Genomic DNA, 72,089 nt, shown 5'->3' with positions numbered 1-72,089 from the left:
ATAAACTGTGGTGTAATTACAAATAATACCTAATTTAATCTCTTAAATCAAATAAAAATCTTAGCCTAACTAACTATTTTAATACTTACGGCTACGTACCGTGGTTCTCTCTCCCCAAAACACGTGAATGGCTTTCAATTCAACAAACTTTTGCTCCCCTAATTCTATTTATAGAAAGTTTGCTCGTATCCTTTAATGAAAAATCATCGATCATGCTTTAATTTCCTGAACCAAAATCCAAGACAAAGGACTAAGAGAGGTTCCATTACTAATATATTAGTATGGATCCCATAAAAGCGGATTGTTTAATTACAAATTAAACCTACTTTAGTGTCCTAAATCAAATAACAAAAAAAAAAAAAAAAAGAAAGAAAGAAAGAAAAAAACTCAGCCTAACTGCTTTCAAGATTTAACGTTTGATAGTGGGTATCAAACAAAATACATAGTTATGGCTTCCCGTTGCTGAACACAGGGCCAGATATCTAGTAATCCATTAAAGATGATGAACATGAGATCGATCTCACTAGACCATACTAGCGATAGCCAGACAATTGCTTGCTTGCTTAATCAGCTTATCATCAACCTCGGCCATGGGTGCTGTCACTTGAGGGATCTCCGCAAACGCATCGTCGCAAGTTCCAAAATCTGTCGACGCCGCGCTCAGCATGGAGTTTATTGTGCCTATGTCACGATCTGGGATTGCGTTCATTGCGGTTTGAAGGTTGTCCACTGCGTCGGCATAGCTTTCTCTACACACGTCCATGTAGGTAGAAAGCTGAGAGGAGGATTTGGGGTCGTGGATGATCTCTATGGACCGGTTCAGTGCAGCTTCTGCATCATGGTTGCAAGCTTTTATTAGCATTTCGAGGACTGAAACTGGATCCGTCTTCTCTGTTAAGTAGGGAGTGATGGAGGAGAGACAGAGCTCAGGGTAGTCAGCGGCGCTGCACATCTTTCTGATAGCTGGATCTATTATCTTGGGTATAGTAGAGGCATCAAACGAGGCCGAAGAAGGTGAGCCAGAAGGAGTCGGTGCGATCGTCAGAGTAGTCTCTGAAGGTGAAGGCGTTGGGGTGGGTTGTTGAGCTGGAGGAGATGCTGTGGGCTGTGAAGGTGGAGATGGAGGTGATGGGGTTGGGTGTGAAGGTGAAGGAGATGTTGTGGGCTTTGAAGGAGGAGATGGAGGTGATGGGGTTGGTTGTGAACGTGAAGGTGAAGGAGATTTTGCAGGCTGTGAATGGGGGGGAGATGATGGAGATGATGGGGTGGGTTGTGAAGGTGAAGGAGATGTTGCAGGCTGTGAAGGTGGTGGAGGTGGAGGGGTTAAATTAGAATCATGACAGAAGTGCTCCAAATTATTGCGAGGCACACAGGCGGCCTCTGCAGAGTAGAAGAGTAGAAGAGAAGAAAGGAATATGGTGAGTACTAGATAGTTATGAGAGTACCCCATAATAAATTAAGAGGAGATCAGAGAGAAAGGCAGGGAGAAAGAGGAGAAAAAAGGAGAGGAAAGAACCAGAGAGATTAAAAGAAAATGAAAGGAGAAGGTATGGGTTTAATTTTAATTGCATGGGAAGGGTCTGGTTGGCTATCCATGCAAATAGGATTTTCCGATTAAACCCAATCGATATCAACCACTTGCTTTAATTTTCCCTTGTTGTAGGGAGTTCCGTTGTTAGTTATTGTCTTTTTTTTTTTTTTTACATACACTTCTACCTCTTCCAACCTTTTTCCTGAGATTTGAATCCAAAATCCACCATTAATGACTTGTATTTTATTAGTGTTTTAATTTGGACATTATGTTGGACCTGGTAAAACTACTATTTGGAATGATGGGATTCCAATCCAGTTATCGATGCAACTGGGCTGGGTTAACCCGAATCATCCCAAAGGTAAGGGTTAGGGTTGAAATGTGTGAAACCGATTTAACTTTAGGTTGGGTTAGTGTTGAGGCCTTCACCATCTGGCCGAACCTAAACCCATATTTAACTTCATATTTGCATCTATAAATATTATATAAAATGTATATATAGATGTAAGTATATTTATGTATATATGTGCATTCACGAATGCATGTATATGTATTTTTTTCATTGCAAGTATTTATATATTTATATATGTATGTATTTATCTATCTATATTATGTGTATGCATGTATATTGAATGTCAAAAATTTTAAATTTAAAGTGATTTTTTTCTAAAACATGATAATTATGCTTTAAACATAATAGTGTTAATATTGAATTACCATGATCCCTTAGTGTAGGAAATAAGTACATTTGGCGAAATAAGGAAATAAAGAAGTTCGACCAATTTGATCCTATCCCAACTTCTGATTGATCTCAACCTGACCTAACCCGACCCGACTTGCACCCCTAAATCCAGTCCTTTGCTTGCTCATACTTTGCGGGTTTCATTTAAAAAGATTAGTTATGATTTAACAAATTCGTCTTCACCCCTTCTTAGTCCCAAGCTTCCAAATATTTTGCGGGTTTCATTTAAAAAGGTTATGATTTAACAAATCCGACTTCACCCCTTCTTAGTCCCAAGCTTCCAAGGAGATGTAGGGGACCTTCCATGGGGCAAATTTGATGTGTTTATGATCACACCACCACCTATTCATGCTGCAAATTATTCTTAATCAGATTAATTTAATCCGAGTGAACTGTTATGAGGTATCAACTACTTGACTCGGCCCTTGACAACCTTGTTTGTCTAATTTGGACTCAAATTGGATATGATCCGACTTATTTGCAGCCACACAGCAACCGGCGGTAGATGTACCATGAAATATTCATTATTTAATTCATTTTAATCACCCCCTACCCGACTGAACTTTTATGGTTGAACTCGACTACAACATATTTTTGATTGTTTGCTCTCCAATTAAAGCCATTGAACAGAGTGTTTTTGAGTTGTAGCAGGATGATATCAAGGTTGTCTTACCACGTAGTAAGTGTTCAGGTGGTACCTGAGCTAGCCGGAGTCACCACGTGTCAAGCATCGTGGTCGACTTCCTCGGACACGTCAAAATGTGGCCGCATTGCAAGAAGGAATACTAAGGAGTTAAAGTTCTATGCAGAGAAGGAAACATGTACACCCTGTTGAGGAAAGGGGAACCTCCTAAGTACCTCGATGGGTAACCTCATCTCGACAACCCCATGGACCTAATCTGACTACAACATGGATGCTTGACTATATAAAGGCATCTCCCCCTCAAGGTAAAGGACTTTTGACTCCCAACTGACCTCAACACCCATTGCATTCAAGGTAAAGGCATTTCCTTACTCGCCTCGACCGATCTCTCGTCTTTTACTAACTTGAGCGCAGAGTTCCTACATGGGGAATAACTCCTCGGGCCTTTGACTCTTCTTGTGCTTGCAGGTCACCTCAGTGCATGTCTTCATCCTTCCACCTCGGCCTCATCCAATTGGCAAGACTATCTGACTGTGTCCTCGGTTCGGGCCACATCGGATCAGACAACATCATATTGGCATCATTTATGGGAAACACACAAAAACAACCATGCCTAAGAACACTTTTGACCACTCTGGAGCTCACTCCCCATTTCAAGGATCCTGCTCACTACGTAGATCCCTGCTATGAGAGATCTAGCCATAGGTAAAGGTCGACCCTGCCCAAATCCACTCCCTATAGCAAAAGGTTGATTGTATAACCATGATGATGGAAGCACTGGGACAACCGGGACAAGCCCATCCAGCTACTCTCCCCACTGTGTAGGTGCTCACGATGGTTGATCCTCGGATTAAGGACCCCAAAAAGCACCCTATAGAGTGGCAAAAGACCAAACCAGAACATGAGTGGTCCCAACCATCTTGGAAGTCCAACTCTTAACCTCAGACCTGAGCCAATGACGCTCATAGTCGGTTCCATCACATCGTCACTCAACTCCCCACCAAAGAGTGGCTCGGCCAATGCTCACACCAGCAATCTTTGATCTCATTGGCCGAGCCCAGCTTCCGAGCTGGAGCATAACCAGGCAAACCGTAGCAAGGCTCCTCTGGTGAACCGACTAGAAAAAGTGTACCCAACCAAAGAGCTAGTGTTCGTGCAAGAGGTCGTGGACGAGCTCCCTCCTCCTAGGTGGCGATCCCCACTGTTTGAAAAGTACGATAGAACCTCAAACCTAAGTGATCACCTTGAGAGGTTTAAAGTGATGATGATGCTCCAGGGTGTGTCATGGACCAAGGTGTGAACATCTCGGAGGAACCTCAGATCCATGGGTTCAAAGCCTTTGTCGCAACCCTCCAAGGTGTGGCTCGGACCTGGTATGCCACCCTACCACTACGGTCTATCGCCACCTAGGACCAACTCAAGACGTAGTTCTTGGCACAACTCACCACCATCCGAAGACATTGGAAGACCTTGACCAGCCTCATGCAAGTGTGGCAAAAGGAAGGACAAAACTGAGGGAATACTTGACAAGGTTTAATACCAAGGCCTTCCAAGTCCAATACCTAGACCAGTCAATTGTTGTAGTTGCCATCATGAATGGACTGTGCTCGTCCAGGTTCAACGTCTCCTTAGAAAAGAATCCTCTAGAAAATCTGACCGTGTTCATAACACATGCACAAAACTACATGAACGCCGAGGAAGGTCAAGCTCTGTGGAGGCGAGAAGAAGAATCTCGACATGATAAAAAATGCTGATACTAAAATGACAGAAAGGCAGACCACAACAAGAGACCGAACCGTCGTAGAGACTGCAGACCAAGGACTCCACCACTGACGTGTCGCAACTTCACCCCACTCAACACATCACGTATCGAGCTATTGATTCAAATCCATGACCATAGCTTCATCAATAAGAGGAGAGTTGCTGAGACCTTTGTCACCACTAGAAAGACCTCGTCCAACACGGATACCTCTGTGAATTTGTCGACATCAAGGAAAAGAAGCCTAGGGAAGAGCACGACTGAGCTGAAGTGCTCGTAGCCCCTTCGGCTGGAGTCATTGCTGTATGCACCGTGGCCAACCTATCGAAGACCTTGTCCAGGTACCCCTCTTCGATGATGACTCAGAGAAAACTGTCTAGATAGGGTCTCTCCTAGAGGGTGGTCTCCATGACAACATTGTCTAGTTTCTAAGGGCTAACACTAATGTGTTTGCCTAGTTTGCAGCTGACGTGCTGGGGACTGACCCCAAGGTCATAACCCATCGACTCAACACTGACCCATGCTATCAATTCATTAGGCAGAAGAAGAGGAGCTTCACCTCTGAACGGTTGTAGGTGATTAATGAAGAAGTATAGAGGCTGCTAGACACCGGCTTCATCCGAGAAGTGACCTACTCAAAGTGGTTGGCAAATGTGGTGATGGTAAAAAAGGCCAATAGGAAGTAGAGGATCTCAATCGACTTCACCAACCTCAATCGAGCCTGCCCAAAGAACAACTTCCCCCTGTTGAGGATAGACCAGCTCATCGACGTGATGACAAGGCACGAGCTCTTGAGCTTCTTAGATGCCTTCTCTGGATACAACCAAATCCAGATGCATCTAGACGACCAGGTGATGCCCTTCGGGGATAAGAAAGTCAGCACTACTTATCAAAGGTTGGTGAATCATATCTTTAGAGAACAACTCGCTAGAACATGGAGGCATATGTCAATGATATGCTAGTAAAGTGCAAAAAGGTAGAGTAGCACTTGGGCCGATCTAGACGAAGTCTTCAACCTCCTTCAATAGTACAGCATGAAGTTAAGCCCAACAAAATGCACTTTTGGGGTTGGCTCCGATAAGCTTTTAGGTTTCATGGTCACACAAAGAGGAATTGAAGTGAATTCGAAGAAAATCTAGGCCATCTTGAACATGTAGTCACCACAAACACACAAATAAGTGCAATGTCTCACAGGATGAATAGCTGCACTGAGTATATTCATGTCAAAGTCCATGGACCGATGTCTGTCCTTCTTCAAAGCCCTCAAAAGGTGAAGGTTTTCCAATGGATCAAGGAGTGTGAGTGGTCTTTTCAAGAGCTAAAATAGTACTTGAGCTCGCCTCCCTTGCTCACAAAGTTAAACCCCAACGACCAACTCCTGCTCTACCCTCTACCCCCTAGTGAAAGAAGATCAGACCCAAAAGTTGATCTACTACACCAACAAGGTCCTCAGGCCCTACTTTTAAGCATACAACATCTGGGTTCTAATAGACCAACCACTGAAACAAATATTGCAGAGGCTGGAAATATCTGGCTGGACAATCAAATGGAGCATGGAGCTAAGTGAGTTCAACATCGATTGTCCTCCTCAGCCTGCTATCAAAGCCCAAGCCCTGTCCGAATGCACTTTCTTAGTCCAGGACCTAGCCAAAGGCTCCCTAGCTTGGACACTACATCAATGGAGCGTCCAATTGACAAGGGAGTGGTGCCGGTTTCATACTCCTTGGATCGGATGACATCGTTCATGAGCATGCACTATGGTCAAGTTCAAGGCATCAAATAACGAAGTGGAATACAAAGCCCTAATAGCCAGGTCAACTCTACCGCAAATCGCACACTCTTCCTTACTTGAGGTGTCTCCCTCCGGCTGAAGCCGATTACATACTTAGAGAGATAATGTAAGCATCTACGGAGACCATCCTAGTGAGTGGACCCTAAAATACAAAGCACTCTAGAAGGGTACTTTTGGCCCACCATGAAGCAAGATGTGACCCAGCTTGTCCGGAAGTGTGACCACTATTAGAAGCACTCCAATCTGCATCACCAACCAACGGCCCTACATACGTCAATCCTTAGTCCATGGTGCTTCGCTCAGTGAGGAATGGGTAGCCTCGGAAACTTCCCTACCATGGCTAGCCAGAAGAAGTTCCTCCTCGTCGCCGTAGACTACTTTATCAAGTGAGTCGAAGCTGAGCCCCTAGTACGCATCACCGCCCAAAACACTCAAGGCTTCCTATGGAGGAACATAATTTGTCACTTTAGTATCCATCAGGTGCTCATCATTGACAATGGCTCTCAATTCATTGATAGAAAGTTCAAAAACTTCTACACCAAGCTCATAATAGACCATTGTACAACAATAGTGCACCGACCTTAGGGCAATGGATAGACCGAAGTGACTAGCCAAACCCCATTGCATGACCTAAAGATGAGGATTGCTAAGGCCAAGGGCAAGTGGGCAAAAGAGCTACCAAGCATCATCTGGGCTTATAGAACAATGTCGAGGGCAACTACCAAAGAAACCTCATTCAGTTTAGCGTTCATAGTCGAGGCAGTGATCCCTACAAAAATTGGACCTCCCACACTCTAGACCAAGCTCTACAATGAAGAAATGAACAATGAGGACCTATGGGCCGAGCTAGATCTGGTGGAAGAGGCCCAAACAGAGCACATGTTAGGCAAGTGGCATAGTAGTAAAAGATGGCCAAGTACTACTACACCAAGGTCCACCGCTAAGAGTTCAAGATAGGAGACCTCATCCTTCGCAAGGTCATTGTGCCCAAGGAGTTAGAGCAATGGGAATTTAAAGATGTACTACCAATGATGGACGTCGATCTCTAACGGTGACTGGATAGCTCTTGTACCACAACTTGAGATAAATAAAGTTCATTCTTCTCAACCAATTGAGTAAGCACTACACACACCAGCTTGGCCGAATTCTAACAGTCAAAGACCTAGAACCGCTACACACACGCACAAGCCTAGTTGAACTTTAATGGTCAAGGACCTAGATTCACTACACACACACACAAGCCCAGCCATTGGACCAAGAATCACTGCACATACACACAAACTCGACTAAACTCTAATGGTCCAAATCCTAGGATCGCACCACATACTGGCTCGATCAATTTCTAATGGTCGAGGTCCAATGATTGCACATCATACACCAGCCTGGCTGAGCCTTAATGTTTGGGAACCTAGGACCACACCAAACGCTAAGGACCGATTGAACCCTAATGGCTGAGGCCTGAAGACCACTATGCACAGGTGGACCCAGTCCTATCTGGGCACGGCAGGAACGATGCCCTTACCATACATGGATGGAGGGCGGCTACTGAACTCCACACTCGAAGCTAACCCCGCCAAAGACTCTCGAGAACCTACCATCTTGAGGTTGGGAAGAGCCAATCAAAGGCCATGGCTGGCCTAATTGAAGAGTGTAAACTCCGCAAGACCAAGCACCACTGAACTCCCCATTGCTACGACTGAGAGTTCGAAAGCACTTTGACTATAACGACCCAAAGTGGTCTAAGTTGGTTTTTGCGAGACCAAGTGCCATTGAAATCCCCACTGCGAAGAGTGAGAGTTCGGAAGCACTTCGGCTAGAACAACCCGAAGTGGTTTAGCAAGGACTTTCACTAAATAATTGCAAGTTAGAAACCACAACTAGGGTAAAGAATTAAAGAAAAGGTACAAAGTTTTAAAAAAATAAAAAGCATTGCATTCATTCTGACCACAAGTTCTTCTATAAAAATAAGCTCGACATCCTGAGTTGTACATCAAGGCAGAAAAAAAAAATACAAGGAACAAAAAGAACTAGGGAAGGAGACCATGGTCATCTTTACTCATCAACTACATCGTCGATGCAAGCCCTACTCCTTGAACATGGTCACGATGTCGAGCTAGGTAGACTAGTCTTTAGTGGTCTCCTTGACGACAAAGGGACCAAACTTCTCCACCACGACCACCACCTTGGGTCACAAGCGCAGGACCCTCCTCTTACATCGAGCAAAATCAATCTGCCAGCAGTCGGTGGCGTAGTCGTTGAGCTCGATCTTGAACACTTTGGACGCCTTATACTCGGTGACCGCCTCCTCCTTGGCTTGGGCCATCATTACCTCAGCCTCTCAGGCTGCCTTTTGAGCCCTATCTTGATCCTCCTTCAAACTGTGCAACCAACTCTTCAGCTTCTGTAAGCCATTAGCCCCATCTGCCATGGCCCTCTTTAGCTGAAGAGTCGGTTGCACAGTCTGAAGGAGTTCTCCGCCTTCAGATAGGAGTTCTCCACCTCCCAAGCCTCAACGATCTGTTGAAGACTACGCATCCGGTCGACCAGTGTTGTCATAATGCAGATGACCTGTAATATATCCAAGTCAATAAGCGCAGCAAATAAATAAGAAAGAGAAGAGAGACAAAGGCAAATAAAATTACCGCTATAGTCTCACGGATAGCCACACTCTCCAAGACCCTGCTCGTTTGGTCGTACGCCTCCCAACAGACCTCGAGTAGTAGGATACCTCAAGCCAGCAGCTCGAGGACACCCTTAGTATCCAAAGTGTCCCCGAAGGGGATACTCCTGTTTGACTAGTGAATGTCAGCCTCTTCATCCACCAACGCTAGAGGGGCCAAGCTCTTGAAACTTCTCCGAGGAGTCAATTGCTGCCAGCACCCAATTTTTGCTCAATCCCTTCACCCTACCTCTATGTACCCTCCTCTTAGACCCCAAAAACTTGAAAACATAACCAGATCAATTTGAGACTTTCCAAAACACCAAAATACCCTCCTTTGACACAATCCATAGGACAAATAAGAATCCTGATATCAACATCAATGTTCGATCAGACACCATCCCCAGACATGGAAAACTATAACTTAGTTACACATCAATTTTCATGATTGAACTTTAAAGATCCACCGTTCATCATGCCAACTCCCTTTCTAACGGCCCTGATCTATGCGATATTCAAACTCCAATTCCTCAAAATCAAATCCAACACACCCATTATCTAAATATCACTAGGAAGCAATCAACTAGTGAATCTCACCACAAATCTACAATGATCAAACGTAAAAACACCAAAATCCCATTTTGATGGCCCTAAATGATTACTAAGATCGACCATATCTTTCTCAGGTTAAAACTATCCGCTTAATGCCTCACCTTAATCCATGCCTACCCACTAAATTGTAGCTCAAGATTCCCCCGTTTGATCTACCATTAAGCCTAGAGTTGTTAATTTCACGACCTTACCACCATGTTCAAAAACCCAAAAACCCCATAACGTCAAATTTCATGACCAAACTCCTCCAATTGACCATTGAAAAGGTAAGATTCCATTTTGAATCCTCTCGTTGATTAAAAAAACATAAGCTATCAACATGATCTGAATTAGAGTTGTTAATCCACACCATCAAAGATTCATAGCGTCCATCAGATTCAGGGTGATAAAAAATGCCTACCTACCAAATTATATCTCAGAATTCCCTCGTTTAACCTTTTTACAATCCAAGATCATATTTTAGCAAATCTCGTTGATCCAAACTTGTCAGCCAAAGATCTCAATCATTCTGACCATATTTGACCAATCAAACATCACCACTATATTCAGAAACCCAAAAAAACCTAGCACGCCAAATTTCATGACCAGATTCATCCGTTTGACCATTAAACTAGAAAGACACCATTTCGACATGCCAGATTAAATTGCCACATCATCTATCCCAACCTAAAGCCTCAAAAGGGTGATGGCTGATATCAGACCCATTCTTGACCCACTAGAATACTTGGACCAATGAAATAAAGCTTAATAGGCACAAAAGCCCCCAAAAACCTCAAGATATCCCTACTTAAAAACAAGATTCTGGTTTTAAAGTTCATCAAATTTATGTTTTCTGCTATTGACAACCCCAAATACGATACTGCCATGACAGGCACACCCCAATCTCCCATTGGACGCACAAAACCCTTGAAAACCACTCCTAAATCGAAGAAAATATTTCACTAAATAGGAAAGCTTGACTGTACATTTGTTTTTTTTTAAGAATCTTTGCCTATTAGTGTAAAAAATCGTTGTTGAGTCCTAGGCACTATAACTGGACGAGTTTCAGACCCCTTCTACTCATTTTCTCTCTATAAATAGAGGCCCAGCTCGAGCTTGAGAGGGGGGCAATTTCCTATCTTCTGTAATACACCCATTTTACTTGAAATCTTGAATCCTTGAAGCCAAGTTCAAGCCTTAAATTTGTTTCCCGTATTTTTCAGACTTAACAACAGAAACACTCAACCCAACTCCATAACTCACTCAAGCTTCATTTGAAGTCTTTCTAGTTGTTGGAAAGTTTGTTTCAAGGTCACACACGAGAAGTAAGTCTCTCATCCCACCGCATCTCTACTTTTAGTTTAGTTTCAAATTGTTTAAAGTCTTAAAACCATGGGAAACTTGCATTTCCAGCGTCCTCCAGATTGAGAAAAAGAGGTAGAGAGGCGAAGGTCTTAGGGAAACCAATACCTAAGACCTAATAACATCACCTCAAATCAATTTTGGGCAAAGTTGGAAACATTTTCGCTAGATTTCAAGAGCTTTGAGCAATCCCATTAATTCGCGTTTCATAGAATTTGAGCCTCAACAACTCCCATATTGGGCTGTTACAACAACTTAGAGAGAGGGGTGCCTAACACCTTCCTTCTCCCAACTCTTGGAATCCAAAATCTCTCGGTTGTGTGCCTTTTCCATGGAGAACAGAGTTACTATCAAAGACTTAAATCAATTTTTCAAATCTAAAAATGATGGCCCATTTCCTCTAAAAAAATGGTGATGACTCCATCTTTTTGAGCCAGTCATGAGCTTCCTGGAGCTCACATAGCCTCCTCCGAATCTATTTCCACCACATCACCCTAATCAAACCTCGGCCTCTTCGACTATCGAGCAATCGTTTCATCGGAGCACCATTGTTGCTAAACCACTCCTGAAGACTATGCGGCAGCTTGCATACGCTACACTCTCTCCTCTTCGTTGCCAGCCATAAGTAAATCTGCAGAGAAGAAGACGACAGTCACACAAGGACGAGAAAAAATAATAAAATAATTACACCAAGTAAGGATAGACCAGTCAGGGGCTCCATCAATCTAACACAGACTAACATTGTGGACAAGGTGTACTCCTGTACATGCACCCTCACTAACCACCAGATGGCTGCCAACTGCTTTCTAGATAGCTTGGCCTTAGTCGAGGCCTCCACCCTGGTCCTCGGGAATGTCAGTTTGGCAGGGAACGGCCAGCCCCGCTAGCGGCGCACGAAGAAGAACCCCTCCTTCCAGTGTTTTACCGAGGAGGGGGCGCCAACAACACCTTGGTGTTTGGCCAAGCCGAGAAGTAGTAGTTGCCTTGCTGGTGCTTCTTCAAGCGTAGGAAGTATGTGAACATTGACAGGGTAATGTCTATATTGTGGACAATACAATAACAGAGGAGAGGAATTGATGAGGTACCTAAAGGAGTTCGACATAAATTGAACTGGTTAGATGCGGTGCCACCTTAGCACGGTCATGATCCCTGCATCAAGAGGAAACCCCAGCCCAACTATCAAGTTGTTCTCGTAGACACAAAGCTCACCGAGGCGAGCCAAGGTTTCTCGTTCACCTATTCTGGGACATTTCAACTCATACTTCTTAGGAATACAATACAACTCTCTAAAGCATACTAAGTCCCAAGGTGTTAGGCTATAGAGAGTGGAGGCGAAGTGGTCACCAAACTACAGAGGGGTAGTAGGCTCCTCCTCTGACACGATTTCTACATCAGCTTTGTCGGTCTCCCCAACGTTGGCCCCCCGAGGAGCCTCGTTCCCCTTATCTCCTAGCCCCTTGACCTTGGTCGTATTGGCATCGGTCTTAAGGACCGTGAGCATGGTGACCTCTGGCTAAGGCCCCAACTTGGGCTCTCTAGTCGAAGAGCTACTAGAACAACAAGAAAAAGAGGATAGGAAGAAGGGGAAGACATCTTACTGAAGTGAGTACTGTGGAACACCTAAAGCACCAACCGAAGGCTGAACACATGCTGAACTCCCAAGCTCGCTCTTACTCGAAAATGACAAAGTGAAATGGCTTGCCACTCTTCATTACATAGAGGCAGCCAATGGTCAAGATTGAATTAGATCAATGACACAGATGCAGCGCCGCACTCTACACACGTGTGACCTGGGGAAGATGAAACAATGCAACCCATAAGGGTGACGGTAGAGGTTTTGAATTGACCGGTCGACTTGTTGGCTCGATTCGACCAAACTTCAACTAGCTCAAGAAGTTGAAGTTCATCAGCCAAAGACTTAGGAGCTCTTCCACTTTACTATGGCTAAGCACTACACTCCTCAACTTCAAAACTATGGGAGGAGTGTCCTGGTGGTGCCTAAGCTAGTCAGGGTCACCACGTGTCAGGCTTCGTGACCAACTTCCTCAAACCATGTCAACACCACCCAACGTGGCGGCGTCGCGAGAAGGCACACCAAAGAGATAGAGTTCTATGCGAACAAGGAAACACACCCCTCCGAGGAAAAGGAAACCTCCCAAGTACCTCGACAGGTGACCTTATCCCAATAACCCCGCGAACCTAATCCAACTACAACACAGATGCTCAGCTATATAAAGGCATCTCCCCCTCAAGGTAAAGAACTTTTGACTCCCAATTAACCTTAGCACCCATTGCATTCACCTCGGTCTGGACTAGGTAGCTCTCCCTCAATTCTTCCCAATCGATCTCCCATCTTTTACTGACTGAAGCATCGGAGTGCCTACCTGGGGAATAACTCCTCAGGCCTTCGACTCTTCTTGTGCTTTTAGATCACCTTGGTGCACATCTTCATCCTTCCTTCGGGGCCTCATCTAATTGGCTGGGTTGTCTAACTATGTCTTTCATTTGAGCCACCTCGGGTCGAACATCATCATTAAATACAAAGGGATAAGGAATTATTTTCTGAGAAAATGAGATATTGCATATAGTAATATGATGTGGACTGATTGATCCAAAATATTTTAGCACAACAAAGAAAATGAGATATTTTGCATTTCAAAACCATTCATAGATGGTTTCAAAACATGCCACACCCCTAAAAGTAGGGGTGTCAATTGGACAGGATTTGGCCCAATCCAATCCAGTCCAATGTGAGTTAATTACAAATGGACTAGGTCCAATCCATTCCAATAAATAATTTGGACCATTTTGGATCAGTCCAATTCAATGTTTGGACTATCCAATCTGTTCAATTTTGTTTTAATATAGATTGGTTTCAACCCAAACCTGGTCCATTGACACTTATATTCTTATCCTATATCAATGGACCAGATATTGGTTTAGTCCAACCCAATCTAATAACTGTTTGGGACCGGATTGATCCAATCCAATATGTCTTGTTGGTCCATCCAAATCGATTTTGGACTGGATGGGGTGCAATCCAAAACCAGTCCATTGACACCATTACTAAAAGAACACCTAATGATTGAGAACCTAGCATTCCACAACATATAACACCTTGTTAGGTTGTGTTTGGCTTAGTAGAAGAGATAATGGAAAGTTGGGTTGTGTTTGGAAACAATGCAAACGGAGTGTAAATCCTGGTTCATGGTAAATTTGCACTTTGGCTCACTTTTGCTTGTGTTTGGCAACATTGCATTTATGCATCGACAAATGACAGAAAACACATTTTCCAATGCATATTTACATTGATAATAAGATGTGAAAGTACATCAATAAAAAAGAAATAAATTTGCATTCAAGTGGACTTTTGATAAAAGAAGGCATATGCTTTATTGGAATTCGTGTTTGCATCCCTTACAGCTAAAAGTCAGTTTGGTAAAAAGGTAAAATTGTCAATGCAAAAGTAATCCAACTTGGACCATTTTACACTCTACATATTTGCATTCACACTTATTTGCGTAGTTTCCAAATGCAGCCTTGAGGGAAAGTTCTTAAAATAACTGTGTTGTTTTACACTCTATATATTTGTATTTACACTCCTTCCAAACTGAGCCTTAAGAAATTTTCCTAACTTTTTCTTTCTCTCTAATTTTTCTACCAAATGAAGCATAACTTTAGGCTTAGTTTGGAAAGAATACAAATATAGATTATAGAGTGAAAAACTCTATATTTTGTATGTATTTACACAATATATATTTGCATTTGAACTCTTTCCAAACCGAAACTTAGAGAATAAGGCTGCGATTGGAAACGATGCAAATAAGTGTGAATGCAAATATGTAGAGTGTAAAACGGTTCAGATAAATTGTAAAATTGGGTTAGCTTTGCACTGAGAAATTTATCTTCTTACCAAACAGAGTTTTAGCTGGAATGGATGCTAACATGAATTCCAATAAAGCATATGCCTTTTTCTTTTATCAAAAGCCCACCTGAATGCAAATTTACTTCTTTTTTATTGATGTACTTTTATATCTTATTATCAATGTAAATATGCATTGGTCTATCATTTGTCAATGCATAAATGTAATGTTGCCAAACACATGCAAAAATGAACCAGAATGCAAATTTACCCTGAACCGGGATTTACACTCCATTTGCATCATTTCCAAACGCAGCCTAAAGGTTTCAGGAAGGCAAGTTTTTAAATCAGATTCAATGGTGCAGAGGGATAGCAAGGATGGAACAATAATAGAAAGATTGGACTGTCAAGTTTCAAAGGCGTCATAAGTAATCGTTTGAAGTTTTAGAGTTACTACACTGTACTTTTCATTATAAATCAAAGTTTTACCACAATCTATTTACTTTTTTTCTGTGAATTGTATAATTTTTTATATAAACATAAAGGGAAAATCTATGATATAGAAAATATATGGTATAGAAAGATAGTGTCACAGTGACTAGCTGAAGGAGAGGAAGTGGGGTGGGGTTAGTGGAGAAGACAATATTTTAATGTATAAAGGAGTGGGGCTTAAAAGGGTTGTGTAAGCTTGTGCTCCAAGGGTGTTCTTAACACTAAGCTCACCTTCATGGAATGGCTATATAAATCAATGAAGGGCTCAATCAACTGGATGGGACCTGCCAAAGCATCCCACTCTAACATGAGTCTCGATTTGCTTCTCACAGACTATTCCTCACCATGGTTTTTAAAACTGACCCGGAGACCGAATCGGTCAGGGGTCTGGTTGGGTCAAACGGTCCGATAGTTCGAATCGAACGGTCGGCCTGTTCTGACAAAACATTAAAAAAAATAGTCAAAACTGTTCGAATGGTTCGAATGATTAATTGCCCAGGTCAGCGGTTTACTGACCAAAATCAATGATTTTTGAAGAAAATTTGATTTTGGGGAAAATCAAAACCAGTCACCTAACTGATTCCCGATTTTTCTGGTCCAGTTTTGAAAAACATGCTCCTCACATTAACCTCATTGCATATATTAACCCCAAGAACATCTCCCATATATACTTGTATGTTATTATTCATGACATATCCCAATTCCTCTAACATGCACCCTCACCATAAAGTCTATTGCGCTTGAAGCATGTGCCCACCTATACGATATCATTGTGCTGAAATTTAATTAGTTATAATAGGGTCACGAGGACCAAATACTAATACACTATCAAATAGGCTTTCTTCACACCATTTAAACTAAAAGCTTAAGCTGTTGGGTGAGGAATTAATAGAATTTTAGTTTTTGATATATCCATTAATCCAAATTCATGGGGTCTTTTTATTGGTTAATGTTTGAAATTGTCTTAAAAAATCATCAAAATTTTGTATTTTATTTTTCTTTTCCAGATTTTACGTAGTTAATTATTCCAAAAATTAAAGGAAAATTTTAAATCCTGGACAATATTTTCTTATCCAGTGTTTTCAAGTGAAACAAATAGACCCTTGGAGACAGATTCGAAGACTAATAGATTCACACAGACTTTGTTACGTTGGCTTCTCTATGATTTTGGCCGTTTTTTTTTTCCCATTATGCATGGAGACAGATTCGATTATTCGAACATTAACAAGTGGGGAAAAAAAAGACAGAGAAAAGAAGAACTCTCCAACTTTATACATTCAGAAAGTGCACAAAATATTCAGGAATGTAGAACAAAATATTATTCAGTCATCAAAAGTCATTGGGTGCAAGAAAGAGCACCTCCCACTGAGAAAAAAAAAAAGAAGAAGAAAGAAAATTAAAACACATCAATGATCAATCCCAAAATCCAACTTCTAACAGAAAGAAAATCAAGTTCTTCCAACAACAACACAGACTCTGCAGAGAAAGAAAGCAGAGATCGATCGGAGAGACTAGCCGTGGTGTTCAACATGCTTCACAACAGTAACCGGACAAGAACCATTGTTCACCACGTGGTTGCTAACACTGCCCAAAAGAACCCTGATCGAGGAAGCAAAAATGAATGAGAGCAATTAAAATCAAGACCCAGAAACCAAAATCAACAAATCCGAACTCAAAACATCACGAGCTACGTTGAAAGATTTCCATCAGCTCATAATCATCAAGCAAGCTAACAATAAGAAATTAACGAGAAAGATAAAGCAACAAAGCAAGCGGGCTGTAGATTCTAGTCCTACCTCTTGAGCTTGCCAAGACCTCTGTTTCCGATGACAAGGTGAGTGAGGGGGACGGTATCAATTGCTTCGCATAGCCTCTCGCGAGGGTCTCCCCAGTAGATCTTCATAACAACCGTAACCTGCAAATGCCAAAGCTCTGAACTGAGAGCCCTAAAGGGATGTAAAAAATTAAAAATAAAATATGGGGTATGTGTAAGGGCGGTCACGAATCGAGTTTTTTCACGAGTTATTCGAGTTCAATTCATGAAAAGCTTGGTACAGTTTGGTTTAAATTGAGTTTTATATATATATATATATATTTTATTTTTATAAAATGTAGAGTTGATTCGGGCCGAATTTGAGATCAAGTCCCTAACTCGAATAGAATTTAAACCTAATAATTTATCTCCAATAACCAAATATTCAGTTCGACTTGGATCGAATTCTATTAAGTTAATTACCTTTTTCTGCTTGGCTGCAGACTGGACTGCATTCAAAGTGTCCTGATCGGGCATCACCCCATATTTCTTCATGATGACAGCGTCCGAGAACTCGTGAAGAGGGATCAAGGCTGTGAATTTTAATTTTTTAATGAAAATATAAAGAAGGAAGAGAGGAAGGATGGAAATATGGTGTATATGGATATGGAAGAAGACATACGGGAACCGGTGGCCTCCCAGAGCTGCATCTCGCCCTGCTCGTAGTCTCCTTCAGGCCGGATGTGTATAAGGATGACGTGATCTCCTTCGCAGACACTGTTCTCTAACGCCCATCTCAGTGCTTTCTTGCTGCACTCCGAGAAATCAACAGCTACGCCAATTCTTCCGTTTCCTCCCATCTCTGATCTCTATGTATTTCTTTGTATCTCTGTTACTTTTTAATTCTCACGCTTCTCTTTTGATCTGGTCGAACACTGGAGAGAAAGCAACAAGAGCGAAATAAAAAAGCCCAGAAACGAGACTACAAAAAAAGCAATTCCGATCGAAACGCGAGATTGTAATTGTAGTAACAGAAAAAGAGTAATAACGGATGGTCGTACTTTGAAGTTTGATCTGGTCGAACACCACCCGTCAACCACGCTCTTTGCTACAGATCTGGAGTCAATGGCCACACCAAATTTGTCTGAAATCTTCCACCAAATAAAAAACATGAACCACGTCGGTACCAATATATCATTTCTCTTCATGAAAAGTTATTATTTCAGAAAAGAAAATAGAAATTTTGGTTAATTTGGATTTTAGGGTTTAGCCTGTTTCTGGACCTTTGGAGATGGTTTAAAACTTCAAATCAATAAAATGTCGGGTTCGAAAAGAACCCACAAAATATCGACGTTTCCTGACTAGTAAAATGAATTAAAATTCAATTGGGACGCACTAGAAAAGGCCCATTTTAAATTGTGAAATGGGAAAAAAATGAATTTTCATAGGCTCAATTTGAAATGCAAATATGTACAGTATGAATACATGCAAAATAATATAAAATATAAGGTTTTGCACTTTACAAATTTGTATTTCTATTCTTTTAAATTGAGTTTAAGGGTCTGCTCGTTTCCTCTTTTAACTCTTATCTCTTAAGAGGAATCTTTTAACTTTAAGAGAAAAATGATTGTTTGTTTCATCTTATCTCTTATCTTTGATCTCTTAAAGTGCAATCATACAAATTTTTGTTTTCATACCCCCAAAAAGACAAATAAAAACTCGAATATATAGGGTGAAAATAGATGTTTGATAATTTTCAAAATTCAGAATCAGATTTCAAAACAACATTCTCTGCATTGTGAGTTCAGAGGAAATAAAAGTTCATCAATACCAATATACCTAATAATGTAAGTATTGCACTTTCAGATGTCAGACTTCAGAACAAACGAAGAGACCCTAAGTCTTGATTTGGAAAGAATACAAATACAAATATATACAATGCAAATTCATGCAAAACAATACAAAAGATAAGGTTTTGCATTCTATATGTTTCTATATGTACTCCTTCCAAACTGAGCTTTGGCTTGGTTTGGAAAGAATATAAATACAAATATGCACAGTACAAATACATAGAAAACAATACAAAATACAAGGTTTTGCACCCTACATATATGTATTTGTATTCCTTCTAAACTTAGCTCTTTTTTCCATTTTTTTATTTGTTTATTAAACTTGATTTGGAAAGAATACAAATACAAATATGTACAGTGCAAATTCATACAAAATAATACAAAAGATAAGGTTTTGCACTTTATATGTTTGTATTTGTACTCCTTCCAAACCAAGTTTTGGCTTAGTTTGAAACGAGTACAAATGCAAATATTTACAGTGCAAATACATAGAAAACAATGGTTGTGTTTGGTTGCAATGCAAACGCAAATATGTACACTGTATACTTACCCTCTTTTCGGTTCATGAATGCAAATACGGTTCAGATTTTAAACCATTTTTGCACTCATCTTGTTTGTTTGAAATTGGTGCTAAGTGTGGGCCCCATCATTAAATGCTCTAGTGCCTTAACTTTGGTTAAAAAGTTGATTATCAAAAAATACAAAATTGTATAAAAAAAAATATGTACAATAATGCTCTCTTTGCAGGGTACAAAATTATCAGAAAATACATTTTTTATCTAATAATCATTACTTTTTTACATGTCAAACAAACACTCATAAACACGAACTATAGTACATAAATACCCCCATTCGGCATTTGTATTGCAAACAAATGGAGCCAATCCACCTTAGCCCTTGTGTATTTCCACACTGGTTATTTAATTTTAGTCATCTCAATGTTTATTTTGAGAATTGAGATGTTAGGTCTAAGCTAATGTGCATGGAACTGCAAATCCAAACTAATTGAATGACTCATGGTGGTCACAAAGTATGTTTACATGGATTTAGCCGAAGAGAGGGTGGAAAATTCACTTCTTCACTTCAACTATTACCACAAGGTACCCACTCTACATTGCAAATTAGTTTTGCTTGACATCCATCTCTCTATTTGCCTTTTCTTTTTCTTGAATTTGGTAGGTCTGTCAATAAGTCAGGTCTACCCAGCAGAACCAAACTGAACCGATTATATCAGTTCTGGTATTTTCAGGGGCCGAGCCAGAAAATTTTTATGAGGGGGAACAAAACCTAAAGTTGATTAGGGAGGGATGGGGGAATAAATATAGATGGGCCCATATGGGAGGCCGACCATTAGATTGGGGAGTGGGGAGGGGGAATTTACATGGAAAACTATTTCAAGTGGGGATATTTACATCTATTAATAATTGGGCTGGCACTGGTCCTTGCTGAACCGATTATATATGTTTAATAATGTATAAAGGTCTTTTGGTTTTCTAATTTTTGTATATTTTGCCCAAAAGGGTAAATTACATAGACGGTATATAAGATAATTTTGGTTAAAAATACTAGTTTTATCAACATATAAACAGTTTATTATTTCACTATTGTTTTTGTTAAGGTTGTATCACCAAAAACAAAGTTTTTAAGTTGTTATCGGCATAGATAATTATAGATGTCAAGCATAATATGATCATGGAATCATTTCTATCCATGAATATTTGCCCAACTTTTCTGAGGTGTAATGATCATGAAACCATATCCTATTAGAGGAATAAATAGAGTTGATAGGGAGAGCGAGAAAAGATACAGGAGGTGAGGAGGTAGGAGTAAACTTTTCTCTTAGGGTTCATTTGTTTTTTGGATTTTGAGAGGGGGGAAGATATACTCATGTTCTTTTTTCAGAATTATGTGGTATCCAAGAAAAAATTATTTTCCCTAGGTATCATTTACCCAAATAAGTGATATTTATCTCCAGTGGGTAATTAATTTTTTCATTTGGGGGAAAGTTTTCAACACTTGGATAAGACAAAATTGTCCCTTTTAGTAATAACTTTTTATGGCTAAAATGACAATTGTCTTAATTACCTAAAAAATAAAAGAACATGGGTAAATGCAATTACCCAGATAAGAAATATTTACTTGATAAATGCATTTACTAAGTAACTTCTGAAAAACGAACAGGGCCTTAGAGGTATTATTGAGCTGGGAGTGTAATTGGGAGACATGCCTAAGATTGAAAATTTTGCTTCTAACATCTAATTTTATTTAGTTAAACTCAATTTGGAAAGAGTACAAATTACAAACATATAGAACCTTATCTTTTGTATTATTTTGTATGAATTTGCTGTACATATTTATATTTGTATTCTTTCTAAATCGAGCCTAATAAACAAATAAAAAGTGAAAAGAAAAAAAGAAAAAAAGAAAAAAAGCAGAAGTTAAGCCAGACAAGAGTTTTATTGTTGATGGCATAGCCCAAATTGAAAGCATCTGCTAGAACTGCTTTGAGAGGAGAAAGATGAGCAAAAATAAATAAAAATAAAAGCTACATGGAATATATACAATCAACTCTGCAGATGACCAAACACTACATGGGAAAAACTGAAAGTGGTTTCTCCACACGGGTGAAAAAAAAAAGGGGGAAAACAACAACCATCATCTCAAATCCTCAGCCACTTTTCAAGTATGATTAAATGAATAAAAGCTTTAGATCAGACGATGGCAGCTGGAGAACTTGACAAAAAAATCTCATCTTCCTTCATGCAAGTCTTCTGAGAACACTGCCGTTCGAGAGATGTTGTCATTGTCAAATGCACTTAAACCAGAAAAAGGGCCAGAAGAGAACATTGAAGAAGTTCCATCCGACTCATAAGTAGTGGATGACTGCCTGAGGTTGGTACGGCTGTTCGACGTGGCTAACATGGAATCTTGATACTCTGTGATGCGCTGCACCATTTTTAGAGACTGCACCACTTCACCCATTGTTGGACGCTGGTTTGCCTCAGGGGCAACACAGGCTGCTGCAATTGTGCAAACACGTACAAAGTCATCCTCTGGATACTTGCCACCTAGTCTTGGATCAGCAAGCTCTTCCAATCGATCCTTATCTCTAAGAATGGGTCTTGCCTGAATGCAATAAAAGCATAGTTCTTCAAATTATACCGAGAACAGTGAGTTACTTCTCTAACAAAAGCAGAGGAGGGAGGGATGTCTATCAACTAAATCTATTAACTGTTGGATTCTGGAAGTGGAAGCATCAACCTCAGGGAGTTTGTCAAATCTGAGACAACCATGGCACAGACTTTAAGATTCCTATATTTTGCACTAAGCATACAGATGAAAATAAAATGGGAAAAGGGAAATAGCCCTTAATTTGCACATGAATGGAAAATTTGTAATTCTTGGTAATATAATCAATAATTTTTTGCATGTTATTTGCACCGATTTATGCACCTAAGTCAACAAATGCAGTTTTCTTAAAAAAAGTCAAATAATTTCACCCGAGTACCCAGCTCCTATACGTGCATATACACAATTTCTCCTAAGTTCAGTATTAAATGGGGAGTCAAAAAAAAAAACTTGCTATCTGAGATAGCACTTATACCCAGGAAAAGCAAGTAAACAAGGCAGAAATGTAGGAATTTAGGATCAATAAAATAGGAGAGGAAAGTACTAACCCAGGTAACAAGGTTCTCCTGGCCTGAAGGTTGTGACATATCAACAGGTTTCCTTCCAGTCAACAACTCAAGGAGGACAACCCCATAGCTGTATACGTCACTCTTTACCAGTAGATGGCCAGTCATGGCATATTCTGGAGCTACATACCTAGTTCACAACAACTTTATAGTAAAATAATAAAAGAATAAAGCAAAGAGTAGCTTTGGTAAGAACTAAGAAGCACATTAGATGTTTACCCAAATGTGCCCATCACACGAGTGGACAGATAATTTGCCCGCCCTTCAGGTGCCTGTTTGGCTAGGCCAAAGTCAGCAACTTTAGCATGAAAGTTATTCTCAAGTAATATATTTGATGCCTTAAAATCCCTGTGGATGACACAGGGTTGTGAGTCCTCGTGTAGGTATGCAAGCCCTCTAGCAGCATCTAAGGCAATCTTCATTCTGGTATCCCAGTCCAGAGGGCAATTTACACCCAAGGGGCCTGAAAAAACATAAGCATTCCTATAAGCATCAGTTTCTATCTATCATGCTTCATTAGTGGAGACTCGATCTTCACTAAAAGCAGTTAGTATCATAAAGATATCAAAACAAATGTAGAAATCTGTGGCACAAGAAGGTGAAATACCATGGAGCCAGGCCTCTAAACTTCCATTTGGAACAAGTTCATAACAGAGGAGATTCTGTAAAGAGTCGCGACTGCTACAGTAGCCCACAAGTTTCACTAAATTACGGTGATGCAGCCTGCTAAGCATCTCAACTTCAACCAAGAACTCTTTATCACCTTGTTGTCCTCCATTAGTAAGTTTCTTGATTGCAACAGCTGTTCCATCACTTAAGACACCTTTGAAAACCCTGCCAAATCCACCCTCTCCAAGCACACTTGCAGGCTCAAAGTCATTTGTTGCTTCTTTAAGCTCTTCATATGCCAGAAATCGTGTACTGCTCGGGTGGGGAAGAGATCCTCCTGTTGAAATTGCATCTGTAGTCCTTGGCTTTGCTGCAATATGAACTCAAGTTATGTATAATTTTATTTAAAAAAGAACTTCATAATAATAGTGCAAATCAGATCCATATTAAGTTCGTGTTTCCTGAGTTCCTTTCTCTAATTAAACTTACAGTCCAACATTCTTAATGTATTTCCCTCAATGAGTAATTTTTACTCTCAGGAAGACACCCCCCCACACACACCAAGATCCCTAATATGTGCTGTTCATTTCATTGTTTAATTTTAATATTTGGAAGTACAGTAATCACACAGGAGAAGAGACATCTTCACTCTTGGAATCTCATACAGGTCAACCTGCACTATGTTGAATCTGATGTGAGGTTACCACTCACTGTCCCAAGAAGGGGAAATGATCCAATGTCAAGACCACACAGACAAAATTTAGATCTAATCCATTTTTCCAGGAAATGAAGTAAGATTTTGAGAAGTTGAACTGTGTAAGATTGAAAAATTTACATCTCATATAGAAAAAAGAGCTCAGATGGTCAATTGGTAGACTTTCTGTACAAGTACATAGAAGATCTAGTGATGGATAAAAAATAATAGCACACAATTTCCTTGTAAAACCACCAAACCAACCTCTTTGAATTCCTAAAGAATTGATAGCTTAAAAAGGAAAGGAAAAAAGAAAAGCAACAGTAAGCTTTCAATATTGATTTTCATTTGATCAAGCAAAAATGAAGCAACAAAATCAAAGAAGGAAAAAAATCAAAGAAAGCAAAAGTGAAGCAACAAAATGAGCGATAAGCCATATAACCAGAGGCAGAACACATGGCCAGACAAGGTGTTTATATGAAATTTAGATTATAAATATTTTTGGTACCCAACATGTCAACACAGGTATATATATATATATATATATATGAATCACAGGTATCTATATTTTAGGTGGCTGATATAGTAATGAACAGGGATGGTAAGTGTTGTTTACCAGGAGAAGAGGAAGGATGGTCAATATAGCAATGAATAGCAAGGCAAGACTAGCTGTCTTATAAAAATGCTTAGGCAGGCACCTAAGCACCAGCTATGCAGTGGTTTTAGGAATATGAGACCCATGTTGGGTATGATCCATGTAGACATTTTCCACATTTTCAATGGTAATAACTTTTGCATATAAAGACATTACATCATTAAGTTCATTAGGCAATAACTTTTAATCATAAATTTTCTATATTATAATATTATAGTCAATTCCATTCAGAAAACTATCAAGGCATATTTAGTTTAAAATAATGAATTGTCATGTAAAGATAATCCAAACAAATAAGCAAAGTAACAGGTTCAGTTGATAAGTTTTTGTTTGTAATTTTCATGCAAACAAAAAAATTATCTTCAGTCTCTAAATTAAAGAAAACAACCAACTAATATTTCACCACCAACAAAACAAAGATGTACAATAAAATTTCAACAATACTTATCTAAATACAACCAAATAAACCAAACATCTAATGATTATTATAAAAACACATCAATCTTCAATACTCATAACTTCTAATAAGCCAAGCACACAAAATTCAACATCAACCACAATATTGTCAAAAACAACACAATATTCAACTTATTAAATAATACACATAACACTAGTTGGGGGAATTCAAATTGATAGAGAGGAGTGCTTGGGTGACTTTCTAAATGGCAATCTCAACAATATTTATCTAAATACAACCAAATAAACCAAACATCTAATGATTATTATAAAAACACATCAATCTTCAATACTCATAACTTCTAATAGGCCAAGCACACACAATTCAACATCAAACACAATATTGTCAAAAACAACACAATATTCAACTTATTAAATAATACACATAACACTAGTTGGGGGAATTCAAATTGATAGAGAGGAGTGCTTGGGTGACTTTCTAAATGGCAATCTCATTGTTGTTTTAGCATATGACAATTTGGAAATTTATATATTCATAGTATATAATTAATAAAAAATATTTATTACAAATATAGTAAGATACTGTTGGTCCGGTTAACCACAGGTTTATTCCTAGATTAAATGAAACCAAATCCAAACCGATGGATTCAATCGGATTTTATGGTTCAGATTGTTGGTTTTTGGACCAGACATTTTGTTTCTCAGATTATCATGAGCACCTCTAATAGAACCCATGTAGCCATAGCCTCTTGCTACCAACCAATACACCCATTTGTTTAATATACTACTCAGCTGGGTCCCCATTTGTAACCCAGAAAACATATCTGTAGTTTTGTTCTTGTTGACTGCCTTCCTTTTAGTTACTTTTTAGATGTTAGATTAATTGAGCTTTATGTTTTGTTAATTTATAAGGGGTGGAAACTTGGGTCAGGTTGGGTTGAACATTTGTCAAATTTTGAATGGGCCCAAGCCCAAACCCAAACTCAATGTAGTTGAAATTCTTCAACTTGGGCAACCCAAACCCCCTAATTCCAAATAGATTTTGTATTCTAATGGAGTGTTACTTTTCACTACTAACATCTGCAGGTATTGCATTCAGGAAGACTCAAAACGCTGCAGGTTTCCCCAATTACCCAGCCAATAATTCCAAGCTGTTTTCTTTTCATTATTGATTTTTCGGAGGTATATATACAAAAAAGATTAATCTGATATCTTATCTAGTGGTACTTACCATAATCATTTAGTATAGAGTAAATTAGTTCTCTGCCATCACAAGAGTAATTGATTTGAAATACGTACCTATTTCTTTGGGAGGCGATTTCTTCTTTTCTGGAAGCGATATGCATGCATAAATTATTAGCACAGATATAACTATGATTACAAGGAGACTAACACCAATACCAAGAATCAGAATCAACTTTGTATGCCTCCCTTTATTACCAGCAACAGACAGTGTAGAAGGAGAAGGCAGATGGGCTGAAGCAGCTATAGGTGACATAGCTGAAGCAGGAGCTGTAATCAGATGCTAAAGTAAGTATGCAGAGATTATTGGTCATCAATACCAATAGTTTAACTGTAAACAAAGTGTGTGAGTAAATAAAGACCAAGTTTTCTATATTGATGAATGAACTAAGCGGAGCTGTAATCAGATGCTAAAGTAAGTATGCAGAGATTATTGGTCATCAATACCAATAGTTTAACTGTAAACAAAGCGTGTGAGTAAATAAAGACCAAGTTTTCTATATTGATGAATGAACTAAGCGGGCAGGATAGGAAAAAAAATTATCCACAGATACAAAATTTATCCCCCCCCCTAAGGGGAAAAAAACAGAAAAGAACATTAAGAATAATGAATTAGCTGCATAAAGTTAATCTGAAATGAAATTTAAAAGATAAATTACTTCACCCAAAGAGGAAATGAAATCCTCATCCTTTCGTAACAAAGCAATTTTATCCTTGCACAACATTTCCTTATTTTAAAAGAGCAAAAAAAAAAAAACTTAGTAATAAATAATTAACAAGGGGTGAGTTATTATCAGGTTAAATTCGTATCAGTGTTGCATGGACTCTCCTAAGGAAACTCTAAAGATATATAAATTTTAGTCATTTATAAAACAATAACTTTGTATGCTTGATCAGTATCTTAAGACAGTAAGGCTGCATTTGGCATTCCTTATTTTAGGGACTTATCTCCTTTTTTCTTCTAAAATGTCCCTATGAACATTGAATTTTTAACTGCAAAAGTAGATAAGTCCTTAAAATAAGGAATGCCAAGTGCAGCCTAACTTTACTACATAAAAGGTAAGTTCCCTTAACTGTCATGCTTAGTACATCCAAAATAAGGATCAGGTATAGCAAGTAGCAACTCTGAGTGAACACATGAAATAAAAAGGAAGAAAAGCTTAGGAATCAGAATCTGACACATGCTCAAGAATCTGATCCAGCAAGATGAGAAAGTATGGACATATGGAATATCTATGGAAAAGTATATACCATTAAAATAGTTGATATTTTTTTAATTCTAACATTATATGCCTGCAAAAAACTGTTGCTTTTGTTACTAATTAATGTTCAATATACAAAATGGCATTTATCTTGTAAATTACCTGTTCATTTATGTCAAATAAGCTAGGAGATAAAAATGAAATGTTATGTAAAAGTGTCCTCAAGAATCTGTGGACTGTCAGATTCCAATGTGTATCCAACACAGACATACCGTCCATTTAAGAAAGTCCATGCAACATCCTCATAATCAATAACAAGATCAGAAGCATGAACCAATATGATCCGTGTAAGCACAGAACATCTTCCCCAAGAAGCTGTGGAAGGACCCACAACCCCCCTATTGCTGACTAAAATCTCATGATATGGCCAAAAATGATGCAAGAATTACTGCAAAATACCCATCCCTTAGTAAAATACAGCTCTCATTACCCCGTCCCTTGCTAAGCCACACCCCCGCTAAGAAGTTCCCTGGCATCAGGACCCATTTGAACAAGCTGTTCACAACAATGTAATGCTGAAGAGTCTGAGGACCATTTGGTAATGATTTCATGATATGGCCAAAAATGATGCAAGAATTACTGCAAAATACCCATCCCTTAGTAAAATACAGCTCTCATTACCCCGTCCCTTGCTAAGCCACACCCCCGCTAAGAAGTTCCCTGGCATCAGGACCCATTTGAACAAGCTGTTCACAACAATGTAATGCTGAAGAGTCTGAGGACCATTTGGTAATGATTTTATCCAATGTCGTTTATGTCATATTTTTCTTGAAAGCATTTTATATTTTGAATATTCCAATAGTACTTTTTGCACTATTTGCTTCTTACTAGATGCTTTTTAGTTTTGAATATTTGTAAAAAAAATAGATGTTCTATAAATTAGAGTGGGTTAGATGGTGAAGAGTGAAGACATGTTCCAGAAGTGTTTAACAACCATTTGTATCACTCAAGTTTAAAGAGAATTTTATGGATGCTATAGGATTAAGTTATCAACCATGTAATATGGAATAAAATGTTGGGTAATCAACAAAAAATGCATCCATAAAATTAGCATATTAAAGATAGGGATGTTGACATGGATTAGTGGCAAGACTGTGAAGATGGCACTAGCACTCCAGCAGTTAATGCGTAATATTTGTAACATCAATTAGTGGCATGATAAGGAAAAGTTGGCTGGGGCAGTTTGATCATGTTTGCATTAGTGAGCAGTGGCTTAGTGCCAAGGATTAAAGTATCGGTATCGGGTATTGTATCGGGCCACTCAGATACAAATACGGATTCGGATACGCTTTGGAAACACATGGATACGGACGAAAAAATATAGATACACCGAAAAATGCATATAAATTCCATAAACATACTAATAACATTATTTTTAAGATCAAAATAGCCATAATTAATGTATAGATACATAGAAAATGTATATTCTAAAGGTATATGTGAAGAAATATACTACAATTAATATAGTGGGATGCATAGGAATCATATAATTTTATTGATATTGTATCAATCAAGAAATCCTGGAACATATTTATATATATTTTACTAATTAATACATGCACAAAGCTATTATTATGTTATTTTTTATTGAATTTCAAGATACAAAACATATGCAACTATTATATGTCAATTATTATATTGATTATTTTCTATTTTACTATTTTTAATTTTTAATATTAACTGAAAATCAACTAAAAATTAATTCTGAAATGTTTAGTTAACAATGTTTTTATTTTTGTAAACAATAAACACGTTATTATAAAATGTAATTAAAATATAAATTAAATTTTATAAAAATATATAATATTAACTTAAAATATATTAAATATATTAAATTTTCTAAGATACACATCATATGCAAATTCATAATTTTTAACTACTAAAATAATTTTTCCATTATTAATATTTTATTTCCATATATTTTGAGATAAAAAAAATCGTTTTTTGATATAAATGTAGATTAATGGATTTGACAAATTCAATTTATATTATATTCTCGAGGTGTTTGTAAATAATATCTTTATTTTTATAAATAATATTTATACTTTTATTTATTTCAAATTAAAATATTAATTAATAATTTATAAAATTTTAAGATACATATCATGTTCAAATATATAAATATTAAGTACTAAAATAATTCTTCTATTATTAATATATTTTTTCGTATAAACTTCTTGAGATTAAACAAATTTTTTATATAAATGTGGATTTAAGAAATTATTTATTCTATTAGTTTATAAAATATTAGTTTTGAACATTATTTTTTTATTTTGCTGGAATTGTTAAACACAAATGTAATTTTTCTGCATTACATGTGGACACTAGAATAGAAAAAAGTTATCTTATTTCATTAAATTTCATAAGATGAAAAGTGGCCTAGTGGATCAAGCGCATAGTTAAGGCTTTAACACTAGGTGATTTGTGTTCGAATCACACCAAACACATTTTTTACAAATAAACGCTCACATGCAAGAAACATTTTTAATTTTTAATATTAACTGAAAATCAACTAAAAATTAATTCTGAAATGTTTAGTTAACAATATTTTTATTTTTGTAAGCAATAAACACGTTGTTATAAAATGTAATTAAAATATAAATTAAAATTTATAAAAATATATAATATTAACTTAAAATATATTAAATATATTAAATCTTCTAAGATACACATCATATGCAAATTCATAATTTTTAACTACTAAAATAATTTTTCCATTATTAATATTTTATTTCCATATATTTTGAGATAAAAAAAAATCGTTTTTTGATATAAATGTAGATTAATGGATTTGACAAATTCAATTTATATTATATTCTCGACGTCTTTGTAAATAATATCTTTATTTTTATAAATAATATTTATACTTTTATTTATTTCAAATTAAAATATTAATTAATAATTTATAAAATTTTAAGATACATATCATGGTCAAATATATAAATATTAAGTACTAAAATAATTCTTCTATTATTATATATTTTTTCGTATAAACTTCTTGAGATTAAACAAATTTTTTATATAAATGTGGATTTAAGAAATTATTTATTCTATTAGTTTATAAAATATTAGTTTTGAACATTATTTTTTTTTATTTTGCTGGAATTGTTAAACACAAATGTAATTTTTCTGCATTACATGTGGACACTAGAATAGAAAAAAGTTATCTTATTTCATTAAATTTCATAAGATGAAAAGTGGCCCAGTGGATCAAGCGCATAGTTAAGGCTTTAACACTAGGTGATTTGTGTTCAAATCACACCAAACACATTTTTTACAAATAAACGCGCACACGCAAGAAACATGTTGATCCGTATCGTTCCGTATCAATCGATACAACACAATACAGGCCGATATGAATGTGTATCGCTCTGATACGCACGATTCAGGGGATACGGGTTTAGTCGTATCATATCCCATATCCCCTCTGGCCGATGCCGACCCGTATTAGACGTATCGTATAATACGTCTAATATTTAAATCCTTGCTTAATCATTAACAAATGGTGTGCCCCTTGATAGAGGAATAGCAAGACAAGATTAATCATTCATGCAACCATTCCTAGATAGCCAAGGCAAAGCTTGCTGAGTGAATTGAGTCATCTCAAATATTAGTGAATTTTAATTTATATGCTTCTTATATCATTTTATGAAATTTGATACAAGTGCCTTTCTCACTATTGTTATTATATTTCCTATACTTCAAGAAGATTTGGAAATGTCACCACATGTTCTCTACGTTCCCATTTCTAAAGGAACCAAAATGAAGTAGCAGATAGAAGATGCAAGTACAGGATTGCACATATAAAGTCTACACATTAATCACAGAACCACAGCATGAAGAAAGAGGCAATGACACCATATTATAACAGAACAAATCAATTACCTTGAGAAGGAGCCGGTGGCTTAAACCAGGTAAAATTAAGAAGATTTGGAAATGTCACCACATGTTCTCTACGTTCCCATTTCTAAAGGAACCAAAATGAAGTAGCAGATAGAAGATGCAAGTACAGGATTGCACATATAAAGTCTACACATTAATCACAGAACCACAGCATGAAGAAAGAGGCAATGATACCATATTATAACAGAACAAATCAATTACCTTGAGAAGGAGCCAGTGGCTTAAACCAGGTAAAATTAAGAAGTTTGTAGTCACCCACTAATGATGGGTCAAGATGAATCCGATGCTCAGCAAGCAATTTGTTTATAGCAAGTGAGTCACTGGCAGAAAAGCTTATCCCTGTATGTGGAGTAATGTCTATTGAAATATTCAACCTTGATAAGCTAAGTACATAAAAGTTGATGATCTCAAACTGAGAAACTCGTAGACCAAGCTGAGAAGCCAATTCTCCAAGAAAAGGACTCAAATTGGAATTGAGGGAAACATTCAGAAGGAGAAGGTCGAGCTTTATTGGATACACACAATGGCAAGATTGGCTCCCTCGTTTCAGCACCATGTCTGGCCCACAACAGTCTGTCCAAGTAGACAATCAGTCATTAAACAACAAAAACTAACAAGAATGGAATAGCATAGCCTCAAAGCTAGACTTCCTATCAAGTTGCCATCTGATTTTGAGTACTATGTTTTTTCTCTAAGGTGTAATGATATTTTCTGTTTCCTGATCCCACCAAATCAAGTTGGAAAATGTAAAACAATAACTGGTTTATGATATAGCTTACCAGAGATTTGAGGAGACAATGGTGGCTGAGCTAAACCAGAAGGGATTTTTCCAGAATTTGAATGTTCTGGAGCAACACCTGTCAATAGAGGAGGTAGAAGGTCAGCACTAGGTGCCGATAATTGGTTCCTCTTCATCGATGGTTTTGATGCCCTTGAACTTGAAGGAGGATTACTAGAAGTTGTTAATGAGCCATAATCTGGAGATGGAGATGGCACTGGTACTGCAGGAGCAGCAAGTGGAGGAAGATGTTTCCGATATGGCCGGTGAAACAATGGAAGATTAGCCGGAAGGGGAAGTTCGGAAGTTGTAGGCCCAGTGAATGGAGTGCCCATGGGAGATACTTGAGGTGCTCCCAATACATAGTTGGACGATTCAGCATCCGTTATAAATGATATGTAACATGAAATGAGCAAATATTCCAGAAACAACCACCGAGTATTTTTCATAATTCCTGAAAATTCAAATATATATGAATTGAAGGCAGCTAATATGAATGAAGACAGAAAATAAAATTAAAATAATGATAATAATAATAATAATAATAATATCGAGCCCAACAATTACAGTACGGAGGACGAAAGGAAAAGCTCACGATTTTGAAACTTTAAAACCCTAAACAATATATAAACTGGTGTGCACATGAGCAGGAATATATCAAGTTCTTGAGAGCAAATGATGTTAGCAGACCACTAGGCTGAAATGCATTTCAAGTAGATACATCTGCCAATGATTTAGCACCTATAACAGTGCATATTTCTATATGAAGAATGAGCTAACAGGCATAAACACTATCAGTAGTCATCGAGCAAAGCCAAAACAAAATCAACACTCCCAGATAGAAACAAACCCTAGTTCAGTGATGTCGAGCTTCCAAAAACCAAATCACCATCAGTTAAATAAAACAATGCGCTGCATTTTACGGAGTCCATTGAATAAACAGTCCAACCTCACCCAACAAAGAAAGAAAAGTTCAAAACGCAAGCAAATGACAGAAAGGACAAAATAATCGAAGAAGTAACCATCACAGGGGCCCGAAGAAAACGTACCAGTACTGTAAGTAATCGAGAACGAATCCGCGAAATCCGACACCACCGACGCCACAGAAAACGAACAGTTCAGATCTATCCAACCTTAATAAACCGTCGGTTAGATCACTCTTTGAAACAAATAATAACTTCAAATAGGAAAAAGAAAAAACATCAAGAGTATCTGTTGAAGTCATCGCCAACTTCCGATGAATCGTCAAAAGGCGGTGAGATTAATGGAAGAGGAGCTCGAAATGAATGACTGAGAGGCTCAGACGCCATAACTGGTAGTAAAATTAGGAATTTTAAGCTCATAGAGTCCAATTTCTGAATATGAATTCGGATTGTGCAAACCCTCCGAATTGATTTCGTTGAGCTCCTCCTCTTCTACCTTACTACAAAATCCTTGAAAGAATCCCTTCCATTTTTTTTCTTGGTCTTTCGGTGTGAAGAAGCAGAACTGCTGCAGAAGGCGCTGGGCCGCTGGCTTAACGTTAATGTATTCCTAACGTGCGCTTTTAACGGAAAAGTATCATCTAACGGTAAAAACGGATCGATGTCGCGGTTTAGACGTTTAGTGTCTGCGAAGGAAATATTTTCAAAGGAAAAAAATAATAATAATATTTTTTATTTTTGTAGGTAGGTACAAAAAGCGCGCCTATTTTTGGCACATATTAGGTAAAACTTGAAAAAATAGTAATTAACGAAAATGCCACTTCAAAGGAAAATGAGAGGCCGAGTGAGTCAACCCATCCTGCAGAAAACGAGTTAGCCCCCGTGTGGGAGTGCTTATAGCATACGAATAAGATAAATAAGTGTTTATCCTAACAAGCGCTTATGAATTGAATGTTTGGCCAAAAAGGACTTTTTTCCTAAAGAAACACTTTTGGGAATGCTTAAAAATAAGTGTTTATTCAAATGATGACTTATTTTGGGCTGGGACTATGGACCTGTTCGATGATTAAGTACTTGTTAAAATAAGTACTTGTTTGTTTCACAAGTGCTTCTTTTAACAACCACTTAAGGCTGTTTGGTAATTCACTTTTCAAATCACTTATTATGTTTTTAAGCACTTATTGGGGTGGGAATGCTTGGTAAGCTACTTTCCCCATAAGTGTTTATATTGACACAAATAACAATTTTAGCACTCACTTCACTCATACATATATATAATGCTTTTCACATGTTATACCACACATTTCAACCGAGAGCCCACGTGAACCCCCACATGGGCTGTCATGTGGATCTAATTAATAATAATAATAATAATAATAATAATAATAATAATATTATTATTATTATTATTATTATAAATAATTATAATTATTATAATTATAATTAGAAGGAAACAAAGAGATTTCTCCCTTCCTCTCTCTCTTCTTCTTCACCATCAGTTTATCTCTACAACAGCAATTCTCTTGGGCATCTAGTCGAACAGTACGTCCTCACAGATTTCCAGTGAAGGTTCTCCGAGTTTGCCGCTAAGAAAAGTAATTTGTTGATACCAGTTGAAGTGAAGGAGATATAAGAGGGGGAGTGGAGTGAAGGGTGGTTTTGTTGGCTATATTGCTTCGATGACTCGACTAGTTTGAAGCAAGGAGAGAGCGAGAGGTGGAGATGGGGAAGGCGGGTTTTGGTTTGGTTGTGAGTTGTGCGGTAGTGTCGTGTACGACCATTGCTATATTGGTTGGTAGACGAGTGAAGAGTCAGCGGAAGTGGAACTGAGTGGTCGGTGTATTGAGGGAATTAGAGGAAGGATGTTCGACGTCGATAGAAAGATTGAGGTAGGTGATGCTATGGCTGTTGAGATGCACGCTAGATTGGCATCCGAAGGCGGGAGCAAGCTTAAGATGCTCCTTACTTTTGTCAACAATCTTCCCAATGGGTAGTAAAACTTTCTCTACAACTCCCCTACTCGTTGTTGGATTAATAGATCAGAGGGGGGAGGTTGTCTCCGTTGCAACTCCCATATTCTCATCAAGAAGACGATGAACGGGGGTGAAAATCTCCTTTTATCTCGTTAGGGAAGAAAGGGGGATGATTAGGATGGCTAAGAGAGAATGAGAGAGGAAGAATGAAAGTAAACACTGTGTTGATGCTGGGGGAAAGAAGATGATGAACAGTGCTTTTTGGGCGCTGGGTATTTTAGGCATTATAAAAAATTATGAAGGACTGGTTTGTCCTATTCTTTTGGAGAAGTACTTAAAAAAAGCCAACTTGAAGTACTTCTTCCCCACTTTTTTACCAAACACCCATAAGTACTTAAAAACCAGTTAATGTGTGGTCCCATGTCTTAAAAAAAGTACTTTTTTTAAGTGTTCTCAAACAGGGCCTAAGTGGTTGTTAAAAGAAGTACTTATTGCACAATTACTTTTTAGAAGTACTTATTTTAACAACCACTTAAGGTTGTTTGGTGATCTACTTGCTAAATCACTTATTATGTTTTTAAGCATTTATTGGGGTGGGGATGTTTGGTAAGCTACTTTCCCCATAAGTGCTTATATTGATGCAAATGACAATTTTATCCCTCACTTCACTCATATATATATATATATATATATATATATATATAAGTCCAAAGGAAGGTGCTAGTCTCTGATCACCAATCGGTAGTTGACCGTTGCTCTCAAGGAAGGTGCCACTACTAGTATGCTCGACCCTATTAAGTGAGGAAGAAGGGGGTTTAAGGAGAGATGGGTGTATTCTGGGTATTTAAAAAAATAAACAGGGACTTTTTAGTTCCAAAATTTTTTAAAGTCCACTTATTAACAAGTACTTAAAAAAAAACAACTCTCAAGTGGGTTTTTTAATAAGTACTTCTTTATCGAATAAGTACTTTTTTGGTACTTTTTTACTAAACACCCACAAGATGTATGGTCCCAGCACTTTTATTAAAAAAGTGTTTATTTGAAGTGAAATTAAACAAGCACTACACCAAAATAAGGGTTTATTCTGATATTAAGTACTTATTTGAGAAGTCCAATTTTAAGTGTTTATTTTCTTTCTGGTTTATCTTGACACGTCATGTCATTTTGAAAAATACCTATAGGTCCTATACTATTCCTATTTAAAATAAATGTTTTTTCTTCAAAGATATAAGCGCTTAAAAGTAAAATTTTTTAAATAAGTGCTTAAAAAATAAACATTTTTTCAATAAACGCTTTAAAAATAAGCACTCCCAAATGGGGTTTAAGGGTAACTTCACTGCTTCAGCAAATCCCATGATTTTGAAAACCGGACCGGACCAGACAGTTTGACCAAACCAGTCAGGTGACTAGTTACATTTCACCCTAAAACTGCTTTTTAACAAAAAAAATAAAAAAATCATCAATTGAACTGTCAACCCAAATAACAGTTTTAGACTTTTTTATTTTATTAAACTAGAATGAACCATGGAACGATCAAACTGTTCGAATCCGTAACAGTTCCGTGTCCAGTCCGGTTTTTAAAACCTTAACAAATCCTGACTAAAACAAACCGAGTTAGGAACTATATAGTCAGGCTTGACTTGGGTATTAAAATGAATTAATCAAATACAAAACCTAATTGTTTACAGATTCACATACCCCAGTCCTCCCTGATTGGTGGTCCACCAAGAGTCAATATCATGAACTAAATTATAAATAAAGATTGTTGGGCATTAAAAAGGAATTGATTGGTCAATAGATGACTCTGGTTCTTCTGTATTCTCATCTTCCATCTCTGAAACTGAAAGTAAAATATTCAAGTATGATCTGAGTTAAGCAATCTAGGCTTCTTAGCATCTAATGCAGTATATATAATATATATAAAAAAAGGTAAAATAAGATATAAAAATGCACTTAATATTCAGTATCAGAAGCCATGCATTTCATTCACGTGGTGCCGAATCTAGCCACGAGTTGATGTCACTGTACAAGCCAAGTGACTCCACTTGGCATCATTGGATCCTCCTCTGCAAACCATGATTTTTTCTTAGCTATTTTTTATTCCTACTACTTTCTAGTTATATCAGACTAGTGATACTAAATTAATGCCTTTGCACTAGCCCTAGCCCTAGAACTAGTCAACTAGAAGTCCTCCACAATGGGCTCTTAGGCTCTTAGAAAGTTAGAATGACAAAGCTGACAAAACAGGTGCCGGGTCCCCAATAAAAGAGCAAAGATTAATTTAACACGATGGCTGTGTAGAGGAAACGGGCCGAGTCGGGCCGTGCCGCCCTCCTCTGGGATGATTTGGGGGTCGGCCCGACACCGCCCATGGCCTAAGCCCATGCTGTGTCGTGGGCTGGGCTGGTTCATGGGTCGAGTCTTGGGCCAGGTCAGGCTATGCATTGGGCCAAAGCTATTTATTTTAAAAAATTGATAAAAAAAACTTAAAATTTTAATTTTATATAAATTTTGATGTATATAATTGCATATATATATATATAATAATTAAATAAATTAGTATAATAAAATTAATAAAAATATTTATTTTTGTTAATATATTATATACTATATATCAGGCCGGGCCATGCTGTGGGCTGGGTTGTACTAGCTCAGCCCATGGACCTAAAATCCCAAGCCCAGTACAACTTACACATAGCCTGTGGACCATCATGCCAGGCCATTCCAAATTCATATCGGGCCCAGCATGATTTACAACTCTACGGCTGTTTAGCAAGCTATGAAACCAATAATAATGTTCCACACAAGTATAATGAATTAATGGGTCTTACAATTTAGCTGAATAGTCATCAAGTTCAGCAAAACCCCAATTACCAACAAAATTATATTTGTTTTGCCTTTATAAGCTGATTTAGCTGCTTTAAAGCTCTCCGGATAAACTATCAGAAAAGGCTGAAGTGATCAGATTCTTGGATAGCTTATTTGGGCTTTTTCGAATTTTCACTAAACATAGTTTATAGTCTATCCGTATGGAACTCACCTCGGAGAGCCAAAAGCCACTGTGATTCATAACTCTCAAACGGGCCCTTATATCTTGAGCTCCCAACCTTAAAATATCAATCCGCATAACGAAAAAACATTTATATCTCGAGTTTTGAACCATAAATTAATACAGAAATAAAACAATACCTTGCATAGTAAATACATGTATGATATGCTTATATACTAATAAAAAATGTTAAGATACCGAATTATTCAGTGATACGAAAAACATGGAATTTTTTTCGTAAGAATATCCAAATTTAGGAGATAGAAATAAAGAAACATATTATTTTTAATAATCTTTTAATAAAATAGAACTCTGATTTTTAGCACTGTTTTCAAAATCGGATCGAACCAGATGGTAGGACTGGAAAAACCGGAAACCAGTCACCTGACTGGTTCCATTTTCCTCCAGAACCGCTTTTTCCCTCAAAATCATTGATTTTGATCAGCAAACTGCTGAACCGGCCAATTAATCATTCGAACCGTTCACACAGTCTACTGTTTTCCAAATTTTTAAATTTTTTGTCAAAATGAACCAGCCATTTGATTGAAACGTTCGAATCGATAACCGGACCCCTGACTGATTTAGTCACCGGTTCATTTTCAAAAACCATGATTTTTAGTATAAGCAAGCACCTTCGCGGGACACATTACATGCTGGGTCCTGGTGCTTTATTGCCTGTATGTGGTTCGGAGCTTAAGCTAGACGTCTCTAATTTAAGTGGTATTTATTTTCTCATTTTTTTCAAAATTTCAACTTAAACTTATTTTTACATGCTTTAAGAATTAAAATAAAACAGTTTCTTCAAAACACACACCTATCTATAAATAGATGTATTGGATTTATCATATCAAAATTTTGACCTTGCATATGAGACCCACCAGTAGGGATCATTTTTAGTCTGGCCTGCAAACCTAGTCGGGTTTTGGGTTTAAGTCTGTATCACGCCTGCAAATTACTAATTCAGGCCTGGCCCAATACTTTAGGCCTAGGCCATACCATATCTATATCTATATCTATACGAAGGTACTCATATATCAGGTGATATCGATAGTTGTTTTTTGTCTTCTTTTATTTTTTTTTTCAAAATCACTTTAGGGTGGTTGGTTTAAGGTTTCTCCACCCCTTGAATTGGTCAGAACCCCAATACACCCCCTATGGGGACATATCGGGAATCCACCAACACGATATGTATCAGCCGATACGGGCCGATATGTATTGATATTTTGAACCTTGATCTATACTATCTATAAAAGCACGAATAGATGTGGTTAGTTTCTGGAATTTTTACTAGATTAAAATATTCCATTTATAAGGTTTGAATCATAGAAAAAGCAATGGTAAATATGTAATTTTGTTTTCTCATTTAATGCTTATCATAAAATGATTATTCTTTCTCGTTTAATGCTTGTTACAAAAAATACACAAAACTCCATTTTTTTTCATAATTGTAAAATAAGTCAATGACAAAAATGTTATTTAACATTCCCATTTAACGCATGTTAGGGAAAATACACAAAAATCTTCTTTTTGTTAAATAATTGAAAAATAGACCATGGTAATTGCTCAAACCTCCTTGAAATTTTTGACCATTGCCCAAACCTCCCTTGAAGTTTGGTAATTACAATCACCTCCCATAAACTTTTTAACACAATTGCAAATAGACCCCTTTGTAAAACCCTATAGCAAGAGGCATGAGAATGTCCAAAATACCCATATAATTATCATTGAGATTGGTTTATACATAAAAAAAAACAATATAAATGTTATGAACAAAGAAAAAAAAAAGAGATTTTAAAGTTGCAATTTTACCTTTGAGCAATTAATATGAATGTAAAATTTGGAAAATACATCAATTCCAAAAAAGATTAAAAGGGATTGGGGTAGTGATTGATATGAAGAAAAAAACTGGAAAATAAACATTTTGGTCAAAAGTAACTACATGGGAATTTTAGACATTTTTGTGCTTTTTGTTGGAAGATTCTAACAGAGGGTTTACTTGCAACTGTGTAAAAAAAAGTTCATGAGAGGTAATTGCATTTACCAAACTTCAAGGGGTTCAACAATGATAAAAATTTTTATGGGAGGTTTTAGCAATTTATTATTTCATTTATTTAAATTAAAAAAAAACTGAAATTACATCTTGTGTTTGCAATAACCAATGTTGGGCCACATTAACCACCATGAAGAAATAACTTGCAAATGGATGAGTAATTCATTCTTTAAACTATTTCTTGTTTTTTTTTTAAATATTCTTAACCTATTTTATTGGTTCAATTCTTGATCATTAAGGTATCAGATGGTTTTCTCTTCTTTATTCCCACCATATGGTGGGTTAATTTTTCATTTCTGTTGCCTTAAAGCCCACATCATTGGATGGCAAGATATCTACAAGAGTAAATGATATTTTTTATAGCAACTCATTGTGAAGTTTTTAGCGATTGAAGGAGCTAAAGTTGGATTTATCATATCCTTGCAAAGGTAACGAGAATTCAAATAAAATTTTGATGAAGGTAACTAATAAAAATTATTAATTTTGTTAATGAACCATAATAAATAAGAAAAATAAGAATTTTATTAATTCTTGTTACCTTTGCAAGAATTTTATTTGGACATATCTTTATATTAATGAACCATAATAAATGTGATAAATAAGAATAATTTTTATAGATGTAGAAATATAAAAAAAAAGGAAATGTATTAGATATTATCATCATAATACTAGTCTATTACCATTTATAAAAATGAGAATGATCAATTTCTTTGGTCGAACATCCTGATTTTCCGTTTCCAATTTTACCCCTTTTAATATATCTCTAAATGAATTGGCGAACAAACTCAAAGCCTTCTATTTTGCCCCTACATATAACAAAAGACAGGTATCCCAAAAACACAAACATTGGATAGCAAAACTTTACATGATTTCTACCAATTTACTTCTATGGTGAGCAAAAGCCAAGAGAAGTGAGGACCCACTTCTATTTCAAATAGACTTATTTAAAATTGTATTTGGAGGCACTATATGAAGGCAAAAAAATTCATGGCAATGTATACGTAGTGTGGTACTATGGATATTATGATGTAAAAGAAATGCTTGGATATAATTTAATAATTTGAAAATTTGGAAATTATTTTTAATGTCAAAATTGTTGAGGTTGTTAATAGTTAAAAAATAATAATAGTAAATTTAAAATGATTTGCAATTATTACAAAAGTATTAAAAAATATTGATAATTCAATAACAACTATTGATAATTATTTTGTTCTTAAATAATTTCATAATTTCATAATGATGGTAATTTTAGTAGTTGTTATTATCAATTTATGTCATTATTAAAAATATTGATAATTCATTATTAAAAAATAATTTTAACAAAATTATTGAATAAAAAAAGTTATTTTAAAAATCACTGTTATTATTTTTTAAGTTATCAATAATTTCCAATAAACTTGAAATTATCAAATATTTCTATGGGATAGTTATAATTGTTGTTATTATGTAACTATCATTTTCGAAATTATTGTAATTACTATTATTAGTTAATAAAAATTATTATTATTCAATAATTCTTGTTATTATTACTGATTTCCTCATAATTACCCTTAATGAAAATAGATAAATAGAAGAAGTTAAAAGTAATTGTCATTTTTTAATAAGAAAATTACTGAAATTACCATAATTATGAAATTACAAAATTATTGAATAAAAACTGTTATCAATAATTGTTTTGAATAACAATTTTTTTCTATAATTTCTAATAAGAAAATTATTGAAAATTATTTTAAATAATGGTAATTATTGGAATTGGCATAATTATAAATGATCAAATTATTGGATAACAAAATAATGGTTTTATTATGGCATTTTTAGAGTGTTAGTAAGTGATGTGGGTTAGCTTGGCCCAACCCACATAGGGCTAGAAGGCCCAGCCCACTAACACATGCTAACGTCAACCACAGTAGGCGAGAGCCCTGTTGCCTTCGTATGAAGCCAATCACAAAACTATCTAGCGTACCGCCAGGGCCTGCAGCCTGACCTCGTGCGGCTCTCCTCTGAGGTGTTCATCTCTACCTACCACCAGCACACTCGAGTATAAATAAGAGGTAACTGCCCCTGAAAAGGGGCGGGAACGGAGTAACTCCAACATTTACTCTCTCATTTACTTCCTGCACCTATATTGTCTACCGAGCATTAATTCCGGGAAATCTAGTGCATCCGAGGACTTTCTCGAGGAGCACTCTCACACTCTCCCAGCTTCAGACCTCGTACTAACTTGAGTGTCGTAGCCTCTGCCTCGAGTATCCACCCCGAGGCCTCTAACACTCCCTGTGTTGCAGTATCTCAGGCCATTAGAGACCTCACCTCGACTAGCAGTCCTCGGAAGGAGTACTTCGCCTCGGTTTGTTGTCCTCAGCTTTGGTTAACCTCTTCCAAAGCCTTGGGGTCCTTGGATAATGCTCGAAACTTGAAGACTAAATTTACCTTGCCCTCGGCCAAACCGCGCGGCAACAATTGGTGTCGTCTATGGGAAAGTTGTTGCTAAGACGACCCTCACTTCAAGATAAACAATAATAACACTCTAAGATCTAGAATCCATGTAAGCTCGAAAGCCATGGTGAGGAGAGCCAGGAACACCCCAAACCTGGTTACCTACATACAGTTTCAGACCATTCTTGATCGTTTGGACCGCCTCACCCAACGAATGGAAGAAGTCTACCCCCGAGCAAGAGGTCCCTCTCAAGGCAGCTGCCCTGTTAGGGTGTCAGAGGATCAGGATCAGCGTGAGAACATCAAGATACCGGCCCTCGACCATGGTAATCAGCTGGCCGAACCATCAAAATCGGGCAATAATCGCCTCCCGGACTCACCTCGAAGGAATGTCTATCCTCCGAGCCAAAGGGAGAGTGTGCCCACTCAATCCGAAGACAATCATCAATCTACGGAGCAGCACAACCGTAGTCATAGCGATGCCCCCTAGGATGATGGCAGGCAGTTCGGTCGCCCTGGAGTTCACTCCCGAGGTGAGAGCCGATGCCATCCCACTCCACCTTCTATCTCAGACCTCAAGGACGTTTTGAATGACCATTACGCCCGCAGAGGAGCACGCGACCCTGTCTCGGAGTATTCAGGTGTCCGAGCTGACACCCATCGGGTCTGTGAAGACAAGAGCAGGGCCCATGCTCGTGCCGACCCAGGGATTGCCGAGTTGCAAGCAGAGATTGGGGCTGTCAAGGACGAGCTCCGCCAAGTTAAGGAGAGTCGAGCAGATGCCTCAACCAGTCACGACAACTCCGTCAGTCGCATGGACACATTCACCTATGAAATCATCTCGGAGACTCTCCCACCACACTTCAAGGCTCCCACATTGGAGACATATGATGAAAGCACTGACCCCGATGACCACCTGGAGGGTTTCAGAGTACTCATGATACTGTACGGCGATTCCGACACTTTGACGTGCCGGACCTTCCAGGCTACCTTCAGGGGGGCCGCTCGTCGTTGGTTCTCCAATCTTCCTCCTCAATCAATCAGCTCATGGGAGCAATTTACAACCCTATTCCTCACCCGCTTCATTAGCAGTAAGTGATGCCAGAAGAGCGTAGTCTCTCTAATATCACTCAAATAGAAGCCAGGTGAAAGCTTGCGGTCTTACATTGACCGCTTCAAGAAAGAAGAGCTCGAAGTTTGAGACCTCAACCCTATGGTCTCCATGCATGCGGCCATCAATGGACTTCGCCCCAGCTTGGCTCTCAAGTGCTCGATTGCCAAGACCCTATGGAAGACCAAACTCAAATTCCTCAAGAAGGCCCAGAATCTTCGGCCGGATCGGAGACAACCAAGAAAGGGCAGCCAGGCACCACGAGGGCCCCCCGAAGAAGAAGAGAAAAAGTGGAGACCAACACCACCCTGGCAACAATGGCGGCAAAGACAACAAGAAGCCCACCACCCTAGCCTATAGGGACTACACACTACTCAACTCCACTCGCACCCGGATTCTAATGCAAATAGGGGAAGAGAAGTTCGTGAAGTGGAACCCCAAGAGGGGGAACCCTACGAAGTACTACAAGTACCACCACTGAACCAGACACGACACTGAGGATTGCCACGATCTAAAGAATGAAATAAAGTCCTTCATTCACCAAGAACACCTCAAGCAGTTCGTCGGAGGAGAGGCCGACGCCTCATCATCCCAGCAGAACCAGCACCAGCAAGTGGCAGGCATCATCGACGTCATTATCGGGGGCATGGCCTCTGATGGAGCCTCAACTTTGGCTCGAAAAGCCTACGCCAGAAAGCTCAACATCCAGGAGCCTACCCCGAAGAAGCAGAAATACCTAGACACTCTACAGAGGCCGAGATGTTCACATGCCTTGGTCTTCACTGACGAGGACCTCAAGGGGGTCACTGTCCCCCCAGAACGATGCCCTCGTGGTCGCAATCATCATCTCCAATTTTATGGTGAAGAAGATTTTAGTGGGCAGTGGCTTGTCAGCAGACATCATTTTCTATGATACCTATGAGAGAATGAAGCTCGCGCTAGAGAGGCTCCAGCCAGCTAACGCTCCTCTCATCGGCTTCTCCGACAGTGTCACCAAGCCGGAAGGAAAGATTACCCTGCCCATCACGATGGGGACAATGCCACACCATGTGACTTGGATGCATGAGTTCCTAGTGGTGAAGGTTACCTCTCCCTACAACGCAATAATGGGAAGACCAACCCTTCATGCACTAGGGGCAGCCATGTCCTCTTATCACCTGACCCTTAAGTTTCCCACCAAGCATGGTGTCAGAGTCGTTCGTAGGAACCAACAAATCGCCCGCCAATGCTACGTGGTGGTGCTAAAAGGAAAAAAATAAGGAGGCCTTATCACTGGAGGGCCTCGACCCCCAGGAAGAACCAGTGAGTCGAGGCCAATCAGCCGAGGACCTCGTCTAGGTTCCCCTAGATGAGTCAGCCCCAAACAGGATAGTCCGCGTCGGGTCCAACCTCCCCCCTGAACGCCTATCTGAACTGGTAAGTTTCCTTAGAACTAATGCTGACGTCTTTGCTTGGTCCACCGTTGACATGCCCGGAATTGACCCTTCAATCATTACTCACAAACTAAGCATGGACTCAAGCTCCAAGCCAATTCAGCAAAAGAAGAAGAACTTTGCAATAGAACGATGGAAGGCTATAAGAGAGGAAGTTGATAAGCTACTCAATGTGGGCTTCATCCAGTGAGGTACATTACCTTAATTGGCTTTCTAATGTTGTTTTGGTAAGGAAAGCTAATGGGAAATGGTGGATCTGTATTGACTTCACAGACCTTAAACCGAGCCTGCCCGAATGACAATTTTCCTTTAACGAGGATAGACCACCTTGTCAATGCCACTGCAGGGTATGAACTACTTAGCTTCATGGATGTCTTCTCCGGGTACAACCAGATCCAGATGCACCCCGATGATGAGGAAAAGACATCTTTCATCACTGAGCAAGGCACGTATTGCTACAAAGTGATGTCGTTCGGCCTCAAGAATGCAAGGGCCACCATACTAGACATGGCACCCCCTCGGTTAGTGAAGGAGACTCAAAGGCTCACCGGCAGAATAGTCGCCCTTCCCTTCTTCCGCGCCATCAAGAAGCTGAAAGATTTCCAATGGACAGAGGAGTGCCAGCGTGCCTTCGATGAGCTTAAACTGTACCTCGCCTCACTCCCACACCTCGCTCGGCCGGTGTCAGGAGAAACCCTGTATTTGTACCTATCAACCAGAGACGAGGCCGTCAGCTCGGTCCTGGTGAAAGATGACGGAGTTCAGAGACCCGTGTACTATGTCAGCAAGGTCCTCAACGACGCTGAGACCCGGTACCCCAAAGTGGAGAGGCTAGCTTACGCCCGCGTCACCTTGACCAGAAAGCTCAGGCCATATTTCCAAGCCTACTCCATAGTGGTCCTGACAAATCATCCCCTTAGGGATGTCCTCGCCAAGCTAGAGACTACGGGATGCCTGATTAAGTGGGCAATAAAACTATCAGAGTTTGACATACAGTACCTGCTGAGACCCGTGATCAAAGCGCAAGCCTTGGCTGTCTTTATAGCAGAAAGCACTTTTTGTTGATGGTTCATCCAACGCCAAAGGGAGTGGAGCGGGCCTCATTCTCATCACCCCTGACAATGTCGTCATAGAATATGTGTTGAGATTCAAATTCCTCGCATCCAACAATGAAGCCGAGTACGAAGCCCTCTTGGTGGGGTCGCAGCTCACTCGAGACCTCGACTCCAAGCACGTTGAAGTCCTCAGTGACTCACAACTGGTGGTGAACCAAGTCAATGGTTAGTACAAGGCTAGAGAATAAAGCATGGCTAAGTACCTCGCCAAAGTTCAAGAGTTAGCCCGCCACTTCCAACGCTTCTCTCTGTAGCAAGTCTGAGAACTCCCGAGCCAATGCCCACTCCAAATTGGCGAGCACCTCGGATGCGGCCCTTAGCCGCACTATGTGCGTGGAAAGACTAGCCCAGCCCTCCATAGAAGAGATCCAAATCCTACCCATGGAAGTCGAATAGTCTTGGATGGATCCTATCATCGACTCCTACTAACAGAAAGGCTACCCGATGACATGAACGAAGCCCGAAAACTCTGACGATAGGCAACACACTACACTTTGCTAGAAGGAAAGTTGTATAGGAAGTCCTTCACCTTGCCTTACTTTCAATGCCTTGTAGGGAGGAGGGCAAGAATGTGCTCTAGGAAATTCACGAAGGCATCTGCGGCAATCACCTCAGTGGCCGGTCCCTAGCCCAGAAAACTTTAAGGCATGGGTACTTCTGGCCAACACTTCACAAGGATGCGACCAAGCTGGTGCGAAAATGTAATCAGTGTCAAAGACATGCCAACCTCTGCCATCAACCAGTGACCACCCTCTCGGCCCTTAACAGCCCCTGGCCCTTCACCAAGTGGGGGATGGACCTCCTCATCCCCTTTCCTCAGGCTACGGTAGGCAAGAAGTACATCGTTGTTGCAGTGGATTACTTCACTAAATGGGTGGAGTTTAAACCCCTAGCCACTATCACTACGCGGGCAATTCAGAGCTTCTTTTGGAAGAACATCATTTTCCGCTTCAGCCTCCCCCACATGCTAGTCACGGACAACAGAAAGTAGTCCAGCGACACTAAATTCTGAGGACGGTGCACCTCCCTTGGCATTAGGCAACAATACACCTCGGTGGGGTACCCCCAGATGATCGGCCTAGCCGAGGTCACAAATAGAACCATCTTGGATGGGCTAAAAACCAGGCTCGATAGAGCTAAAGGCCTATGGGCCGACGAACTACTCAGCGTCTTATGGGCGTACCGAACCACACCTCAGACAGCGATGGGAGAAACCCCCTTCGATCTGACCTACGGCACGGAAGCAGTGATCCCAACGAAAATTGGTCAACCAACGCTTCGAGTCCAAGGGTATACCGAGGACGAGAACGACGAGGTGCTCAGAGCGAACTTAGACCTGCTAGAAGAAGCCCAAGAGCAAGCACAGATAAGGATGAATGCCTATCAACAGCGAGGGGCCTACTACTACAACTCCAGAGTGAAAGACACTATAGAGAGGGAGACCTTGTCCTCATGACGATCATGGTTCCCAAACCAGGAGTAGAGAAGTTGGGCCCCTACCGGATCAAGCAAGCTCTCGGCCCTGGCACATTTCGATTGGAAAACTTAGATGGAAGACCCATCCCTCAGATGTGGAACTTGGAGAACCTCCGAATGTACTATAGATGAATGTAATTTTTTTATGAAAGTAATGAATGAATGAAGCAAAGTTCCTCTTCACTTCACCTCCTCACATCGGAACGTGGTGACCCCCTCGGCCATCTGCACTTAGCGCAAAGAAAACAATGAGGCAGAGCCCTTGGCTTCGCTGGTGGGACAGCTCGGCCTCCCCCAAGAGAACAATTGGTAAGAATGAGTCGGGGGAGCTGCACCTCGATGGTGCTACTTCACCGTAGCTCTTCATTCAGACAAGCCGAGATAAGCATGCAAATAAACGAATGCTACGACTGAATCATATGTGCTTTGTGTATCGTGGTTTCAACCTTTCGAAGGGGCAAGGACCTCTCATATACAAAAAAAAAAAAAAGAGAAAAAAGAGAAGGAAAGAAACAACATACACAAAACACAGTGTACACAAAAAATGGCTTCATCCACTTCATTCACTATTCAATTTTGATATTGTATAGCATTTACAAAATTTTGTTTAGAAAAAAACAACAAAACTATTACAACAACAGAACAAAATAAGAAGGGAGGAGCCCCTCCTGAGTACCAACCATTATTTAGGGATCCTGGTGCAAGGCCTGGTCCAAGAGGACCTCTGGTGAGTTCGGTGACAAGGGGGGAAGTCTACATCTGCGCCTCATCATTGGCCAGAGGGGGAACAACGTCTTCGGCAAGAGCATTGGGGATCACTTGTAATCCCTCGACATCAAAATCTGGTAGCACCAATAGGAGTGCCTTCTTAGTGTCCTCTATGCCGTCGAGGTAAGATGATGAAGCATACTCCAACAACGCGTCCAGGTAGTCGGAAGACTTCTTGTATGTCTCCACTGCCTTGGCTACTTCCTTCTTTGATTTCTTCACCAAAGCTAGGGCTTCGACAGCTTTCGCCTCCGCCTCGGCAGCTCTCTTTAGGGCTTCGGCAACCCTCTTCTCAGTCTCGACAGCTTGTCTCTTTGCCTCTATGACAATACTCTCCAACCTTACCCGCTCCACTTTCTCTTTGGAGAGCCCTTGTCGCGCCTCTTGCAGCTGAACTTCGAGGCAGTGCCAAAGTGATTGTTCGTTTAGAAGTGCCATGCGGAACTTCTGGTGGTTCTCCTCGGCGGCAGCGGTTACCTTCTGGAGCTTCTCCTCTGCGAACTTCTTCTCCTTCTCGACCTTGTCGACACAGCCCATGGCAAGCCTTGTTTGGTCCCCCAAGCCGACGAAGTGTAGACAAGCCTGCCACAAAACTGATCAGCGAAAACAAAAATTAAATAAAACAAACATATACACGGTGAAGCTTTGAAGAACGTCTTACCTCGGCCAAGTGGTATAGTCCCTCGTCGTAAATAGACTTGGGGTCGCTTTGCAAAAGGCAGTAGCGATCCCTCGGTAGAATGGACCCGTTGACTAACACCAATGCAGCCCCTTTGGTCCTCTCGACGAAAAGTTTTGCCAGCCCCTTCGGTCCTCTCGAAGGCGCCTTGTACTGATGGGGAACTGACGAAGGCCCAAACGGGCGCTCCCTAGGCGGGAACCTCTGCACCACCTCCTCAGCTTGCCTATTTGTGTTGGCAACCTTCCACGGGGGCTCCTCCCTCGGTGCGTCTGTGGCAAGCCTCTTCTTTTCCGCCTTGGGCCCCTTCGCAGGCCTCTTCGATGCCTCTTCCCAAGTGGTGGGCTTCTTAGGCGCTTCTCCCCTAGTGGTGGGCTTCTTCAGTGCCTCCATCGTCATCTTCGGCGCCACCACTGTCTGCTTCCCCTTGGAGGATACTTGCAAATCCCCCCCTTTCTCGACGCAGGGGCAACCTCATTGCCAGGCCTCTTCGAAGTCTGTCCACCAACCTTCTTCCCGGCCCGCTATGCTCGGGTCTTCGCCAACAAGCGCTCCTATGAAACAGCAAAAGAAAGCAGTTAGAACATCAGCAAAAAGAAAAAGAAAAGAATGTGGAAGGCGCACTAACTACAAAACCTTTCCTACCGAGGGGGGCTGGGCTAATCCCAACGAAGACTAGGGGGCCTCCTCCTCCACCAACGGCTTCACCTGGAATGTCCCCAACACAAGTAGATGAGCTACTACTGCAGCCTCTTCGTCACGGAGCAATGGGGGACGTCTCTCGATGACGACGCGAGCCTCCCCCCAGTTGGACCTAAAGTGCCAACCCTCGGGGCAAGAGACGTAGAAAAACTTGTCCTTCCACCCGTGAATGGAAGAGGGGTTGTGCACTGGCTTCCCTCTCCTCGCATGGAAGTAGTACATGTCAGCCTCGGAAGCATGCTTCCTCAGCACGAACATGGTGCGGAATAGTTTCAACGTCAACTCCACGCCCTTGAGCTGAGCCCACACCATCATAGCCACGATGGTCTAGAGGGCGTTAGGTACGAGCTGGCTGATGGTGATGCCGTACAACTCTAGTAGCTCGGAAATCAAGGTTGGGAGGGGAAACCTAAGGCCAAACTCAAAAAAATGATGGTAGATGCAGATTTCCCCCTCCTCGGGGGTCCACGGCCTATCACCCACGTCGAGGACCCTTAGGCTATAGGACCAAGGTATATGGAACCTCCTTGCCAAGGATTTGACCTGGCACACATCTGTCAAACTCCGAACGTGGGACACCAGCATCACCCACCCTTCAAGTAGCACTCCCCGTACTAGTCCGATGACGAGTTCTGCGGCATCACCCTTGGAGAGAGGAGATCCCTCAGGCTCCCTTGGCAACGTCGAAGCGGCGCTTTCATAGGGAGTGTCATTTCCCCGGTAATCTCTCCCTCAAAATGGCCACCTCCCGCCGATGGAGGACTACAACTAAAGAACCTAGAGAAGACAAGGGAGAGGGGGTTGCAGGAGAGCTCCCTCTCCAGATGTTTTGGAGTTCATGGCACTTGGGACTAGAGTCTAAAAATAACATTTTGAGATTACGTAACAAGGATGGGGTGTCCTGAAGAAAGAAAGAAGCAAAAGAGTTCAAGAGAGTTGGGAATTAGGGGGAGCTGTGTTCACTCGAGAGCAAGGGTGTCTAAGTTCAAATGGAGAAGGAAAGTACTACCAGGGTCCCTATTTAAAGGAAAATGAACGGACAAGATTTCTCTAAATCTGACAGCTGAAACTAATCCACTCTCGCCATCCAACCACGATGCGCCACCTAGCACAGGCCCTCAGAAGTTGAAATGACGCCCAAGGCAACGGTTCAGATCGTCGCAGATCCAATGGACGTGGGAGCCCCCTAGAGCAGGCCCTTGTAAGATGAAACGATGCTCAAAGCAACGATTCAGATTGACACAGATCCAACGGACGCGGGAGTCCCCCACTCTTGCGAACCAGTCTCACCGTACCTCCTAGCGCATCCCCTCGAAAGGTGAAACGATATCAGGTGAACCACAAAGACCGCTCGTAGCAACCCTTTGAGCGAACCGAAAGACCCATTCGCCGTGGACCACTAGACGGACCGTTCAACCCGGCAAACATAGGATTCCTGGGGCGGCCGTCCCCTACACGGTAGCCCCGCTAGGGTGACCTGCCCATGCGGGATACGGGACACCCCCCGCCAAGCCAACGCATCCACATCGCTCATGCTTCCAAACCGAAGAGTGACGACGTGAACAGCGAAGACGACACCACTGTAGGGCAACCCTCAGCTGACGATTCCAAAGGCATTATGACCGCTACTCCTAATGACCAAAGTCGAAGCCTCACTTCGATGACCACCCTTATTACGGGCAGAAGCCAAGGCCTCACCTTGGTCTCGGGAGTGGGGGGCAAGTGATGTGGGTTAGCTTGGCCCAACCCACATAGGACTAAAGGGCCCAACCCACTAAAGCTTGCTAACGTCAGCCACAGTAGGCGAGAGCCCTATTGCCTTCATACGGAGCCAATCACATAACTATCTACCGTACTAACAGGGCCTGCAGCCTGACCTCGTACGGCTCTCATTCGAGGCATTCATCTCTACCTACCACTAGTACGCTCGAGTATAAATAAGAGGTAACTACCCCTGAAAAGGGGCGGGAACAGAGTAACTCCAACATTTACTCTCTCATTTACTTCCTACACCTACATTGTCTGCCCAACATTAATTCCAGGAGATCTAGTGCATCTGAGGACCTTCTCCAGGAGCACTCTCACACTCTCCCCAGCTTCACACCTCGTACTAACTTGAGCGTCGGAGCCTCTGCCTCGGGTATCCACCCCGAGGCCTCTGACACTCCCTGTCTTGTAGTATCTCAGGCCATCAGGGAAAGAGTACTTCGCCTTGGTTTGATGTCCTTAGCTTCGGTCAACCTCTTCCGAAGCCTCGAGGTCCTCGGATAACGCTCAAAACTTGAAGAGTAAACTTACCTTGTTGCCCTCGACCAAACCACGCGACAACCGTAAGGATTTTCAATTTCTTAACAATTTCTATGAATTTTTGTACTGTTTTAGGAGGATAGGAGGATGGTGTTTTGTTCAGAACATGAGTTAGGTATCACAATTGAGGATTTTGATATGTTGATTCAATGATAGATTTCAAGTTGTCGATGTAGGGATGGCAAAACAAAAAGATGTTTTAGCAATTCTTCAATTTTAGGCCCAAAGGTCCTAAGAATAAGTGCTTAATTGATGATTTGGGTTGCAATGGAACTATTGAAACCAATCAAGTTGATCATTCGAGAATGAAAAAATGAGAAAAAGAAAAGAAAAGAAAAGAGGGGATATCTTACCTGGTTAATTAGTTGAGTTGTAGTTCTACCATTGGTTAGAGAAGACAATGGAGAAGAAAGTGTCATTTTGAAATCAAACTTTGTGTTTTTGGATGATTAAAGGGCATAAGTGGTATTTTGAAATCTAACTAGGGACAATTTTGGAATCAAAATTTTGAATAAGTGCTTATTGTATAAGCACTTAAAAAAAGTTGAAATTTTAATCTTCTTCAATAAGCACTTATTTCGAGCTTATTTCCCAAATGCCAATAAGTGCTTAATGGTATGGTCCTGACCCAAGTTCTTATTCAAATAAGCACTTATTATTAAGCACTCCCAAACTTGCCTTAGTAGTTGATGAGCTTTAAAGTTGATTGCATTAGGTGATTTTTTGCTATGAACATTCATTGGGTTATTTAAATCTTCAATCATATTTTTTTCATCTAATCATGTAAAGCATGTCAGCTTATGAATAACTTCAATCTTAATTGCCTGGTTCAATCTAGCTTGGTCCCGTCATGGTGATTAGCTTATAATCTTAATTGTTTGATTATAAGCTAAAGTTGGTTTATAAATAAATGGAGAACTAAGTAGTTGTTTTTGTTGTTATGATTATTATTATTAGTTTGAATAAGGCAAGGTAAATTTATTAGAAAAGAAAACAAAGCAAAACATATATGAAAAGCAAAAAATAGAGACAAAGCAGGCTTACAAGCCACTCTAACAAAACAAACTTTGAGCGGGCCTAAGATTGCAAGAACAAGACCTAACAAAGACAACACCCAAACACAAAAACCTTGGTTATCCTACCTATAGAGGCCCAAAGCACCCCCTAAACCATGAAAAAAAAACCTTCTAAGAGGACCTAATTGCTTCTACATTTGCCTCTTCTACTCTCCCTCTGTGCTACAAGTCCCACAGGAATGAGGACAACAACCGACAGGTCATAATAGTCCATTAGCAACTTGGACAAAGCAAATCCCATAGTCCATTATTTTTGTGTATTATTTTTCATACTTGAAATTTGAAAATTACTTTATAATAATTCAATTATATTCTTTTAGCAATAATATAATAAACATGCATGTGCACCCGCTAGTTATATATAGAAGTGTGGATGTAGAGTAGAAGTTTTTTTTTGGACTAAAATCACCCTATATTTCATTATTTGAGAAAAGGGTATAAAAGTCATTTTATTATATCTTTAGTGTTAGTTTTAATGGTTACTAAAATACCCATATTTAGTCAATCTCTAATTGTAAGCGTTGAAAATATAACTTTAATTATTACTTTCCACCTCATTTAATCTCCTCTCATTAAGTTTTATAACATTATGTATTAACTCCCATTTTCTCTTATTAAATCCTTGAGTTATTTTTCACTAATAAATGATACTAATTAGATCTAAACCCATATTTTATCAAATGCCACCTAAACAATTCAACCATCCAAATCAAATTGATCAACCTATGAAGTCATAGTCAGGTAGTAAATTAAAAAAATAAATATAAAAAATACAAAATATAGAAAAAATTAGACACATTTATGAATTTTTTATTAATCATATTAAAAAATAAGTGTAATAAACAAGAATTATTTTTATTGATAATGAAAATTAAATACATAATTTAGAACTAACAAAAATGCAATTATTTTACTATTTGGCAAAGATCAATAGTTCAAATTTTGGGTTAAATGTGTTAATATTTAATGTCATAAATAAATAAAAATTAATAAAATATAAAAATACAAAAGTGAAAAAAAATACACAAATTTTGCAAAAGAATATCCAAGCACATGTAGGGGTGGCAATTTTTCACCCAACCCGCTGAACCCACCTAACCCACCCATTTACTTGGCTGGTTGTGTGATCAACCCATCACCCAACCCGCCCATTTAAATGAATTGGGTTGGGTTGGGTTGTGGATAACCATTGGGTTAACCATCACAGACATAAGTATTAATTCCTTAGCCTTTTTTTTTTAATTTTCTTCATTTGAATTAAATAATTTATAATTAATGCATTAATTTTCTATTAATTATTTACTAAAATTAGTTGTCTTTAATCAACACGTTTCACCCAACATAAATCCAAATCAATTTGACCTGAGTTCGGATCAGTTCAACGCAGTCTGACCCCGATCCAACATATACCGATCTGGGCAAACCCGAATTCGAAATAGACCCCAGATGGGATGGTTCGATACCGCTTGCTTTACCCGCTTTGGGTCGTCCAATCCAACCATTATTCACATAGGCCAACTCAAACCAATACAACCTGAATCAGAAATGGATCAGACCGGATGGGATCCGAACCCTAAACCCACCTGCTTGCTTTGCCTAGTTTGGATCGTTCGATCTAACTCATGTCCATACAACCCGACCCGAATATGATCTGATTTACTTCTCTTGACCTACTTCGGGCCAGTCGGTTCAGTCCCAAACCCGTGCACAAACCTGACATGAGCCGACCCAAGTCAATCCACTAGTGGCTTAACCGACCCAGTCTGGCCCAATCGAACCAAATCGGTTCAATTGGGGTCCAGTCTAATCAAACTAAACCAATCCAATCAGAATCTGGTCCGACCAACTAATCCGATTCTAAACAGTTCAACCACTCTTGATGTGATTAGCTCGAAAACAATCCAATTAGATAGTTCAAGTTGGTCTGACCGGTTTGAACCTAAGTGGTTCGTCAAATCCGAAACCCAAACATAGCTAAATGGCTTTGTTGCTTGTGTAAAAATAGCATGCATGTAATGTGATTAGAACCTTCACCACTTGTGTAAAGTGCAATTACTATTGCCATCAAGCTATGACCAACTTATTCGTTAAGAGGGAGTTAGTTTTTTGTTTTAAGTACATAAATATATGATTAATGGGTTTGGGCAGATTGGATTGAGTTAAAGCGGGTTTCGGTTGAAGCCAACCCATTTAATTTTATATAACTGGGTCATTAACGGGTTGGCAGGTTAAATGGGTTTGGTTGAAGCTCAACCCAAACCCAACCCAACCCGCCCAATTGCCACCGCTAAGCACATGTATAATATCATATAATTATCATATTAAACAAAGAGTAAGTGTGACACATCAAAATTAATTTTTACATATAGATATACAAAAAAAAAACATTATAAAAAAATTTTGAATTTAATTCCTATTTAATTGTGAGGTTTAAATTGTAAATTGAATTACTACTTTTCACCTCATTCAATTCTCTCCATTTTGGTACTAAAAAAAATCTCTCTATTTAAATCTTATATTTCTTTGGTAAATGAACAGAAAAAAAAAATACATAAAAAAAGATAAAACATTACAAAACGAATAATCTAGCCAAGTAGGTAGGCTTGTCAATGATACTTGAAATTTCACAACTTTATCACATATTTGGATGAAGTGCTTATATAATAAGATTTGAATTTTACAATCTGCAACCGATTACTAATAAAAAATATAAATAAATAATACATATTCAAAAAATTTTTTGGATGCTCTATTACTATCATAGAATTATCATATGCAAAGTATGTGCATGATTGCACGCTATGTAAATCAAACCCATAATCACTCACACAATATCATTCATGAAGTTTGAAGATTTTCTCAAACAAACGTGGTTTTTAATTTATCCATTGCTACTAAGAGCTTTGCGTAGGTTTCGGTTGAAACTCTTCATCAGTTTGTGGTAGCTACACGCCTAATAGTCATAATTATTGCACACTCTAATCTCAAAGCCACGGAAAGCTACCAAAACTCTTCTGAACTGCAACCCATTTGATGACTGGGGGTGTGTCGTGTGTCGGACATTTTGTTACGAATGGGAAAACAAAATCACAAAACAAAAGAGCATTCCAAAAAGTAGAAGCAAATCCGAAGCCCCAAGGTCTAGAAAAACAAAAGCCTCCACCCACACACCTAAGCATTACATACAAAGCCATTTTATGAACATGACTATTTCTCCTGTATATTCACATGGTAGAATTTAATATACAAATCCATAATTTTGTCCAAAAGCTGATAAACAGAGCAAGAAGTGAAAGAAGTATAAAGTATTGCACGCTTTATTTATTTATGGCCGCAGAACCTTCATTATGAGAAAGTAAAAGCGATTACATGAGGAGACACAGACCAACCACTTAATCATATTACGGGACTCCCTGAAATGAGTAGCCTAACTTGTGAACTAACACGCTTTTTTTAAACAGCCTAAAGATGCACTTTTTTTTTCTTTCTTTTTTCCCCTTACAAATGAACCACACACCGCCCTTCAATCTTCTTGGCCCACAGCTTTTGGTGTATGGATCTGGTATGTTAACACCCCCCCCCCCCTACACACACTCTCGGAAGTTGGGAGCAAAGCCATACAGCTCCTTGCAGCTGTACTGTGTAATGGAAATATCTCTCCATATGAATAAAAATATACAAATATGGAGATGTTACCAATAAACGGCTGGAAAGGCTGTGAGGACGGTGTAAGTACGGTTTTGTGAACATTGAATCTGAATTGCCTAATTCCATTCATGGAATGGCTGTTGACTCATGGGCCTATCACTGACAAGCCCCCGACACATGCGAATTCAAGGTGGACTACTATGCAGCCTATGATAGCCATTAGCTGCATAATCAGCAACCACCAGAATGGCCAGGTGATAGTTGGCCAAGGGAGAAAAGGTTTGGTGTGACTCTAGCTGTTCAGATGAAGCCCTAGATATCTGCCTCGGTGCCATGGAATAATGGAAGGTAGCAGGCCCGAAATCAGACTCAAAGGACAATATCGATATCCCCATACGCTGGTAAATGTACTTTATGTTCTTTTATTTTCCAAATAAATAAGACAATGAATGTTTTAACCATAAAAAATAATCATTAAAAAGGGTAATTTTGTTCCATCCAAGTGTTGGCAAGTTACTTATTCACCTACGAGATGGATATCATTTACCCGAATAAGAGAAAATAAATTTTCCCTGAATCTCACATAAATCCAAAAAGAGAACATGAGTATCTTGGCCAATGGAAACCAAAATCCTATTGACCAACTTCCCCCCTCTCAAAATCCAAAAACCAAATGGGAAATCTGGTTTGGGTAGAACTTTTCCTACCATAACATTCTGATTGACGAAAAGGACATCTGCAGAACCCTCGGGAGACACTCTTTCAGCTTTGTTAGGCATACAGCCAATCAGGCAGCCCATCACCCTTCCAAACTCTTTGCTCCGTGCTAATGTTACTAGTACATGCACTGCCCATGGAGGCCAGATTGCTTCTTTCCTCCTAGTGGGCCATGAGGCTTTGTACCCACCTTAAAAAGTAATGAAATTGTTATTTGAAATGGTTCCTGGATCTCTCAGCCCAGGTGGATCCCACACGCAATGTTCAAATGTGAGGTTAAGAGAAAAAATAAATCATATCCTAATTCCTTAACTTTTTTTTCCTAGTTGACTGATACCTGCACATACAAGAAGAGAGAGGAAACGAAAGAGGGAATCATAGAGTGCATACCGCACAGACGCACAGATTGGAAAATGAGTAGAGAGAGTTGGGACAAGCCTAGAAGATTTAGGGACAAGCCAAAGAAGACAGATCATGGTACTGAACAGGACAGAATGGTAAATGAACGGAGAGAGTTGGGACAAGGCTAGAATATCAAAGAACAAGCCAAAGAAGACAGATTGAAGTAGTGAAAATATGATTCAAGGGTCAAAGCAATGAATATGGTTCTGAACAGGACAGAATGATGAAACCCCATATAGTTGGGACAAGGATTAGATAATGGTGATAATGAGATAGTCGAGAAAGAGGAAAATAAAAATACCAGATTTTTCACATGCTGATCTAGAGGTAAAGAGAAGACAAGTATCGTGTTATAAGGAGTTGTAGAACAACTCTTCTAACTGATCATATTAGCACTCAAAAAGATCTTAGTTTACTCCATAACGGTTGGCATTGGCAACCTCACAGTCAAAAACCAACCAGTGAACCAATTTGGATGCAGCGTATTAGAGTCTCACTCTATACTCATGAGCGCAATTTGCAAATACCATAGAGAGAAGATATGTGAACAACATTCTAGATGATATTGCAACAAAAAAAAAGGCTAGATGATATGGATCATTAATCTAGGACCTTGTATTTTCTGAAAGACCTAATACAATTGTTTAAGAAGAAACCATGAACAAAGATGACAAGAATATTAAAAAAAAAATTGCACATCTAACCACTACAACGACAACTGAGAGGTTAGGCTTCAAAGCAATGAAGGTCCCACTTTCGCAAATGGCCTGCAACACACAAAAAACATTCTGTGACTTGCAGCAAATGTGATAAACTAAAACAGTAGCAAACAACTCAAGCAATAGGGAAGTACCAATTTGGCAAGTAATCAGGATTTTGAAGCTCAACTGGTTGATGGGAGCATAAAAGGACTTGAGATTATTCTATTTGGAGAAGGGTTTTTATTGGAAAATGGCATACATCGATCAGAAAGTAGTTTTACATTTGGATTTTGGAGCCCAAAAAACCTATATGATTTTGAAAAATAGCTTCATAAGTATGATTGTCATCTTTTGCTTGGAATTTTGGTCAAATGCTATTCCATATTTTAATAAAAGGGTAAATCACTTATACCTCCCCTGGAGTTTTGGTCAAATGCTGACACCTCCCCTCAGGTTTCCTTGTGCAAATTTATAAGCTCAGAGATACACATAAAAAAACAAAAAACAAAAAAACAAAAAAACTATTATAAGCAACTTCGATCTTGACTTTGGGAAGATTCACGGGAAAAGGGCAACACTTTTCAAGGATCAAAATCAAGCACTGATAGAGAATCACGAACTACCTTAACCAGGTATATAAACCTTACCAAGTGTAAAAGGCTTACATGAGCTCTACAACAAGGGCAGATGCTCCTCCTCCTCCATTGCAAACACCGGAAATTCCGTACTTCCCATTCTTTTGTTTCAGCACCTGCAATATCATTGCATCTCAACTGAGATTAGCAGAGAGGATACTAAATTTTCCTTGGGGAATAAATAAAGATGAGCTTAAATAGGAGATGTTTGTCCTCATATTTGTCTTGAGAAACAGACTACAGTTAACTATCAAATAGAGAAAGTGGAGCTTGAGTATTAAAACAGAAAAAGAGACCCAAAAGGCTTACATTCTTAAATGGTGTTTTACATTAAAATATGAAAAGTATGGGTATTTGACAGACTACAATTGCAATGCCTCCATAAATATGGTACTACCAAAATGAAGAATAGGAACTCAATAAGCTCAGCATGCAAAACCAATAAAAGGAAGTCATCAGATATATACCCCTAACAGTGTGACCAAGATACGAGCTCCACTGCAACCTAGAGGATGTCCCAAAGATACAGCTCCACCATGCACATTAACTTTTTCCTGCAAACCAAAGATGACATGAACTTGAGTAAAAAAGGAAGGCAGCTGATAGCAGAGTGAATGTAAGGAAATAGAGCGAATCGCCAAGTAAACAAGGAGAAAAAGGTAAATTGTATTCAACATTCACTTTATATAATGCCACACTATGCCAAAAAGGTTTTGAAGAGAAAACCGGACTCACTGGATTAAGGCCAAGCAATTTCTGATTTGCAAGAGCCACGACCTGCAGAGGGGATTTCAGTAAATAATATTTCCAAAACATAGATTTCATAAATAAGATGCCAATAAGACTAACAGCCGAGGCATAAATTCTCACCGAAAAGGCCTCATTTATTTCATAGTAATCAATTTGAGAAGCCTCCAAACCAGCATTTGAAATGGCTTTTGGAATTGCAAGGGCAGGAGCCGTTGTAAATAATTCAGGTGCCTGCACAGCCAATTCCATTTCAGTACCAAGTTTCTATGGGATTTGAGCACAAAAAAATATGTGTACACACGAACAATCAGAAAAGAAAACCCTTCTCCACCTAAAACAATTAGGTGATTATGGCATTTTTCCTGGAGTAAAAATGTTCTCTATTCTACAATCTTCTTCAAAATACCTGAGCTGCATCAGCATATCCTGTTATCTTTGCTATTACTTGCAGTCCAAGTTGAATTGCCTTCTCTCCACTTACTAACACCAATGCAGCAGCACCATCACTGAACATAAATTTCAGAAAAAGCAAGTCAAAGTTCAGAAGGTGAAACACCAAAATTCTCAAGATTATTTCAATTCACACCAATGTTTACCAGATTACTTCCACAAACAAAAGATTGGAGCACAAATAATTATACATAACAGGGAACACATAACAATCTCAGAACAGCAAAAAGAGAAATGAACCTTCATTACTTCATACAGTTAAAAGATTGGGAATACCCTCCAATTTGAAATAATATCATGATGCAATTTAGGGGAAAAGCCCAAGTACAATAACGAAGACATTGTTTCTTAAAGGGTATATCATTTTAAGGCCCATTCTTCTATTACAAAAATTACTTTAATGACTTTTCAACTTTCCAAACAAATGGCAGTTTCCACAGTTAAGGTCCTACAAAAAATGCAGTCTCAAAGACAAAGAATCTAAATTTCCTGAATATAGGAAGAACAACATCTACCTTGGATACAGGATTTACACTAAAAACTGAATTGTGTACCATATGCATCGATGCACAGGTTTCCAGTATCATATCAAGGAAGGTCACCATCCAGCAAAAAGGAAGAAAGAGGGAATAACACGAGAAATAAAAAAACCAAATACATGGCTGATAGATGTAATAGGCCTGACCTTATGCTAGATGCATTTCCAGCTGTAACAGAACCTCCATCCTTCTTGAAACTTGGTCGAAGCTTCCTCAGTTTAACAGGATCAAACTGATAAGGCACAAAAGCCACAAATCAATCATTGCATTTATGTTCTGGAAAGCAGTTAACATGCAAAAGAAAGAGTATATATTATTAATGGAACAACTGAGGAAGATGTGTATTCTTTGGCAATCGGTTTGTTTCAAATGAATTTTATGCATCCATAATGGCTCTTGTAGATTATTCATAAAAAAGACTACTGTAGATGATTCAGTGCCTTATTTTATTGGAAATAATGGAGCACGCATGATAAAGCATAAAGAGAGCAGAAAAAGCAGCAAATTGCCTAGACATAAATAGAATGATATTAAAAACTAGACAAGTATCAGAAAATAATCAATAGTGCAAGAAAAATAATAATGCACTCAAAAGAGAGTAAATCAGTTCAGTTCATAGGTCACAGAGGAAGAAACTTAATGCATTTATCTCCCTTTGATTTTTCTTCTCAATATTTATATTAAAATTTCCATTGGGACAGAAAGTCAAATATGCAAGAAAAATATCCCTTTCTGCAGCAAGAAGTTTGTTATATCGGGCTATCTACATAAATATAGAACATCTTCAACACAATCATAAAACTGAACTATAAATGCATGCCCTATAAGCAGCAAGTTGATGTAATTTAAATACAACTGATTAAATAATCAGGTCATTTTACCTTTCCTAAACCTTCATCCTTATCAACAACAGTGGATGGTTTTCCTCTACCCCCAGAAACTTCAACCTGCATGATAAGGGAGAGAAAAATGCAGTAAATCTTGAAACTCCCCTATATCCCATACAATTTCTCCTGTTTAGCCATTAGCATGCATATATGAGACTAACCGGAACTATTTCCCAGGCAAATGCTCCACTATTTTGAGCAGCAATACCATGCTCGAAACTCTGAATAGCATAATTATCCTGCAGGAACCTCATAAACATTCTAAGTCAAAATGCTTCAGGTAAAACCATCAATAGAAATTGCATTGTATTGATTTATATAGGGGTGATTTAAAATGACAATGTGGTACAATCAAAGAATTTAATGGAAAAAGTACTGATGTGAAAAATCTCAAGGGAAATTATGTAATATGTAATTCATATTACATAAAACTGAGGAAGAGGGTTAACTTGTATGTAATAAATATACAAGCTCCCTTAAATGCAATAGGATTTGATCCGATGTGAAACATCTCGAGGGAAATTTAAATAAAATTTGAGAGTAAATAAATACCTGCTGTTCTCTTGTTATTGCATGTTGATCTGCACATAGTTCAGCACAAACTCCCATTCCAAAATCATTATAAACATCCCATAAACCATCTTTAAGCATGCCATCAACAATAGTATCATGACCTAGCCGTGATCCTTTCCTGCTCATATGCACAGATTAGAATGGTCTACAAATAACATTGCTATTCTAAAAATGCACAATAAGTACAAATAGAAAGAAATTTTCTGTTGATAAAATTTTTCAACTCCAGGCTGTCTAGCAGTCTTGTATCACTGGATTGACTCAATATGTATTAGCAGGGAAATTGCAAAAAGCCCATGGGACTGGGATTCTTGAAACATCTTTTCAGGATTTAATCCAGTTAAGGAAACTGCCTTAAGGAGGAAATTAACCAAATAAGTATACTAGTCTTGTTAACTGGTGACTAAGATGGGTTTCTAGGTGGCAAGGCATTTTCTGGAGGGCATCTTTATATGACCTTTTTTGCATGCATGTTCAGACTTTCTTAGGCGAGGGAAACAGCAAGCTATGCCCCTTTTTATTTGTTGTATACCATGTTGTATTTTGTTTATATGATATGTGTGTCTGTGTTGTTGTTTATTATTTATTTTCTTGGGTTCTTGCTGCAACACCTCCTTGCTTGAATTTAATGCGTTCTTGCTTTGCTTATTTGTATGATTTCAATGCACTGTAACATCCATTTGCCTGGATTTACTATAATTATTTAACAGTCAAAAATTTATTAAATAGAGTAGAAAAATGTGTGTACAAGAACAGTGTCAAGCATCCCAAATTCACTTGTCTCCTAGTCACCCAACTTTCTTTTATGTTAACCCCTTTATAGCCATAGTATCAGCCAAACTGTTGGTTGATCTATGTGTCCAGCTAATTATGAATCTATATGTCACTTATCATCCCCTTTGTCTCCCTCATACTGTAATGCCATGAACCAATCCTTCCTTTTTCAGCCAACCCACCAGTACTTTGGAGTCCTCTTCCACTATTAATCGTGTGTTGTTAAGAGATTTTGCTAGCCTCGGCCCTGCTAAAGTCTGTAAATCCCCCTCCCCCCCATACCCAAATATCCGGGTATTCAGACTTGTCATATTCACATGTGGAGGCTTCCATTATGAGATGAGTAGAGACCTTGCTGATCAATATTTTGCCACCCAATTAGAAACTTTCATAATGATGGTCCTCTATAGAAATGCCTTCCATGGAACTTTCCTTTGGTATATTTTCAATACAAAGTAACAAGAAACTGAAAATATGGAACATGCCAACACGGATCAGACCTAATAAATTTTATAAGTCTTGTTTGTCAAAAAACCAGAACCTAGATGGCACCTAGGAACCTGTCTATAAGGACTTAGTATATTTTTGGCATCGATGCTGCAGTTGCAGCACCGTTTTCTCAGAAAACGGTGCCTTTATTTTTGTTTGGAATCGTTGCTGCCAGGTAGGACGTTTCCTGGAGCAACAACTTTTTCTGTTTGGTACCATTGCTCCAGGAAACATTTTCAGCACTGGTACCCATTATCCAGTGCCACATCACTGCCCTGTTGGCAGCAACGAGCTGCAGCTCCAGGAAATGCCAAATTTGGCATTGCTCCAAGCCATGGCTTCCCGATTTCCGAGGCATGGCTTGGAGCACTGTTTTCTATGAAAAAACAGTTCCAAACAAATGCCTGTTTCCTGGAGCACCGTTTTTTCCGATGTGGCGCTGATGTGGCGCCGTTGCTCCAGGAAACGGCAGCCTTCCTCAACTTTGTTACCCGAAGATTGGCAAGGTTTGCATTATACTTGGAATCCAAACTTTGTCTCTGTCTGCTTCTATTCATTCCTCTCCTAAAGGCTTACTGGTTGAAATCAAAAAGTTCTCTCTTCCTTCCTAAAAGAAACCTCAGCTTCAATTAAAAGAAAGCAAAAACACAAAACTCAAAGGAGAACAAATCAATGTTGAACCAAGAAAAGACACTACCTTGCTTCTGCAATATATTTAGGTGCATTAGACATGCTTTCCATGCCACCAGCCACAACAACATCGTTGATACCTAATTGGATACTTTGTGCTGCAAGAATTGTAGCTATGATGTCCAAAAAAGAAAAAAATTAGTTTTCACTTCTATATCAGAATCTCAATGAGAAGATACCATTTACCAGAGAAAGTCCCTCACCCTTCATCCCAGATGCACAGACTTTGTTAATAGTTGTGCACACCACTGAATTAGGTATTCCTGCCCCTAACGCAGCCTGTCTAGCAGGAGCCTGTCCCAGATTTGCACTTAGAACATTTCCGAAGAAAACCTCCTGTACGAGGGCTGGGTCAACATTAGCTCTTTTAAGAGCACCTATATGTTGACAAAAAAGAAATTTTCAGACAACCTTCTGGATACTGCCTAAATTTAAGATTTAATAAACAGAGACAAATAAGAAAGGCTTTCATCTTACACTCAATTGCTATAGATCCAAGCTTGGTAGCTGATAATGAAGAAAGGGAACCAAGGAAACCACCCATTGGTGTACGTGCAACACCAATAACACAAACATCTATCCCAAAGTAAATAAAAAGAAAGGAAAATAAATAATAAGCACATCAATAATCTATTTTGTAAATAGCAAGTAATCTATTAAATTAACCGATGGAAGTTTTGATCTATAGCCGCCTGATTTTTTTTATATATTTCTAAAGAGATCAAAGCAAATTACAAAAAGAAGAAAACAAAGAAAAACAAAACCTCGAGGCTTTATTGAGTCTGGAGCCGCTGCAGCTGCTGGAGCCATTGGAAGATCAGTAGGGAGATCTGCAGAATATTGGTCCAACCGAAACATTAGAATTGAGAGGGAAAATATGAAAAAGAAAAAGAAAAAGAGCAGTTTGACTTATAAAACATTCTGCCAAGCTTCACACGTGACCGGTCAAACAGCGCTAACAATTAGGTCATGCACATTAGCAGTTCATTGAAAAAGCATGAAAAACCTTACAAATCAATTTATATCAAGGAGAGAGAGAGAGAGAGAGAGAGATCATTTTTAAACATTTATCTTGCAATCATTTGCAAGATAAAAGGATGGATAAAGAGCATCAAGTGGCAACTTTCCAAGAAGGTTAAATTTTTATTCTTTTCTTCTCAAAATTAGGAAGGGAATCCCAGGAGAACTAAAAGAAAAAGAAAGTGATTTTTACCCAAATGAAATTTATGGTTCTCGATTGAAAAAAAAAATGGCAATTAGTTCTTTATAAAGTTAAAGGGATGGAATAAAATAAAAAGAACAAACAACCTAGGCCAAATCCGCAATTTCAGAAATAAATATATATGTTCAAGAAAACAACTACAGAATCAGCATATCAAAACATTACTTTTTTCTCATTGACGAACAAATAACGATGACAAAAATTAGCAAGTTAACAAAAGACGAGTTCGAAACAGAGAAGTGGAAAATAAAACAAATCAGGTCGAAAAAGTAAAGAGAAATGCACGAAATCACCCCCCACATGAACGGTGTTAACCTAGAGACTAAAATCAAATCTTCAAAACACGATTATTGCAAACTTAAAACAAATAAAATATTAAAGAACCAAACGCAAACGTTTAAGCAGAGAACTACAGAAGATCAATAATTTGTTTATCTAAGAAAAGCTTAATGTATCGAAACTCGAAAGAGAATTACAGAAAAGCAAGCATATAACAAAATTTGTAATATAAATAACAAAAATGAACCACGAACCAGAGATCAAAGTGAACGATTTTTAAGGATTTTCACGAATAGAGCAGAGATGGCTTCACCTCGGCAATCTCACGCTCTTGATTGCTCACTACTCGGGAGAGAGACAGAGATAGAGATATCTGGCCTGCTCAGCAGCTAAAAAACACTCGAACTTTTTATAGAGTATATTCAAGAGAGATTGGTGAGCAGCCAACTAAGAATTTCATAGTTCATAGTTCATACTTGATAAAAAGAGTTATTTACAAGGAAGTCCCTCGGGCTCGTTTCTTGGACCGATTTATTCGAATTTCTTATAAAATGATTGAATTCACATCTCCTCCCCACTAGGGGCCGCCCCACAACATCCCACATTAACCGCTGACCTGAAAATTGAAACCGTAAATTTTGATCAAACAGCTGCGCAAGGTAATGAGGCCAATGTTTCACGGTGTGTAGAGCTTTTTTACTTGGAATAAGGGATCCCGACGCAACCCACAGAGGCAAAGTGCTGGAATCAAGAGGGATCTGTCGCAAGTACGCATCTGTAATTTACCCTGATCATCAAATCAAATGGTACACCAGTCAGTCATAATCATCAACTGTATCTGAAGATTCTCTGTACAAATTGGGTGAGGACTCGTACTCCTGTTCAAATTGAATCTGGATCTGTTCCCAATACGAGGTGGGATGTGACCGTGAGGACGGGATAAAACTGCGTCGGGATCGAGTTAACATTGTTACTCCATACAGCACAATGCCATAAGCCTTACATGCACATCATGCACATTTCTCATACTTTTATCGGATAGAAGATATTTTTAATACATAGTTAGGATGTATTGTGGAGTGCCAATGTAAATAATGTTAATTTTTCGAGCTCTCAATCATGAATTTAGGATCTTTGACGTTCTTTATTGTTAACTTGTTATTACTTGTAAGTGTAAGGTAGACTTTTTCATGGGCCGGGTAGCCCGATGGCCCGGCCCGGCCCGCACCCCGGTCAGGCTTGGTCATGTAATTAGGTTCGCGGGTCTGACCTCGGGCCTAATTAGTAAATCTGATTGTATTTTGGGTTGGGCTCGGGATTTGTCAAAAAAGCCCGGCCCGGCCCGACTCAGCATTATATATTTTATAAAATATATATTTATAATTTAATATATACATTTTTTATTCTTTTCTTTATAATCTCTCTCTCTCTCTCTCTCTCTCTCTCTCTCTCTCTCTCTCTCTCTCTCTCTCTCTCAGCCGCTAACAATATGGGCTAAATTTCGGGCTCAGGCCTAGGCCCGAGCTTCAGGCTTTTTATGCAGGTCGGGCTCGGGCCCAAGTTGTAGGCCCAATGGTCGGGTCGGGCTCAGGCTCAGGCCTTAGAAAATTCTGTTAATACAGAGTGAAAGCCCGCCCCAGCCCATGAACAGGTCTAGTGTAAGGTAATGGAATTTAGGGGAGAACATGATGATGTCTTATCTTTATCAAAAGGGAAAATTCCTTATTAGTATCCTGTATTTTTGGCCTAGTGCCACCTTGGTCCCTAAACTTTAAAATGCGACAATTTAGTACCCGAACTTTCAAAACATTTCAATTTAATACCTATTGTTAACCAGCTGTTAAGTGGCATTTAAAAAGACACAAATGCCCTTCAAGTGTCATCTAATTTTCTCTATCAATCATCCAAACATTGACAAAAAATTAATAATCCCAAATCCCTTCTTCTATTCAAGAAAGTTGGTGTCACGTCTTAATAGGCACTCTGGACCAAACTTTCTTAAATAAAAGAGGCAAGGATTTAAGACTAGTAATTTTTTGTCAATGTTTAGATGGTTGATAATGAAAATTAGAGACACTTGAAAGGCATTTGTGCCTTTTTCAAAGGCATTTAACGGTTGGTTAACAATAGGTACTGGATTGACACTTTGAAAGTTTGGGTAATGAATTGTCATGTTTTAAAGTTTAGGAACCAAAGTGGCACTAGGCCCAGAGTACAAGGTACTAATCGGGAATTTGTCCTTATCAAAATGGAAAAATAGTGATGGTGTTTTTCAAAAAAAAAAAAAGAAAAACAATGATGGTAAGACTTGACTCGTATTTTATCAATAAATAATGTATAAATATGTTTTAGATATATTAGATGTATTTTTATATTTAATTTATGTTTTTAATTTAGTTTTTATTTTTTATTTATAAGAATATTAAAAATTGCAATTTGAGACAAAAAAGGATTTTTTTTCGCAAAAATAGCGGGGACACATAGATCTATTAAAGTTACCCAAAATAAAATAAAATAAAAAAGATCACCCCAATCGGACATCGAAGTGTAAAGTTATAGCCTCCGAATGTTTACATGCATTGAGTGTGCAACCCGCGACCTAATGAACAGGTTGAACGTGGTTTTTGACCAAGTCAATGGTTTTTGACCGCCTAACAATTTTTTATTGAACCGAACCTGAAATCTTGGCCAGGTCAACAACGGTTGAAAACACTATATTATTCTCATGTATTTTGGGACAATGCTAATTACCCCTTTGAATTTTCATTTGTGATAAAAGACCTGCTGGATTTTCATATTCTATTAAGACCCTTCATTATTATGGCAGTTAATTTTGTAAAAGATTTTTATGGTTCTTTAAACTCTTTAAATTCTTCAACTATAACTTTTATATAAATTTCTTGATTTTTTGTCACAATTTTAATTTTATATAAATTTCTCAAGTGGGTATTATATATAGTAGCCGGCTCGAATGGCTCGTGAGCCTAATCAAGCTCATAATAAAATAATTTTTTAATATATTTATAATATAAATAAACATTAAGTTTTTTATATTAACTTATTTATAATATAAATAAACATTGAGTCGAGCCAATCGAGCTGAGCTCGAGTAGCTAGTAAGTATCAATTCGAGTTGAGTTCGAGCCAAAATATGAAACTCGATCGAGCTCGAGTAAAGTTTCAAGCTTTATGTTTTTGAGTCAAGCTCAAGCTTGAATAGCTTGATACTTGGTTCGACTCGACTCAACTCGATTACACCCCTACTCACACCAACCTTACAACAAGTTGCAAATGTGCATTGAGAATATCTCATAAATAACAACATACAAGTATGAGAAATATTCCTTATTTTATCCCTCTTTCTTCATGCACATGTCTTTTTTGATAGCTGCGTTATGACTAGGATACATATAATTGGGACATTCCACTCTCAAGTATTAATAACTCGATCCCGAGTTCAAATCATCTGCCAACAAAATACCTTCCAACACCCTACCAATATCATCTAACACCATACATCTCAAGCATGGTAGTTCAGCTTCAATTAGTGTAATGTCCGCTCAAACAACATTGCAGTGGGAATATCTCTGTACTTATGTGCTTTATTTTATGGGGAGATATTCCCAATGCAAGGTAGCAAGTGACTGTTTGAACGATGTGAGCAAGGGCTTGCACTGATTGAAGTTTGTCTCCATGCATGACGAGTCTCACTTTTATGGTGAGCTCTAGTTTCATAGTGAGATGTGTGGTGTTAAATCAAATTGGTAGGGGTCCCAACTCCAATACCTCACTATGTCACTCATACAAAATAAGAAAAAGGGAAAACTCCCAATTAGTACATGTACTCCGGGCATAGTGCCACTTTAGTCCCCAAACTTTGTAACGCAATAAATCAATACCTAAATCTTCACAAACGTGCCAATTTAATACCTATCATTAACTATCCATTAAGTGGCATTTGAAAAGATACAAATGCCCTTAGTGTATTATCTAATTTTCTTTATCAATCATCTAAACATTGACAAAAAATGAACAGTCACAAATCTTGGTCTCTTCTATTCAAGAAAGCTAGGGTCACAATGTCCACTAAGGCATGATGACCAATACAAGAGAAAAAAAAAATTGATATATTCATTTTTTATCAACGTTGGATGGTTCATAGAGGAAATTAGATGATATTAAAACTTAAAAGAGTATTTGTATCTTTTCAAATGCCAATACTTAACGGTTGGTTAACTTAGATACTGAAATTTTAAAGTTTAGGAAATAAAGTGGCACATGTACTACTAACTCACATGGCCAGCATTTTTTTGGGTCAGAGTTATGACAACTGGAACGACTCCGGAAATATTTGTAAGTGATTCGCTTACGTGTCAAACAGCACATCCACGTGCTAATCAGACCATCACATCCAAAGCGAGAATAAATCAGCTGCGCCACTTGGCGTAGTCTTAAGCAAAAACTACGAAATCACGGCATTCGATTTCATCTTAACGTCACTTCGTCCAATTCAAAGTGAGTCGCGACAATAAATCGACGGTCGTGAGTCACACGTTTAATCCAAGGCTCTGTCATTGGGCGTAGCAGATATTTCCCGATCCACATCGATCATGGATGACGCAACCATCACGAGGGGGAGTCGGGAATCAGGATATTTTGGTTTGGGTCCACGTGCCGCAAATTTCCCAGTTTTTGCTCGTTAGACTGGCGTCCTTGTCGTTATCTCCCTACCGACGAAACGCAACTGAACGCAAGGGACCGTATTGGACGGACCAAGAAAGATATATTGGATTGGATCAATCTGGTCTAAACTATTTATTAGATTGGACTTTGATCAATTTGTAATAAATTTATATTGGTTTGAGTTGAATTAAGTCAATATCTGGTCTATAAGAATATATGTGTAAATGGACCAAATTTGAGTTGAAATCAATCTAAATTAAAATAGATTTGAACAGATTAGACGATCCAGATATTGAATTGGACCATTTTAAATTAATTCAAAACATTCATTAGATTGGATTAGACCTGATCTATTCATAATGGACTCAAATTAGACTAAATCGGATTGGACCAAATCTAGTCCAATTAACATGCCCTGACTGGACGGGATTATTTAACATGTCGTTCTGTTCGTTCTGTCGGCATATATTATCCTTAAACGTTAATGGTGTTTGTTAATTGATGGCGCAATATTGCAAATTGCATTGTTTACATGAATCTGTAGGGCTGAAATACTTACATATAACTCGTTTCAGAGTTAATTTGGGAGTTTCTCTTTGTAGAACCCTCCTCACATTCACCTCACAGTATTGGAAAAATTTTCATGGGTTTGTTTTGATTCAATGGAATAGGAGTTTGGAATCAAAATCAAATGGATTATTCTAATATTAACTGTTTGGTTGGTTGGAATCCAAATTTCATTCCCATATCGGTGAACTGACATTTCTTCCCTTAGGCTGTATTTGGTTGCACTACAATTTTATTTGCATTAATACAATTGCATGGGAGTGTAGATGAAAATAATACAAATTTTGGTTTAATTTTATTTTGAGTTTTACTTTTTTTCTCTACTTCAAGTCTTATTTTCCCTTATTTATACCATAATAAAAAGAAAATAAAGTAAAATTTAAAACAAAAATAAATTAGAATTTGCACTCAAATCATTTACACTACCATTGTGTTGCATCAGTACAAAATCCCATTCTAAATGATTCCATTTCGTATTTCGTTTAAATCAAATAAACTACATGAATAGGCTATTTATAAGGCATTTTGATTGGGATTCCAATTCGTAAACCAAATGGATTATAAGTATATTTTAATAAGTTCCGCTGCAAGTTGTTTGAGGTGGATGTTAGTAGCATTATCTAAGGAAAAATGTAGATTTGATGACAAGGGTGTCCACAAGAGAAGATGCAAATGTTAATCATCTTGATTAATG

At 38.7% G+C, this 72,089-nt stretch overlaps 4 protein-coding genes across 16 annotated transcripts; all 4 read right to left on the bottom strand.

The window, feature by feature from the left end:
• Nucleotides 1-374: 374 nt before the first annotated feature.
• LOC148861290 (uncharacterized) lies at nt 375-1,529 on the bottom strand. The gene has a single exon (XM_088982467.1). The coding sequence runs from the start codon at nt 1,448-1,450 to the stop codon at nt 524-526; it is 927 nt and encodes a 308-aa protein (XP_088838593.1). The 5' UTR covers nt 1,451-1,529; the 3' UTR covers nt 375-523.
• Nucleotides 1,530-16,729: 15,200 nt separating this feature from the next.
• On the bottom strand, nt 16,730-18,542 carry LOC148861289 (universal stress protein PHOS32-like). Of its 2 annotated transcripts, XM_088983830.1 has the most exons (5): nt 18,248-18,535; nt 17,869-18,121; nt 17,670-17,779; nt 17,230-17,348; nt 16,730-17,032 (listed from the first exon to the last, which is right to left on the bottom strand). In XM_088983830.1, the coding sequence occupies exons 2-5, from the start codon at nt 18,044-18,046 to the stop codon at nt 16,945-16,947; spliced, it is 495 nt and encodes a 164-aa protein (XP_088839956.1). In that variant the 5' UTR covers nt 18,047-18,121; nt 18,248-18,535; the 3' UTR covers nt 16,730-16,944. The 2 variants fall into 2 exon arrangements, with proteins under 2 accessions (XP_088839956.1, XP_088839955.1); XM_088983829.1 differs by having other exon boundaries at nt 17,869-18,542.
• Nucleotides 18,543-21,555: 3,013 nt separating this feature from the next.
• Nucleotides 21,556-33,812, bottom strand: LOC148861288 (Protein kinase superfamily protein). Of its 2 annotated transcripts, none has more exons than XM_088941554.1 (8): nt 33,341-33,812; nt 32,293-32,745; nt 31,715-32,086; nt 26,406-26,618; nt 23,339-23,710; nt 22,951-23,194; nt 22,714-22,861; nt 21,556-22,162 (listed from the first exon to the last, which is right to left on the bottom strand). In XM_088941554.1, the coding sequence occupies exons 2-8, from the start codon at nt 32,738-32,740 to the stop codon at nt 21,785-21,787; spliced, it is 2,175 nt and encodes a 724-aa protein (XP_088797680.1). In that variant the 5' UTR covers nt 32,741-32,745; nt 33,341-33,812; the 3' UTR covers nt 21,556-21,784. The 2 variants fall into 2 exon arrangements, with proteins under 2 accessions (XP_088797680.1, XP_088797681.1); XM_088941555.1 differs by lacking the exon at nt 33,341-33,812 and adding an exon at nt 33,142-33,280.
• A 24,909-nt stretch (nt 33,813-58,721) lies between these two features.
• Nucleotides 58,722-67,170, bottom strand: LOC148861287 (acetyl-CoA acetyltransferase 2). 11 transcript variants are annotated; one of them, XR_016113070.1, is made up of 19 exons: nt 67,022-67,170; nt 66,846-66,932; nt 66,400-66,761; nt 65,409-65,474; nt 65,122-65,220; nt 64,848-65,021; nt 64,652-64,757; nt 62,671-62,809; nt 62,280-62,357; nt 62,113-62,178; nt 61,378-61,463; nt 60,649-60,748; nt 60,363-60,473; nt 60,228-60,269; nt 59,960-60,046; nt 59,505-59,608; nt 59,270-59,333; nt 59,010-59,163; nt 58,722-58,923 (listed from the first exon to the last, which is right to left on the bottom strand). XR_016113070.1 is itself a non-coding variant. In XM_088985311.1 (17 exons), exons 4-16 carry the CDS (start codon nt 65,452-65,454, stop codon nt 59,519-59,521), a joined length of 1,224 nt encoding a protein of 407 aa, XP_088841437.1. In that variant the 5' UTR covers nt 65,455-65,474; nt 66,400-66,761; nt 66,846-66,932; nt 67,022-67,170; the 3' UTR covers nt 58,722-58,923; nt 59,505-59,518. The 11 variants fall into 11 exon arrangements, 4 of the variants coding, with proteins under 4 accessions (XP_088841437.1, XP_088841435.1, XP_088841438.1 ...); XR_016113075.1 differs by having other exon boundaries at nt 66,459-66,761; XR_016113074.1 differs by having other exon boundaries at nt 59,270-59,315; nt 66,459-66,761.
• Nucleotides 67,171-72,089: the final 4,919 nt, after the last annotated feature.

The sequence above is a fragment of the Nelumbo lutea genome, chromosome 4, assembly GCF_056320005.1.
Source record: "Nelumbo lutea isolate HS-2025 chromosome 4, American lotus-T2T, whole genome shotgun sequence".
NCBI classification, from domain to species: Eukaryota; Viridiplantae; Streptophyta; class Magnoliopsida; order Proteales; family Nelumbonaceae; genus Nelumbo; species Nelumbo lutea.
The sequence above is the reverse complement of the archived record's forward strand: the minus strand, read 5'-3'. Positions and strand labels throughout refer to the sequence as shown.

What these genes read in the sequence shown, in the direction of transcription:
- LOC148861287 (XM_088985309.1), bottom strand. Translation starts at nt 65,454, where the DNA reads ATGGCTCCAGCAGCTGCAGCGGCTCCAGACTCAATAAAGCCTCGAG. An exon ending in AGACTCAATAAAGCCTCGAG is followed by an intron (nt 65,221 to 65,408) that starts GTTTTGTTTTTC and finishes ACTTTGGGATAG; the next exon opens with ATGTTTGTGTTATTGGTGTT. An exon ending in TTGCCTGGGAAATAGTTCCG is followed by an intron (nt 62,179 to 62,279) that starts GTTAGTCTCATA and finishes CTTATCATGCAG; the next exon opens with GTTGAAGTTTCTGGGGGTAG.
- LOC148861288 (XM_088941554.1), bottom strand. Translation starts at nt 32,740, where the DNA reads ATGAAAAATACTCGGTGGTTGTTTCTGGAATATTTGCTCATTTCATGT. An exon ending in GCCACTGGCTCCTTCTCAAG is followed by an intron (nt 26,619 to 31,714) that starts GTAATTGATTTG and finishes ATCTGATTACAG; the next exon opens with CTCCTGCTTCAGCTATGTCA. An exon ending in AGGAGAACCTTGTTACCTGG is followed by an intron (nt 22,163 to 22,713) that starts GTTAGTACTTTC and finishes TATTGCATTCAG; the next exon opens with GCAAGACCCATTCTTAGAGA.
- LOC148861290 (XM_088982467.1), bottom strand. Translation starts at nt 1,450, where the DNA reads ATGGGGTACTCTCATAACTATCTAGTACTCACCATATTCCTTTCTTCT.
- LOC148861289 (XM_088983829.1), bottom strand. Translation starts at nt 18,046, where the DNA reads ATGGGAGGAAACGGAAGAATTGGCGTAGCTGTTGATTTCTCGGAGTGC. An exon ending in CTGGGAGGCCACCGGTTCCC is followed by an intron (nt 17,780 to 17,868) that starts GTATGTCTTCTT and finishes TAAAATTCACAG; the next exon opens with CCTTGATCCCTCTTCACGAG. An exon ending in CTGCAGCCAAGCAGAAAAAG is followed by an intron (nt 17,349 to 17,669) that starts GTAATTAACTTA and finishes TGGCATTTGCAG; the next exon opens with GTTACGGTTGTTATGAAGAT.